This window comes from Schistosoma haematobium, chromosome 4 (assembly GCF_000699445.3).
Source record: "Schistosoma haematobium chromosome 4, whole genome shotgun sequence".
NCBI classification, from domain to species: domain Eukaryota; kingdom Metazoa; phylum Platyhelminthes; class Trematoda; order Strigeidida; family Schistosomatidae; genus Schistosoma; species Schistosoma haematobium.
In genome coordinates, this window is record NC_067199.1 from 18578596 (window position 1) to 18650684 (window position 72089).

The window sequence follows — 72089 nt, forward strand, 5'->3', positions numbered from 1 at the left end:
TCGCAGCACTGAATAAGTCCTCTAGTGTTTCTCGAGCAATTACGTGAGGCTGTCCGAAAAAACGTTTTAAAATCTCCCTTGCTCTTTTATAGCCAGAGGATGCCTCCATCATGACGCAACCTTCAATAGCTGTTTTAGCCTTGCCCTTACAGTAGTGTATCAAATAGAGTAAGCGCTGGCTATCATCCGTGACTCTTGACGCTACATACGTCTCAAATTGCCTTATAAATTTCCAATAACCTCTTGGCTCTCCATCGAAATAACTCAATTCAACCTTTGGTAGCTCTGGGCCAACAACGTGGACTATAGGCGACATGCTCTTTCCTAGTAATTCAGGCCTTTGCTCCTCCTTTAAACTAAGATTTTTACATCATCTGACATCGAATTAAGGCTAGAATCACTGCCATGATAATTAACCCTATTTAAGTCTGAACCATGACCCTTAAGGACATCAAAAGGTACTTGCTTGACGATAGGGGATTCTTCGTTAACATCGACGAACTTTGAGCCTGATCTCCGACGACGATTAACTGGCATTATAAGCGACACGACCAATTATTTCCAGAAAATCCGTGAACGATTACCAAAGGATTTCGGCCAAGTAATATTTGTTTAGAACTGTAGGGAAACGACCAAATATTTTCAAGAAGGATAACCAAAATCCACGAAACGATTCCCAAACGACTTTGACCAATTAATATTTGTTTAGAACTGTAGGATCCAAACCACGTTTGGACTGCTGGACAGCTGCCTGGATAAGTTCGATACGCGCCCTCGCCCGTTTGAAACCAAAACAAGGTAATTGGGTAAGATAGCGGTTCTATAATTTATCATAAATTTAAGTATACATTATTACCTAAACAAATATAACCACACAGCTATCCAACCAACAATTGTTTAATTGATCAAATCTAAACTACAATAAATAAGAAAGTTGATAAAGAATGCAAGAAAATTACCAATCACCACAAATAAATGTTATTCTATCCTGTCTGGATAGATCACGTACAGATTCGTTCAAAAGGTAATAATTGGTCGCTCTATAACACAGTGTTTTCAATTCTGGAAGAGTGCTTCAATTCACAACCAAAATGCACAATTCCAGTCAACACAGGTCAAGCAATCAAAGGCAGGAACCAACCAAAATGACTGCCGCTCAGACTTAGTATAAAGTAAAACAACATAAGTGCAGTTCGGGAAGAAACATGGGGAATTAGTGAAGGTGTGGTAAAAACAAAAACTATAATAAAATACAAAGATTAACAATTCAAATGTAGTCCAAAAGTTAACAATGTACAACTAAGAAGATCAATAGGAACAAAGTGCAAGTATATACATGGAGGGATTTTCACAAACACACAAGGCATTCAAAATGGATCTTACAAACATCACTATATGTGTCTCTGTAATCTGGTGACCAATGTGCATCCTAATGCACTCGAAAGCAATTATCGGAAACTGTCGAATTCTAGGCCATTCAAGTAGTCTCTCCAGGTCATTCTGAAGCTCTTCCTTTGTCATCGCTCTCTACATCTTGCCACTGTTGGCATAAACGAAGCCAATGATAGAATAGGAAAGTTATATACAAATGGGAGGAATGACATAGTTCATCAGACAGATAACCTGGAGTTGACGCCCAACTGGGAAGTCCCTTACCCACACAAGTAATTTACCTCCAATCTTGATATCACTTAACTCAGATAACAGTATTGTGTGGGGCTTCATCAAAAGCTTTACTGAAGTAAATGATAACTACATTTATAGGTAGCCTTAAGTCCCTTTGAGCACGACTTTCACGGACTACTAATAAGTTTCTGAGACATGAATAACCCGACTTGAAACGGTGCCACCTTTCGGAAAGGGTTGAGTTTTTGTTTAGATACTTATCAGCTTCCAAATAATCTTCCATAAAGTTATAATAACCACTCCGTTTAGGCCTATGAATTGATTATTTTCAGGTTCGTCTCGCACTTAATTTGAAAACAGGATTTACTATGATGGCCCACCAGTATTTTGTAAGCATTACTTGGGTCATATACATATTAAAGAATTTGCTTCAAAAACTGGGGATAAAATGCGCTTGTTCGTTCATCGGGTCTCGTAGACTTGAAAACAGTTTCCTCGTACAGTTTTCTAGACTTGCGTAAGGTCAAGGCAAAAAATATTTCGGGTATGCTGATATTGAGATTTTGTCGCATTATTATCTAGTATCCTAAATCTCTGCCAACTTTTTTTAAACTGCAGTATTACGATCTATTCAGCTGCTCTTGTCCCTTGCATTTCAAACGTTATGTTATCGTTAACAATAGAGTGGATATTATTTCTAGTGAATAAATCTTCTACTTTTCGCTATTCAATCTTATCGGCTCTTACTAACGTAGAGTCAAGTTCTCTATTGTCTACAGACTATGTCAGCATATTCCTGTGGCTGCTGTTACATGTGGCCTAGTAGAATTCGCCAGCACACCTAGGTCAGATAATTTGTTGAAAAGCTTTGGACATTTTTATAACAGACTGAAAAACTATATAAATGGTTTTGCCATGCATTCAAAATTTCTAAGATATCGTTCTCTTGAAGTTTCATTACCCTAAAAATTTATCATTCTGAGGACCATTCACAGTCAATTAATCTTAGTTTTCGTGATTTACGGCTACTCATTTTTATATGGTCACCGAGAGATAATCTTTTGAGGGCAAAAACCTTGGTGCATATGGTTAACAGTCATTTTATGGTATTGATTCCCTTTCGTTCGGAGATTAAAATACTGCCTTCAGCAGTCTGATTTACAACTGTTGTTTTAATAATTTAAGTTACTAAGCTATACGAATGAGAATCATATCCTTTCGTAACCATTGTCCTTCTACTACAAGTGGAACACAGATATCAAGAAAGTTTTCTATCCAATTGTTGGAGGCATGATCCATAGGCGCACTGATTTAATTTGACGCTACTGCTACTGGTGATGATTGTTCTGTTGAGGCTGGTAGGATCTTTTATTTTAAATTACTCATCATGAACATGCTAGAAAGCCTCAAACACCCAAATTTATAATTATGCGAAATATCCTATCTCGACAAGACTCTGCAAAAACAATCCTTTTTTATCCAGTTTTTCGACGAGGTGAGTAGTTTGCATCATTCGGGTACTGTCCTTATATTTCCTATTTATAGACATTGTGTGTAATATTCCTTGCGTTATGAAAGCAACTGATTTAACACATCCGTTAATCGCCTGATTAACAGATACGTTTATTTATGAGGCTCTAATTGTTTCGAGCTGAAATTTTTTTGATGAATTTAAAGTCTCGTCACCTATCAACTTTCAAGGGGCTTTAAAACACATTGATATGCCTCATAGATTGACTGGCCAGTCTTACATCATCAACACAAACATTTTGATGTATATCGTAGTTTCATTTACTCTTTAGGATACCTTACAAAGTCACTAAATTTTTCTAGCAAGGCGAAATAAAGTTTTTTAATCCCGATTCCATCATCTCCTACTGTCTGTGGATAGCGTTAAAGGGACATAGATTTCGGGGAAATACCTTATTGCCATATTTCTGTATTTTTACTGTGTGACTATACCGTCAAACTTCGATTACGAAACAAATCAATTGCATAACCATAATGCTTTCTTTCATTCCTATTTCTCAGTTGACCTTTGCAAAGAGTGGTTACACCAGAAGCACTAGATGTCATACGGGTCACTTGAATTATCAAGATAAACTATCATATCAAGGTAATAAATGACATCTAAGTGTTGACTTTGTAACGTGATGATCGATAACTACCCGCTACCCACTACTCGGTTTTCAGTTTTCATATTAAGACAGCGTCCTTACTTTGGTACGGCGCCTACTTTTTATATTTCCGGTCATCATTTCTCGTCGTCTATTAGTGGAAGTAATACTTTATCATATTTTTCTGTCTCACACATAAATCGCAGAACTACCAGTTCATATTCTGAAAACGCTATTCCTCCAACCAAACCCCGAAGAATTTTCCGGAAGTTACTGTTTTTGAGTCTGATATCAATCAGTTCATTTATTGGCTTAGTTTACGTGTCTGAAACCATTCGAAATGAATTGATTTCATACTATCCACCTTCTAAGGATATACTAAATGTGGTCGAAAATTCAATTGGAGGTTGGTATTCTGGTCCAAAAGCTGAACAAACGGTTGTTCCTATTGGTGATTTTCCACTTCCACCTAAGTAAGTATATCGTCTTTCGTATTTTAAGGGTGTAGTATTTTGTTCTACAGGGTTTAGGTTCTTTACGCTTGTAAATTTACTTGTCTGACTCGTCGCTGAGATCTTTTCAGGGGATTAGTGAGAAATATTTATTTCCTTTAGGTTTGAAAGTGACTTCACAACTAGTAATATTTGAAATACTTTCTCCATAATTAAGGACAATGAAAGTAAAACATCTTCAGAATTCGCCATTACTCGCACACTAAATAATTGGTGATGTACTAAATGTATTTCTTTTAGGAAATTTGTATCAAACCATCTGTGTGCATTTTAAAGTAATTTTTAAATACTGTTTATCATCTGAGGAAGTCGAGCTGTGGTATCGGTTCTTGAAGTCGTTAACTGTTGGATCTAGGCGTAAGGAAAAGTGTGGGTTTCTTTGCCCGAGCCCGTGCAACAACTAATTCATATCGGGAGATGTTGGTTGATGTGGGCTTAAATGGGTCACTGCGACAGCTGTTTTCATTTTATATCTTCGTCATAATCTTAAGTTTCATCTCTTTTTATCATTCAATCTCTTTTTTCTTTTCAGCTACATTTCTCACCCTTAGCTTTTTATTGTAATCCATATTATTTCACGTCTTACGCTCATCTTGTTGATTTCTTTCGCTGTACTAATGCAGTGTTAAAAGCCGGCTCGATCAAACCTTTCGCTTAGTAACTCCGAAATCCTAACTTTAATATTGTTTGGTATGAGTTTCTTCAATATGCTTTTCATATTTTTGTAATTGTATCTTAGTTGGATCAATTAGAAACCCCGGAAATATGCAGTGTTGCTTTGTCCTACTATTTACTCGTAAGGGGAAAAACCTAGAATACAACAACCAATTAATGATAGCTAAACAGTGAAAAAAGATCACCAATAATATTCAGCTGCATACATTTTAGGACCTCATAACCCATTGTGTCTGTTCGGAAACGTTTACCATCTTGAGGACTTCATACTCGTGAACTAATCTTCATTTCTTGATATATTCAGCCAGTATCTTAATGATGCGTTTCCTCGGCGTTTTTTGATATTCTAAAATTTACTCATGTCTTTTTGTCTCATCTTTTATTTTGAACGCTATTGTAAACTACATAATCTCATAAAATATCTTTAGGTGATGTTTGTTAAACATGATTTTGTCTGTTCATCACTAATCTCCTCGTTCTTCCGTGCATTTTAACTAATGGTATTCAGCAACAAACTTAATGTTACTATACTCAACTTCCAGTCACCCTTTGTATGTATATATCATGCTACTCAGATGCCCAAGTCAAGTTAGGTTAGGCAGTGTAAACATAGAGTCCCGTGGTTGAAATTATTTATTTATTTAATTACTGAAACACATAAACATTGGTACAAGGAGGCACCAAACAGATATGCGCCATACTTCTTCATTCGATTTATGTGAGGGTTGTGATACTGCCCGGGTGCCCAGACCGAAGCAGGTGGTCTACTTAGGGGGCCACATCCCGAGCCATTGACTTAAAGGTCTAATCCACAAGGCAGTGGAGCAACGTAAGGAGATGCTGTCCCATAGTAGTCGGTGACCAACAATAGGTTCATCCACCATTTGTTTTCTTAAGATCCCGAAACCCATGTGCACCAATAGTTTGGAATCAGGGTGGATTCTCCGTGTTCACCAGCCCGAGTAAAGCGCAGGACATTCGCCTTTCTTCCTCTCAAATTTATAAACAACACCCCCGCCGCGAGAAGGCAGTGAGTAGGACTTCCCTGGCAGAGGCAGTATGCACGTTGCCGCGTGAGAGCGTTTCGAGGGGAAGGGCGGGCCCACCCCACTCTCGATCATACCTGGGCATTTGGGGGCATCATGGTAGCGAAGTGGATAACGCGATGGCGTTTAAAGCGAACGTTACTGGGTTCGAGTCCTAGAGTGAATACCAACTCTGGGATGCAGGTACATTCAGCTGACGAGTCTCAAATAGGACAAAATGCGCTTACTGGATTCCACTAATCATGAATCAAATGATGAAAGTATGAACTTTAGTCACAAGTATCAAGAAACATAAGACCTGAGTTTACGGCTTTCTATCAACTATACCTAAAAGCAGCTTGCACTAACTATAACAAATAAATGTGGTACTCGGTAATCATCGTGATACACTTTTATTAAAATTTGTTGTCACTCGGATAGTAAGTTGTACATATATAGTTTATTCCAGGTGTTTAGTACATACTTTATTGGTCTTTATTACTATTTACTCTTTTTTCAAGACGAAATTCTGAGTCAATCAGTCAGGTGAATTCTGTGGCCAGTTCAGAACCTGTTATTGTAAGTTACTGTAACAAATATTACGAGACTTATGATATTCATCACTCCGTTCTACCACCTAATTTGTAGTTTTGATCGAAAAAATAACAAGTTAATGTTAACATAAAAATGTTGTACCGTTGTTGCTACCTTGACGTGGTGGTCGGGCTTGCCTATCGTGATGAAGCAACCGAGCTATACTGGCTGGAACAACCGTTCCTCAAGGTCCTACCATGTCAGACAGGTCGGTTGAAGGGCGGTAAGACTAAAAGCAACAAACCCAAGGTCCGAAGGCGAAGTCGTACTGCTGACTGTACAGAGGTGTGACAGCAGTAAGGTGTTTCCTTCAGACAACCAGCATGACAGCGATGCTGCCTTCCCACAAGGAGGGGTGGGGTTAGAAAAGGTCGACCCTAAAAATGCACACCTCACCTTACCTCACGGATTTCCGTTTCCGGCGGTAAGGCCCTTTGAAGAACGAAGCTAACACGTCACAAACCTCTCACGAAAAGGCCGTGCGCGACCGGCCTCAAGCAGTTGTCCCTTGGGCACTGCGGTCACGCTCCCAGGTCACTAAGACCACCTCTAATCCAATTTCCTTTTCAGGTACCTCCAGAAGAACCCTTCCACGGTGTGGGCAACCAGGAAGTGATAACCGCCCTCATACCTCTAACAGCACTCAAGACCACTGTATTCATAATCAACCTTCCTCTTCACTTCCTATTATTCCTCCTACATCGACTTTCACCTCTTAACTTCCTTTTTCGGCTTCCCCCTCAAGTGTCACCATAGCCAACGATTCTAGTGCTCAAAACTCTGTCCCAGGTCTACTGAAACCTCGCTCCAAACTACACATTGGAGCCTTCAACGTACGCAGCCTATGGCTATTGTTATGCAAATTAATAGTAGTATTTCTAGTTTTTACTAATTATAATTTTATGGAGTTAGCTTGTATATTCATTGATGAAGCGTTAATGTGGGTTTAAACTTTTCCTCACTGATTATTTTTTGTAACAGGTGTAAAATACCCATGGTTTTCACGAATCTACGTATATTTTCAGCATCATTCGTTAGAATTATTTGACCAATTCATTAACCTCTTCAATTTCGAAGAGATACAATTTAAGTACTGTTTTTAGTGGAAAATGAAAGGAAACAAAATTAGACTTTAACGTCATGATCTTACTTTACAAGTTCAATCTTTCAATCTGAAATCTTGACGTTAGGGATATATTTAGTCCAAACTGTACAGGCGAGTATAGGCTTTCAGCATACGCTCCGCAAAGTGACTGTAATGAGTTGTTATACCTCAAAACCGATTACAGTTGTATCGAAGTCATTCACTATTTATCTCTTGTTTAATCTTGAGCATAGTTTCATTTTAGGGTTTTCATCATTCAATCTCATTTTTTGTTCTTAAGCCATATTCTTATATTCATTTGCCCACTTCCATTGATCTGATTATTCCAACTCATTCGCCTTTAATATTTCTAGTCTATTCTCGCTTTGAGCGTAGTTATTTGTGAACACGAATCAATACACATTTGTGCCAGGTCCTAACAATTTGGTGTAATGCAACTCACTTACCAATTAGGTTTATCTGCTCGTTATTGAACTACAGTTTTTGTGTGTGCTAATTATACTGTCCAGAACTAAAGTAGATAAGTTGGGTTTCAAATGCATTTGTTGATCATTTTGTAATTATTTGGACTTGCAGAAATACTACAATAAACTATTCTCAAGCCTCAAACCATTGTTATTTAGTCATTCTATGCACTATTTTTCTATTATTATTATTATTATTATTATTATTATTATTATTATTATTATTATTATTATTATTTTCTAACTGATTTGCGTGTTGTCATCGAGTGTTTTTTCATAAAATATCGGTGTTTGTTAATTTTAGATTGAAGAAAAAAAGCGTTCACTACCTACTGTGGAAGAAGTTAAAGATATGACAGAGAAACGTGATCATGTGCCGGTGATGAACGTAGACTTCTGTAAGTTTCTCAGATGTTTAGTTTCTTTTTCTGCTTTCAATTATTATTGTTAGTCATGTCTTTTATTGCTGAAACTGATGTTTGTACTAGATTGACAAGATTGATTATTCTCAATAGAGTTGTCCACCATAATCTTTTGTTAATACTGGCTTAGTTTAGGTTAATTACATATCCATCGTATTTGCTTTTTAAGATTATCCCCAACATTAAGAGAATACCTTATTTTTTAACATTGTCTTCTCACTCCATGTAAAGTTTTCAGAGGGACTCATTTTCTAAATGATCAGATTGGTTAAGTTAAGAATAGGTTTTTTACGTAGGAGGCTCTTAAAGCACAGAATTTTGTAGTGGTTTGGTAAAACTAGTTTCAAGAAATATTATACCCGATCTCTTTTATTATTCTCTCTAATTTCTCCTATTACTGTCACTACCTCTACTATTCTATTCAGGGATTTGGCCTGAAAACTTCACCTCTATGCTAATGGGTTATGGTAAATTGAACCGATGTACATACGTACAGGTTCTGTGTTGTGACTGACTGACTGATTATGAGTATTTGCAACAAGATTTAACACCGATGTTGGTTAGTATCACTGTGTATGTATGGTATGGAAAAGTTTTAGGTTACTTGTTATGGTTCAGGCAACTGCCATAGTAAGTAATGATCTTGAGTACTCAGCATCAATCTCTATGTTTCCCTTCCAGCATTAATCTACGTTTCATTTTCTATATTCACTTATTTTTTTATTCTTCTACTCTAGATTTCTATCAATGTTGAAATTATTTGTTTGTCACTTTTTTAACGGTTTATTGATTTCGCACCCCTGTAATAATACGAACTTTGGCAGTTTGATTTAACACACACTAGGTGGTTAGTTTCTAATCGTTTCTGTTATGAATCTATCACTCGTCGTCATCGACAAGTTTACCGAACATAATCTTTTCCTGTTTATCGATTTTGGAGGATCTCGATTGCTTTTAATGTGTAATCTTTTTATCATCAGGCGATTTACTACGATTATTGTTGTTCAGATTTATCGAACACTAAATTGAGCCTGTATCATAGCTATACACACTCTGTGGAGTGGTGGTTTAGTGGTTAAGACTCAAGTGTCAACCACAAAGTCCTAGTTTTTAAACCTCCGCGTACTTCAATTCGGGCAACCGGGTAGCATCATCAACCCTCGCACTTAATGTGGCTCATACCCAAGTAACTGTTCAAGCAGCAGTTCAAATCGTGTTTTACACAAACCTTGATTTGGGTAGTACGATAATACCATAATCCACTGTGAAGTGGTAATTTCCAACTAACAGTGGAATAAACGTAACCATCTTGAATAGCCCAGCTCAATTTTTTCCCACAACTTATTGTTTTATTTCATTTATTTTTGCGGTTTCATTTATTCAGATGAACTACCCAACGTTGTGAGGGATGTAGAAAGTACAGTGGAGAGTGCCAAAACTAAATTGAAAGAATTTGAACATGTTATTGAGAAATATCTCGATGCACTGCTTATTGCTGTACAAGATAACAATGTAAAAATTTTTTAATCTATAACTTATACTCTTATGAGTTAAATATTTCATTGATATTTTCATTTTTCTTCCCTCATATAAATACATAGTAAATACAATAGTCTTGTAGAATTAAATAGTTTGACTGAATCATGATTGTTTGTTAGCATTGTAAGTCTTCGCACGAAGCAAATTTGGCTTGTAATTTGAAGGGGCCACATATGTTGATCATAGTATAATAATACTGCCGTTTCTTCTACTATTAGTAATGATGCCTGTCTCACTTAGTTTTATGTTTTGTTGACCGATTTCCTTTATAAAAAAGGCATCATTAATGTAACTGTACAGCATTGGAATTTTTGTCGTTAAGAAAAGATCAAGTGTCAAAGTGGCTTTGTGACGGTGTCTTATAATTTGAAAGTGATTTTTGCAACGTATTGATGTTAGCTGAGGAATCACTGCAATGAGGTAGAGCTAAATAGTTATTGTGTTTGATGGACTGTACTTTCAATTACTGAGTCACCAGTTTATACATAGTACTTCTTGTCTTTGAATCGTTCTCCAGCTTATTTGATGCATCGATGGATTTAATTCTAGTATTATCAATCCTTAAACTACATATTCTGATTAGTTCATTTATTAATTAGTGTCTATAAATATTTATCACTTTATTTATCACATCTGATTATCTTGTTAAGCATTCACAGTTATTTTCAGTAATGAAGTGCATATTCATTTACTTGAAACAGAAATATTTTACGTACAGCTATCTGGCTTCTCCCACTGAAGTAGATCAATTGGAGTTTAAACCAATCACTCAGTAGTTGAAAGTCAATTGTACTAATCACATTTAACCACCAATGCTCAAAAAACTTAATAAAACTCAGTATCCAAGTGATGTACGTGAAGCGGCTACTTGGTGCTTATAGTACTCATCTACTGAATTTCAAATTAGAATATCGTCCCACCTACGTAAATTCAAGTCACTAAGTAGTATGACTAGCTTTTACGAAAAGAGAGGTATGACTCAATACTAAGTATATAATCCTGCATTTAGTTACTAGCTTTGATGTGTTGGAGCCTTATATAACATTCAGCAATTAAGAAATCGTCATTAATATGTAGTAATGTAATTTGCTACCGAAATTCCAAGTTAAAACTTGTTACAACACCCAGCCTACTACCTAGAAAAGAAATTGCATATTGATTGGGGAGTTGATCGTCCGCATTGAATTCAATAAAAACCACAAGAATACTTCAAGATTCCTAACGCATCTTCCATAACACTGTCTGGTGTTACTTCATCCTTTAGAGTAAGTCGATTAGCTGATAATAAGAGTACATTATGTAGATATTCCAGTGTCTAACACCAGTTAAAAGCTTAAAATAGCTTCAATAATAAGATTATTTCATTGGTTGTACGAAATATATGATACGAGTTTTTAATAAACAGATGATTCAATTACAAACGGTTAACTCTTAAAGTAGAACAAGCTATTGTTACATGAATTTTTAAAATGTATGGAGTTATTATGAAAAACAACTGTAAGTAGTTCAAAACACCGGTATCTTTGATCACATTCTTAAGTTAAATGAGATCATCAATGCTAACCCGTTTTTTTTTAGTCTCTCATCAGGAAATATCGTTTCGCTCTGCAAATAACTGATAAGTATTAATTGTTCGTGTGCACTTTTTTAGTGTTCAAATTACTCTCGATTCCATCAAGACTGTTATTGTTATTAATTTACTTCACATTTTCTATTGTTTGTTTTACTGTTTGCTCTATGATTCTAGGTTTCCACCATCAAACCAACAATCAAACCATCCTTATTTGATTTTTGAACCTTTTCCTATTTTATTTTAGTTAATTTCGAAAGAGAAAAACTGGGGTTTTGTCGGGAAACTAGAACTGAAAAAAGATATGTTAGAAGAACAAGTGGAAAAAATCGTCCAACAAGCTTCGTAAGTGTTATGTATTTTGAATGTGGGGGACCATCATTTAAATGTAAATTCACATGATGTGGATAAATGAATAAAGTGTGAATTTTATTGTTTTCATCACGAACTGACCTTAGACAACCATCGAAAGCACTGGACAGTTGTTGCATCCTAGTATGGGATTTTTCAGTAATGCACAAATACGACTCTCCCAGGGACCGAACCCAGGACCATAATATCTTGCTGTGAGCACTTAACCTTTAGACCATTGATTCGACATCTAATTGTTTACATTTATAACTTCAGTCAATTCTTCCAATACTATAAGTAGGAGACTTCTTCACATTTAACATGATCAAACTCCATTGATCGTGATGTCATGGATTCGTACTCCCGAGGAGTTTTATATTAGGACGAAACAGCTGCCTAGCACTTCCTGGCTTCTAATGATTGTTTAACTAAGGTCAGTACGTAATGCAAACTACGAAACTCAACGATTCCCACAAACCCTTTGAATCGATGAAAATTTAAATTTTAAGAGGATCATCAGGATTTGATTTATCATTCAATGAATAATTCATTAAACAAAATGATAACATTAAGCTATATATATAACAGAGGGAAAGCTGATAAAATCTAAGTTGCGAAATTATTAAAACAATTTAGTGAACCGGGGGATCTTATCGTAAATCTTTGATTGTCATTCTCGATAATTTGAACTTGCGTTGTTGCTGTGTTTGAAGAGATTATGAGATCACCTAAAATCGGCAAACGGAACGAAGGATCAGCAACCCAACAACAAGACAAGTTAAACTATTCTAATGCGTCCCAGCCCTGCTAACTAGAGAGAGAAGCCCAGATTCAGAAGAGGTGGAAGTATGTTATATAAGCAGTCAGAAGCACAAACAAATCAAACATACAACTCTAGTGTGTACATACAGTATAAAGGTCCTTGGGAAACCTCACAAAATAGCGTATTAAAAGAGGCAATCAACCATTGACGTTTAGGGTCTTTCCAAGTAGGAAATACAATTTGAAAGTAAAAATGGGCTCGCGAAAGCGAGCGATTCAAATTTTCAAAATAAAATTACAGCGAATTCTGTAACAGTCTTTAAGAGAGAAATAGGATATTTGTGTTAAGATTTGTCCTTTCATATTGTTCTCTCTCTGTTACCGTCTTTACAACATCATTCAGGAATTTCCGCACATTGACGTTCTAGTCGATAATCACTTTCCTCTTAGTGCACATTTGTTATTATGGAGGGTTAGTTTGGTAGCTAACTTATTTGATCGTCAACCATTCGGTCACATGTTTTAATCCCTCTCTAGCCACGTTGACCTTGTGAAAATCGGGTACGGTCACTGACCGAGTACTGCTTATTATTCAGTGGGTCCTAACGGTGTATGCTACTTCCTCTTGCTTCCCGTACCACTAGGAGACAACTGTGAACAACTTTTTATTCAGTATTCAATTTTTATATTCAAAATAACTTACCATTTAGTTACATACTTTTTAGAAATATTTATGCTACACCTTGATCAATTTACTAAAAAATGCTCTATGATATCACTTTACAATATGAATATCTGTGAAATATAACTTCTATATTTTCTTATTATTTTATGGATATTTTCGCTTGTTAATATTTAAATAAGAAGTAAATTAAGCTACAATTTTCTTCGGAATCTTTAGTTTGTTTTAATGTTTTCTGGGGTTTGTGGTAGTTGAATTCGGTTTTTTTATTGGGGTATTTCAGTTTTGTGTTAGTAGATTTCTAAATGGAGAAAATATATCCCATGTTCTTCATTTTAACTAGTAGCTCGGCTGTTTAAATCATCGATCCTCAACTACATCGCTACAGATTTCTGAAGGTTACTTCTATTTTCCTTTGAATATTAGCATTATAAAAGCTACCAGTCAGTCAATCATATGCAACTTAGGACCTAGCACTTATATGCATCGGTTCAGGTCACCACACCATTCAGCACAGCGAGATCCCTTAGTAGTAGAAGTAGTAACATTATCAATTGTAGTACAAAGATTAGGTATAAACTCCGTGATTCAAGGAGAAGAAATGAATTCGTGGAAAAAAAGAAAAAGTATCGGATCGTTTTAGAACTCAGGAATTAAGCAAAACTGAAGAGTGAATGTACCAGCCTTACCGTAAACGATTCTGGCCTATATCATCCAAAGTCTCAAACTATTGGTTAAGATAATAGCGCGAACCCCGACTAGGTAGTCTGCATCTATCAACATACTCAAGTTGACACTCGACTTCATGGATCGATGACACGTTTTAGTTTGATCGCCTTTATTCTATGGATTCAACTTGTAATCTCCGATGGGTTTATACCTAAATTTTTTTCTTGTAACGTGATGTTTTGAATAATTATGTTTATTTATTTCCCATCTTTAATAATTAGACAACAACTTGACGAACTTCATCATATCATTGAGCAACATAAGAATTCGGAACAAGCAATTGACAGTAATATTATCCCTGATTCTATTGAATCTTATGGAAAATTACAATATGACTTAACTGGATCAATCAATAAGGTAGGCATACACTTCACGATTTTTTTTGTGATTCTAAACTTCAGAATACGTCACTTTGTAGATTTTATTCTGTGAATCTCCTCCAAGTTTATGCGACAGAGAAAAGGTTGATAAATAACGACGACGTTAGTGGTCTAGGTGTTTGACTTTCAGGGAGCATGTCCAAGATTCTAGTTCTTCTCCACCTACTTTGGTTTGGATAACCGTTTAGTTAGTACCAGTCAAATTCAACTACACATATTTGTACTCGGTAAATGAGTTACACCATTTGATGAGTAACAGTTCATTATCTTGTACTAAAAACTTTTTTCCTGTATTACTCTTAAACGAGTGGATTTCTGTTGAATAATGTTTGATCCATGTCAAAACCATAGGTACATGCTTTTGAGAAGTTCGATATTAAGACAAAACGGTTGTTGAGTGCTCTCTTTTCTCTTGAGTTCATCAGCTAATATCAGTCCATGATGAAAACTAACTTCGAAATATCTAAACTTTTTACTGGTATATGAAACATTAAGCTGAGTGAACTAGACATGACATAAAAAAGCTGTTTGATTTGTTAATAAGAACTTCTGAATACATAGTGAGCTCGTATACTGTGTATGGCTTGACATGTTAGCATATAAAATATTGAATTCCTAATATCCCCGGCATAAATACGTGTTATATTTAATTGGTCTTGTGAAACATACAGTCGATTACTTTGCATTCCAATCAGTATTAACCGCTTCTAGCGATTTGCCTAACATGCTCAAGCTGCTATAATATAAATATGATCAAAATCAATCCAGCGTATTCATAGGATGTAACCAGTCATTTAGTTTTTTTAAGAAGCTGTCTTAAAATGCGACTTCCTGTGAGATTACCACCGTGCCAAATCTTGCAACATGAATAGTGTTTTAATTAAGCAATAAATTCAAATTTTTATGTTGACTACATAATTATAAGCAGAGATGAATGGTGGTTAGCAATGGAATCCAGGACGCACATTTTGTCCACCTTAGGACTCGTTAGCTCACAATACTTGTAACTTGAGGTAATATCGAGGCAATCCCCACAGGATGCACGTATGCCAATAAGAGGTTGATCAATTGCAGTGCTAAATGTCAATGAGAAGATCCAAACAACCAATACAAGATGGATTTATAATGTTTACCGTTGTTAACCGTTTCATTTACCAAGATATTTCTAGATAATCAAACCACAAATTGAAAATAAATTGACAATTTTCACCTGACCGTTGTTGCTAGCTTGACGTGGTGGTCGGGCATGCCTATCGTGATGAAGCAACCGAGCTATACTGGCTGGAACAACCGTTCCTCAAGGTCCTACCATGTCAGACAGGTCGGTTGAAGGGCGGTAAGACTAAAAGCAACAAACCCAAGGTCCGAAGGCGAAGTCGTACTGCTGACTGTTCAGAGGTGTGACAGCAGTAAGGTGTTTCCTTCAGACAACCAGCGTGACAGCGATGCTGCCTTCCCACAAGGAGGGGTGGGGTTAGAAAAGGTCGACCCTAAAAATGCAAACCTCATCCCACGGATATCCGTCTCCGGTGGTAAGGCATCAACAAGTACGGAGCTAACAAAAAAATTACCCATAAAAAGGTCGTGTGTGACCGACCTCAAACAGTCGTCTCTTGGGTACTGCGGTCACGCTCCCAGGTCACTAAGACCACCTCTAATCCAATTTCCTTTTCAGGTACCTCCAGAAGAACCCTTCCACGGTGTGGGCAACCAGGAAGTGATAACCGCCCTCATACCTCTAACAGCACTCAAGACCACTGTATTCATAATCAACCTTCCTCTTCACTTCCTATTATTCCTCCTACATCGACTTTCACCTCTTAACTTCCTTTTTCGGCTTCCCCCTCAAGTGTCACCATAGCCAACGATTCTAGTGCTCAAAACTCTGTCCCAGGTCTACTGAAACCTCGCTCCAAACTACACATTGGAGCCTTCAACGTACGCACGCTATGTCAAATCGGTCAACAGGTTTCATTGGCTAGAACCCTAGAATCTCGTACCATTGATGCATGCTGTGTTTCTGAAACACGCATACAGGATCCCAGTGTGGTCATTCACTTGACGTCATCTCAGCAAAACGGAGAGCCAACGAGATACACCCTCCGTGTATCTGGTGACCCGATGGCCAGCTCTCGTGAACTGGCAGGAGTAGGGAACAAGCACTGTTAGAGTGGATCCCCGTCAACAGTCGTTTATGCTGTTCGGCTAAACGGCTCCGTAAGAACTCGGAAGGATAGGGACACACGTCGTTGCCTTTTCGACATTCCTGCCTACGCTCCCACCGACTGCAGCTCAGATGAAGTGAAAGATGAATTTTACAGAAAGCTATCTGAACTTCTTCAGAAAGCTAAACGTTCAGACATAGTACTCGTAGCAGGTGACTTTAATGCCCAGATAGGTAGTTTAAACCAAACAGAAAGGCATTTAGGTGGATATTTTAGCATTCCGGCACAGCGAACAGATAATGGTGATCGTCTGCTGCAACTGTGCTCAGACAATCGTTTATTTTTAGCGAACACAAATTTCAAGTATAAGGAGAGACATCGTCTAACATGGCGACCCCTACACCAAACCAACGATGGACTCAAATAGACCATATTGCCATCAGTGATCGTTGGAGAGGGTCGGTTTGGAATGCGCTTCTCTCCCTCTAAATGCAAGTTGTTGCTTCAGGACTGGTCTGCGTCAGCACCTGAACTAAGGATAGGGAGTGAAGTAGTCGTAGTAGTTGACAACTTCACTTATCTTGGAAGTCTGATCAGCCCTAATGGGTTGGTGTCTGACGAAATCTCAGCACGGATTCGAAAAGCTCGTTTGGCATTTACCAACTTACGTCACCTATGGCGAAGATGAGATATCCCTCTATCAATTAAGGGACGAGTATACTGCGCGGCATTCCATTCTGTTTCAATTTACGGCAGCGAAACATGGCCATTAGGAGTAGAAGACACTCGTATGTTGCTAGTTTTTGATCACAGATGCCTTAGAAATATTGCTGGCGCCTGCTGGTATCACCGGGTAAGTAATAGTGGGGTTAGACGCAGGGTATTAGGAAATAATGGTAAATCAGTTGATGAGGTTGTAAATCTTCACCGACCTAGATGGTTGGCAACGTGTTACGTATGTCTGAACACCGATTACCACGACGTGCAATGCTAACCGGTGTTCGGGATTGTTGGAAGAAAGTTAGGAGCGGCCAAACCAAAACGTGGCATCAGTGCTTGAAGTCACTAACCTCTAGTCTGAGTCATGTTGGTAGATGCAGACTACTTGGTTGGGGTCCGCGTGACTTTCGTAACCGATGGTTGGCGACTCTTGGTGAAATGGCTCAGAATCGATCACAATGGCATCGGTGTATACACTCTCTGTCTTCCCTTAAACTAAGAGATTAAAATCGCTTCATATCTTTCGTTCTACGAACTAATTCTTTCTTCCTGTACTATATCCTTATTGCAATCTTTCTTTTATATATTGCCACCTCTGAATTAACTACTTTTATGAATCCGGTATCCATCTTGTTGTGTTAATGAGGTATGGCAACTTGGACCGGTGCATATATGTGCCTGGTCCTACGTTGTAGCTGACTGACTGACAATTTTCACGGACCAAATTAGATTAATACATTATAGTTGGCCTCTAAATATTATTTTACTTTCCGGTTAGTTTCTTCATGTTTTGAATCCCCCTCCCCCACTGGATTTGAAGTGCTTTTATGATTTTCTCAATGATTTCATTGGTTATAGGTAGTAAAACTTCAGAACGATATTAATATGCTTAAACGGTATCGTGATTTAGCTTCTTCATCGCATACAAACTTACAAAATGATTTAGAAGCTTTGTCGAAACATATTGAAGGGAAAAAGCAGGGCAAAGGTAAACATTTGTAATTGCTATTATATCATTGTTCTATTTTTTGTATTATTTAAATTGTTAATCCACCCACATTGAAAATATACTTGATAAAATTGAATTACAATTTTATTGTGTACGTTTGATAAGATTTGTGCTTAAAACTAATCCGTACTGTAAATTCTTCCTCGATCATGCTATCCTGTGATCATTTTCAGAATATGTTATTGCTTAGTATTCTTGGACATTACTTCATTCGATATATCCCCAAATTTAGAACACGGTTGAACAGGAATGTGATTATACTCCAAATAAACAAGGAATCGCAATGAGAAAAACGTTAGTATAAATTCACTTGGTGTTGTTTGCTCGTATCCTCCCATTGTTGTCTAGGACTGAAATTGATTAGTCTCTTGTTGGCATATAAACATCCTGTGCGAATTGCCTTGATAGTGCCTTAAGTCACAAGCTTTATAAGCAAAGATGGATGGTGGCTAGCAGTGGAATGGAGGACGCGCGTTTCATCCTATTTGGGACTCGTCAGCTCGATGTACCTGCACCCCACAGTTGATGTTCACTCCACGACTCGAACCCAGTACTGTTCGCTTCAAACGCCATCACGTTATCCACTTAGCTGCTGAGTCCTGATAGCCACCTGCTTGTGTAATGTTGCTGCTTGCCTATATCACCAAGTGAATTTAGAGCGGATGGTACTGGGTTCGAGTCCAGGAGTGAGCACCGATTGTGGGATGCAGATACGTCCGACTGATGAGTCCCAAATAGGAAGAAACGCGCGTCCTGGATTTCACTGCTAGCCACCACCCATTTTTGCTAATGAAACGTTAGTATATTTGTGATTTTTACATAAGATTCTATGGTCTCCTTGTATCTACTAGCACTGATTAGTTATGAAATGGCCAATCAGCGCGCTCCAACACAATTCTGCACGGAATATGCCTTAATCTAATATATACCCTGCTAACAGAATGACTGAACAGTATTTAACGTTACTTATTTAGGGGATAGAATTATATTTTACTATTTTTTCCAAAATACTGCTATAATTGCTTTTGACTTCATGAAAGACATAAATTTCAGAAATACTAAAATGTTTATTTGCGACGATATGTACATCAATGATATAAGTAAATCCATGAATTATTCCCTGCTAGGCTGTCGAACGAAACAGAACATTTGGATTCACTGTTCCATCGTCTTTTTTCCATCTTGCTAAATCATCATTTTAATAATCTAATTATTATTTTGAACTGCGTAGACAAGTGATTTAATAATATATTCTCAGTAAAACTGACCATAGGAATTTTCTGTGTATGATGAATATTTTGTATAGTTTGCTTGTCACCTCAAACAGAGTGAGGGTATACAACCACTTCTCTCCATTATCCTATCCAAGCAGTGGGGTTGGGGAAAGTTTCAACCTCAACCTTACTATCGATATCATTCTGTAAATACATATTTGTAGTGTAGATCTGGATAAGCGCGTCTCGTCTGTGCATATATTTGTGAGGTCCACTTAGCTATTGAAACTTACCAATTGTTTATCATGGGGTATTTATGTTTAAGCCTTTAATCTTTATTGGGGGAACATTTATTGAATTAGTCAAAAGAATTTTGAGTGACCACCAATGGCAGATTATGCTATTGTACTTGGTTGAGTGTAGTTTATAGTGAAGAATTTTACTGCTCATTTCCATCATGTAACTTTCTAATAAGAACCCTGATCATGTCATCTGATTTAAATACTCATGTCGAATTTCATAATGAAGTAGTCTTTTCATTTAATATGATTAGGGTTTGGAATCGATTAAACATTACTACATGCAATAACTAAATAATCTGTCGAAGCGTCTAGCTATTTTCACTATGGTTGATTAACTATATGTATATTAATAGTGATCTGTTGACTTTTTGTATGTATATACATCCAAGGTTTTCCTCTCAGTCATCTTTAACAGACTAGAAAATATTAAGCAACCTTAGTGTTATGTCTTATGGCTTGTCAATTCTCACGTGATAGGATCACCAATCAGAACACGACTTATACAGTTTCATTACCGTGCCAAACCGATGACGTGTTGACGGGTACGAGCACTCTAAAGTCCTTATTGGTCTTTCTCGTCTAGCCCTGCCTATTAAGTTCAGAAACAAATGTCAGCTTCCACTATATGAATCATATATTTCAGACATACTTGGTTTATATAAAAGTAAACCGGACCACATCATACCATAAAGTAAAAAATAACAATTATACGGGACGCGCATACAGGATCCGAGTAGCGTCATTCATCTGACCTCACCATGCCAAAATAAAGAACCGACTCGATCCACACTTCGTGTATCTGGAAGCCCTGATTCTGCTTCCCATGGCCTCGCCGGCGTAGGTATAGTATTGAGTCCTAGGGCAGAACTAGCTCTCTTAGAGTGGATCCCAGTAGACAGTCGTTTGTGCGCTGTCCGACTAAACGGAACAGTAAGGATCCGAAAAGATAGGGACACTCGTTGTTGCCTCTTCGTCGTTTCTGCCTATTCTACCACTGACTGCAGCGCAGATGATGTAAAAGATGAGTTTTACAAAAAGCTCTCCGACCTCCTCCTTAAAGCTAGGCGTTCGGATGTAGTAATAATGGCCGGTGACTTTAATGCTCAAGTAGGTAAACTAAGCGATAGGGAAAGACACTTGGATGGATCTTATAGCATCGTGGCTCAAAGAACAGATAATGGTGACCGTCTGTTGCAGCTATGCTCAGATAACCGCCTCTTTCTTGCAAATACTAACTTTAGGCATAAGGTAAAACATCTTTTAACATGGCGACCCCCTAATTCGTCCCAACGTTGGACCCAAATAGATCACATCGCTATCAGCCACCGATGGAGGGGCTCGATAGAAGACTGTCGCTCATTCTGGAGCACAAGCTTAGATTCAGATCATGCTCTAGTACGAGCGCGTATCTGTCTGCGTCTTACTGGACGTAGGAAAGACGCTGCAAGGAAACCTCTTAGGGGCCTACTTAATGATAGTCAAGCTAAGAGTATATTTCAGGAACAACTAGGAAAACAGTTAGGCAGCCATGTATGTGATGCCCACCCCGATGCAGCATGGAATGATATCCGAAAAGCTGTGGAAACAGTGGTGATATCTGCAAGTACGGTAACCCGTAAGGTTAGGGAGCAACACTGGATCTCAGCAGCATCTATCTCACTGATAGATGCTCGGAAACTCATTCCACCTGGCTCTGAACATAATGAAGAGCGGAGTCAGCTTAAGCGCAAGCTGACAAGAAGTCTACGTAATGATCGTGAACAGTGGTGGGTAGCGAAAGCAAGAGAGATGGAAAAGATAGCGGCAATAGGTAATAGCAGACAATTGTTCAGACTTGTTAAGGAAACCGGTATTAGGAAACCGACTGTTAGCGAAACACTCTCAGAGAAAGATGGACATATTATACATTCTCAATCCAGGAGATTGGATCGATGGGCAGAACACTTTAGGGATCAGTTCAACTGGCCTTCAGCCACACTTCGGTTTCCCACGATCTCCAGTGAACCTGAATGGCAAGTTAAAAAGCCATAGGAAATCTGAAGCGACGGAGAGCAGCAGGCCCTGACAAGTTTACTCTTGAGATTTTTATGGATGGTGGTTCAGTATTAGCAGTGAGATTAACTGAGGTCTTAGGTAGAATTTGGGAACTGGACGTAATCCCATCTGACTGGTCTCAATCACTTATTGTGCCAATCTATAAGAAAGGACAAAAGTCCTCTTGTGACAATCACAGAGGAATCAGTTTGACTAATATAGTGTCTAAAATATTAGCTTCAATAATACTTCGACGCCTAACCAAAGCTCGTGAAGAGCAGACTAGAGAAAATCAGGCTGGTTTTCGACCTGGACGTAGTTGTATAGATCAGATATTCACACTACGTCAGGTTCTAGAACACAGACACTCGTTCAGACGCCCCACAATGGTAGTCTTTCTCGACCTTAAGGCGGCATTCGACTCTGTAGATCGTGAGGTTCTATGGCAGTGTTTGTCACTGAAAGGAGTACCAAAGAAGTACATTAACCTTATACAGGCTCTGTACTCGAACACAACTGGTCGAGTGAGAGCTTATGGCGAACTGTCATCAGAATTGATTACCTCAAGTGGTGTTCGTCAGGGCTGTCCACTCTCTCCATTCTTGTTCAACTTTGTCGTTGACGTACTTTTAGAGAACACACTTTCCTCGTCTAGATTTCCAGGGGTTGAACTTCTACCGGGAGGTTCACTTATTGACTTAGAATATGCAGATGACATAGTTTTATTTGATGAAGACGCTGACAAAATGCAGAGTCTTCTAACCACTCTAAGCAACAATGCAAGCATGTTCGGGATGCGATTCTCCCTCTCGAAATGCAAAATGTTGCTTCAGGATTGGGTTGCATTGACACCCGAACTAATGATAGGGAGTGAAGTAATTGAGCGTGTCGATCGCTTCACTTATCATGGAAGTTGTTGTTTATTCCTTAGTATTGATTGGATTTTGTCGATAAAGTTGGATTGTATCAACCAGAGTAAATAGCTTGGAATTTCGTTTAGTATTAGTTGATTGAAGGCACTCGGTAGGAAGCTGTAGACCTAGGTTTTCGTGTTAAAATTCGTCAGCATGATTTATATACAATAATAAAGGCCTCCAGGAATGCTAATACATCTCGTTGATTTGTGTTAGTTGGCATGAAATGAAATTTTGTTGTTTCCTTTTAATATTCTTCATTTGTCCAATGATTCCTGCTTGAAAATAGTCACTGATTATTGTATTTTATTTGTTTTGTTATACTAATTTTATTGGTTATTTTAGGCTCTTCCACAACAATGAATGTGGACGAGTTGAATGATTTAATTTCAGTGGCACATGCTCGTATCTCTTCCTTACAAGATAAATTAGATCATTTAGAACATAGTGAAAGAGAACGAATGAAATCAGCTTTAGAAGCACAACGTCAAGCAGATGATAGTCTTCGAAAAGAATATATCAAACAAGAATTAAATCGAGAACGCACGAGACATGAAATTGAAAGACATAAATGGGTGTGTGACTATTTAGTTTTCTATCTACCTAATTATTATATTTTTTCAACAACACTTCTGGTTGCATAAGAAACTTTTGGGTAGGTGAAATAATTTAACTTCAATTAAAACATCATAACATTGTCTCTTGTATTTATTGAATGATAGACCGATGGAACTGCGACATTGATTGATAACGATTTTAATTTTCAAGTTATTATCACTTATCATTAGATTGAAGATCTGCTTAACTAATAAGTATCAAACAGTATAACATATAGATAAAGGGCTTCTTGTGTATTGCTTTATTCTTCTAGAACTTAATGGTCTATGTACTCAGGTGATAATCATCAGGTCACAAATTTGAACCTCAGCTCACTTAATTTTAGATAGTCCTGTCCTTACACGAATTTATACTTAGTTGCCGAGTTGAAAACGTCATTAAAATTAAAACTTAACGTTGTTGAAATATGAAGAGTGAGGTGATAGATGTTTTAGTAATTTAGATACGAATCACTAAGTGAATGCTCAGAAGCGCTGTGTGAATTAGCTAGATTATCCTAACACAGGTAAACTGAGGTAGATTTTTAATTTCACTATTAATCGTTTTAAACACCTCATGGCTATATTTGTGTTCATTTGGTAGTATATATAAGATCGTATTTCAAGAAACTGCAGAAGATTTTTGTGCGCACTCAAAATTCCATCGATCTGACCTTATTTTATTCGTATAATGAAGTACTATTGGTTGAATAACTGAATTCCATCCAGTTTCTATCTCCGTTTGATCAATCAGTCAGTCAAAAGCAACGTCATATCCGATGTATATGTCTATTGACCTATGTTTCCACATCACATTCACATAGACTGATGAATAACAAAGTAATGATGTTAGTAGTAGTAGTAGTAATAGTTGTAGTCGTTGTAAATAGTAGTATTAGTAGTAGTATCGGTAATAGTAGGAACAATTACGGATTGTGGATTGTAATTGAAGGCGGAAGAATTAATTCACAGACTAAAAGGCATAAAGTAGTTTTAATGCACATTAACTATTGTTAATACATTTTTCCCTATGGCTTGGTCAGGATATTGTACACTGTTTTTTGTCATTTTTCAAAAGCCTGCTTATTTTATATGGTTTTATCACAAGAAGTATTTTGTTGCATGAATAATTATTATTCATCTGTACAATATTATTTAAATTAGTTACGGGAAGCACGTGATACTCGAGAACATGAATTGAGATTAGCACTGGCGAGACATAGTGAACATCTTTCACATATGTTACAATTACAGAAAGAGAAAATGGAGCATCAATTCGCACATCAACTACGTGAAGAGTTGGCAAAAGAAAGAGTCGCTTTTGAAGCTGCACTTATCGGTTGGACTAAGCGTATGGAAGCCATAGAAGATGTTATAGACGGTTAGTTAACCGTTGGTTTTTTATTTCATGCAGTAATAACCTACAAAGTCCTCTTAAGAAAAACATATATGTCCAGTATTTAATATGCATGTTATCTGTGGCTTGTTGCTCTATGCATTCGACTTTCAACCAGCGGGTCACAATTTAAAACTTCGATTCATGTTTGGCAATCAGATTTTAAACTTTATTTTCTGTTGCTTTACAATTCTGACTCCTTAATTCAATAAACGGGATCGTACGTGGATATCAACTTGTATGTTGTATCGTTTCCATTATGTATCAGCACAGCTTAAAATTCAATAGTTGGCACGTAGTTCATTCCTTACGTCTTTCTCTTTTCTCTTCAACATGTGCTTTATTAGCAACTCATCACACATTAATTTTCCTATTTCAGGAAGAGCAGATCTAGATCGGTTAGCTAAAGAAGCACAATCATTATGGCTGTCATGTGAAGCTTTAGCCTGTCGATTGCATTCAGTTAGCCCGTCAATGAAATCTCACCATGAGACGAAAAGCGATTCGGTCCTACTGAGTCAAACTGGATCTTTAAAAGATTTTGTCAATTCCATTCGTGAATGCGCCGCTTCTGGAAATTACCCTTTTGTCAACATAATTCTAGACAGTCTATCTTCTGATATAGTGGAAAATGGAGTTTGGACAGAAAATGGATTGAAGAAGAGGTTCGAAAAGGTGAATTTCTATCTTTTTTTTTACAGTTTTTTAAATAATTCAAGTGGATTTTTCGTGTTTGATTCCTTGAATTCGGTTATTACTTAAGACTGAATAGATATTCATATGACTTAAGTGATGCTCATTGACTCGCATTTTAATAATTGAAACATCGTTTCCATCATACCGCCTTTTGAATCCACTATTCCCCAAAATACTGTCGATGCGAAACCAAAACTTTTTTTAGTAAACATTTCATAAAGTTTTGCCATCGTCTGTCATGTGTGCAGACCGAACCATGTGTTACCATTATCTAATAACCAGTTTTAACACATTGAAGGCCCGGCTTGAAGACAAATATGCCGCTACAAGATTATGTCATTACTTTTTGTCATATCTTATGACATCTATAAATATTATGGCTATAGAAGGATTTAATGATTAAGTTTTTTGTAATTCAGCAACCAAGTGCCAATTTGCGTGTTTAGTCTTTTACTGTGTTTTACATATATATGTATGAATTAGTGCTGTTACCCAGGTGCCTAGATCGATTTTGCTTTAGCGGGGTTCGAACTTGCGGTTTCATGGTTGAATATTGTGTTTAAGCCCCTACACCACTGCTTGTACATTAAAGTAAATTGTTTGTAACAATGGTTTCATTATCAATAAGTAATTGCGAGTGAATTTTAAATTACCTCTCATTGTTCTACAGAGCTGGTTTCCGTGCCTATTTATCTCCTTCAACCAAGATGCTTGAACGTTTTTAGGAAAATATCATTGTATATCTTACATTGACCATTGTAAAGCAACATTCATGTATTTATAATATAACTCACTTAAAAAAACAACTTTTCCAAAATGTCTCATTCATTTGTTTTTGTGTGTTCGGATTAAACGGTATCAAAGCAACTTTATTGAGAAATCGACTTACTCGTTTGCTTTATGGAAGTGTTATTATATATTTTGAATGTTAATTACAGTCTTCATTGTAGAGTTATATGGTACTTTATGCATACTAATAATATATATTGTACAGGGTTGGATGTGTTTCATCTCCATCTGTCACGTCAATTTCAAAATTTGTTTTTAAATCTTTATCAAAGCGATTGCTAAAAATGTCGACTTGCCATATTCCATATGTGTTATGTCGGACACTGTTATGTCTACTGAATGCTTAACTGGCTTGTACTTTGTACTGAGGTCCTGAATTTGGAGACGCATAGTGAGAAAATGAGGACTGGTGATAAGGCTTTATTTGACCTGGGAAATAAATCGAAATGGTGCATGAAGAAACTCATTTACATATTGATTTTACTCGAATCTTATGATTGGTTAATAATTCCTAAACAGAGGAAATACACAGAATTATTACAAACACTCAGACTACATACCATACTGAAACGAATTTCTTACCGAATTAATTCAAAAAATATAATCTTGAATAAATCAATATTATACTGAACAAAATATCACATTGAAATCAAAACAAATATTACTCTGTATAGCCAGAATGCTAAGTCAAAAATAAGGGTAATGTTGAATGAAAAGCACAATGAGTTAAGAACGTGATTTTAGCAGTTAATAGATTGGAGTAAGATTTTGTGAATAATCAGTTTTCTAAGTACTGAAAACTGAACCAACCACCACCCACCTCGAGAAGGTGTGTTTACTTGGATAAAAGCGAACTGGAATAAATTGACCAAATCAATACATGAGATCAGTCCATGAAGTCATTGACTACTGATCTATACCATCCTGAGAGATGCAGATTACCTAGTTGAAGTTCGTGCAATGATGGCGATCTGAGATTGGAGATTGTATGATGTGGTCTAAAGTAGTTTACAGTGCCACAGGTACATTCACTCTTTATCTTCCTGTTGATTTGCAATCCCATATTTTCCTCATATGTATATCCTTCAACTGAATGTTCTCAATCCATATATCAAATATTCGGTTCTTCTCACTGTCACTGCTACTACATTATTTCTATCTCTTTCGCAATTCATCTTGTTAATTTCATATCATCGTGCTAATGTGGTGTGGGAACTTGAACCAACGCAAATCTTTGCAAGGCTCTATGTCGATAATCAATGACTGGCTGGCAAGTCGAACTGGATCAATTATTTCTTCTATTAAATTACTTTTTTGTCCGATTGGACATAGTCTTGATTTTTCAGATGCTTTTTTACTTTAGACCTTTTCAAGGCAACTGATATATTCTAGTTTTATTATTTATAACTGAGCCTATCATGGACTTCACACATATATCATTAGATTTGTAGGTTATATTTCAAAGGCGAATTTCGTTTGTGAAATATTAACAAATCCCTTTCATTCATTTCGCATTTGTAATGATTACATATTAGATTATTCGTAAAGACTTTACATTTGTTTTGTACCGTTTGCTGTTTTTTGTTTTCTAAGGTATATAACGTCTGCAGAAATGTCGCATTAATTGATGAAACAAGTGGTTCACTATGGGAATATGCTTTATCATGGCTACAGTCTATATTAATCGTAGATGTGAAATATAAATGTTTGGAAGCGATTTCACGTATTAAACCAAATATTGGTAGTCCTTATGTTCAATACATTAAAGATTATGATACAACGAAACAAACGGACTCAAGACCAGATTCATTTCAGTTGTTATCTAGTGCTAAATTCGCTATGGCTAGCGACCATAATATCTTTTCAGGTGACGAAAATACATCTGGTGATGAAGCACTTGAAACAGCTGTACGATTGTTGGGTCAGTTGCGTGGTCAATCTCGTGTTGTTGCAAATGATTGGTTGGTTGATGCTCGACACTATTTAGAAGCTAAACAAACTGCTAGAACGTTATTAGCTTATGTTGCAGCTCGCGATATTTCTACTTTCCAAAAACGTCTATAATTGTGTTCGAAAAGAACCATTTAAAAGGGCTATTTCATTATTTATCATTCTTATTATCGTTCTTGAGTACTGTTTGAATCTTTTCATGAAGCATCTTTTGTGAAATTAGTATTTAATTTTTGTATGAAGGGAATTCTGATTTGTAATTAGCCTTATTTAAATGTACATGAATATAACTAGACAGAAATACAGTAGTACACTTTTCCCATCAAGATTTTCTTTGGTGTTGTTGTTGTTGAAAATCTTTCCACTATTTAGATTACACAATATCTTGTCTAGCAAATTCCATTTAGTCAGTTGCTTGTAGTAATTCTATATTTGTATCTTTATGGTGGTAATAATACTTACGGGCAAATAAATAGCATATATCACCCACTACCCCAAATCTTAGGATATTAGCATTGAATATACTCTACGATTTAGGAGTTTGTAGTTAAACTCCATTAACTCTTTGGGACAACCAGTTTGTCTGGTCCTAATCAGACCTTTCATCGGCCCTCGGTGGCGTAGATCCGTTTAATTCAATCTATCTGTATGTCATTGTCATTGAGTTGTTGAAGCATGATATTTCAGCGATTAAATACTAGCTATTTAAGTTCGAAAATTGTGACTGCTTATGCAATCAATATGCGAATTACTTTCAGTGTCTTGTTTTTTTTTTTGCAACAATATATTGACTATATATGTTTGCAGTAGTCCAGTGAATACATACAGCGATACGTATTCATTTCTCAAATCATTTTCACATCCATACCTAACGCTGCAAGATGATACAAAAGATCACTAAATTGTTGTTATAATAAGTATTAGGAACCCCTTAATAATCAAAGTGGGTTTGGCAAAGGACAACTAAATAATTCCCAACGATTAGGTACTATAAATCAGGATGATTGTCGACAAGATTACTCAATATGATTCCACGTAGATCCGAGAATAATTAATCAAGTAGTTTATTTGAAGATGTATTTCACCAACTAGTGCATATAATTTTGCTGCTGGTTCATTGGCCAGATTGCTAACCATCCTAAGTATGCTTCACCATCAAAACTAATAAGATTCTAAGGCGGTGAACTATAATGCTTTTATCCACAGGTTTTGACACTGAATACGTGGTTATTGTACGCCATAGATTAGAATAAAATATTATATGTCTAGTTTTTCGCTTGAAAACAATGTAGTCTCACCTGTCGAATGATTGTTAGTGAACTCTGTCACACATTACTAGTAATTGATTTAAGCAACAGATGGCTCGAGGACTTCTTGAAAGTTACCTGCTCTATATACTTCGAAGGGAGAAAACGGAGATCTTTGGTAAGTCGAAATAAATTTTCCATGTCACTGGTGCTTAGAATTTTTCTGGTCGCCATGTTTATTAGCAAAATGTTCTCAACACTTTGGAAAGTTCTTGAAGATTTCAAAGTATTTATTTGTTTTTGGGTTCCAAAAAGTGCTCAACTTATATGGTCCTCGACGTAAATAGATGTCTTGACACTCAGAAATCAGTTTCCATATGCTGAGTGCGCAAAGTAGGAACGTTTTAGTTTATTTTTTATGTAACAGAAGAATATGTTCAATATCTTTGTGACGAGCTAGTGTTAACAAATTGTTTTCTTTGGATTCGTACCTCAGAATTAAGGTAGGTTCCAGGTCTTGTGTAGATTCTAATGTTAATGATCTGGCCGAATGCCTGCACTAGTCCTATTACTTTTGAATTATTTGGTTGTTGATATATCTTGAGTGTGTACATCCCCCAGACTAGTGGAATTACCAAGATCAGCAGTAATCACGTTTATGGATTGAATTGTTGGTTGTAATATAAAATATTTGGAATCACAAGTTGTAGAGAAAGTGCAGCGGCTAAGGGTAAATTAGTTGACTAATCAGGCAAATAAATATATGAGCTAATAAAAGATAACATATACAAGTGAACAATATTGTTTTCAATTAGTTTCTCATCAGGCGTTAATACGCGGTAATATATGGATCTAACATTGTAGGATCAGTCGGCAGTTGTTTCTCTATTTAAGGGCTTACTTTCTACAACAACTAACGAACGATAAGTCTACTTCCGATTGCCTCCAAGCTATTGGCTTCCGTCATACCTCGTAGGTTGTTCAGAACCCGTGAAAGATTGACTCACGAGGAGCAGGCTGGGTTTCGTTCTGGTCGAGGATGTATTGATCACATCTTCACCCTCCGCCAAATGTTAGAACACCGCCATACTTATCAAAGGTCAACAATCGTAGTGTTTCTTGACATCAGGGCTGCCTTCGATTCGTTGGACAGGACTGTTCTCTGGGATTGTCTATTGAAGAAGGGTGTGCCTGAGAAGTTTATTAACATCCTAAAAGCCCTATATACAAACACCTCATGCAGAGTGAGGGCATACAACCACCTCTCTCCATTGTTCCATTCGAGCAGTGGGGTTAGGCAAGGTTGCCCAATCTCACCATTCCTCTCCAACTTTGCCATCGATGACATTCTGGAAACAGCTCTGATGGATGTAAGTAATGGCGGCGTGGATCTGCTGCTTGGAGAAAGACTTCTCGACCTTGAGTATGCGGATGATATTGTCTTACTGTGAGATAATGCCCAAGGCATGCAATCCTCACTTAATCAGTTGGCAATCAGTGTCCGTAGGTATGGTATGTGCTTTGCACCTTCGAAGTGCAAAGTACTTCTACAAGACTGGTAGGATTCTAATCCTGTACTCACCCTGGATGGTGAGCAGATAGAAGTAGTTGAGAAGTTCGTGTATCTAGGTAGCTGCATAAGTGCTGGTGGTGGCGTGAGTGATGAGATCAATTCATGTATAGTGAAAGCCAGAGCGGCTTATGCCAATCTGGGCCATCTTTGGCACCCTCGTGATGTTAGTCTGGCCGTAAAAGGTCGGATCTACAACGCGACTGTGAGAGCAGTTTTCCTCTATCCTTGTGAAACCTGGCCTTTCCGAGTTGAGGATGTTAGACGACTCTGTGTTCGATCATCGTTGTCTCCGAAGGATTGCTGACATCCAGTGACAACACCATGTCAGTAATGCAGAGGTTCCGCACCGTGTGTTCGGGCACAGCGACGATAATGCAATTTGTGTCACCGTCTTGAAACACCGGCTTCGGTGGCTTGGACATGTTCTACGAATGTCGTCTCAGAGAATTCCACGTTGTGCATTATTTGCCGACGCTAGGACTGATTGGAAAAAGCGGAGAGGTGGTCAGTACATGACATGGTGTCGTGGTATGAAAGAAAGCTGCAAAGGGCTGGCTTCTGTTGACCCTTCACGACTCCCTGGCTGGGGCCCGAGATATGGTGCAACACAGTGGCTAGAGACGTTATCAGATATGGCTCAGAATAGAAGCCAGTGGTCATCCCGCTCTATCTTAACTTCATAAAAGGGGACGTAACTTCTTTAACTTCTGTTCACTGTTATTATTTTTATCATACGCATTTAATATTCTCTTTATCCTTACCTCCCCATTATTGTTATGAAGTGAATATGTATCAGTGTTTATGTTTTCATATATATATTTATAATTTAAAACAATATTGTTCGCTTGTATATGTCGTTCTAATTCTTAATATGTGAATTTTTAATGAAAAAATAAACGGACGTTCTGAGAGATGAGGTTGGGTAGATGAAATTAGTGTTACTAATAAACTATGGTGGGTAAAACACGCTTTTTAGTGTTGTAGGAAAACTGATTGCAAAAAAACTATCCGTCAGGACAATCAGTCTTCATGCACTCCCATGGGTAGGACGGCAGATCGAGTGTGTCTTTCGAGCCTAACTTATACATGGCGTTCTTGATGTCATCTGGTAGTGGTTTCCGTATAAGACTGGTTTATATTAAATAGGCGATGATAATTCGTCTGTATATTATCTTTTTGGTCTACGACTCGTGGAGCATTATATCCTGGGTTAGAATGGTGGGTTTCAGGGAGATGTGGTTCGGGTTGCATGTCATGCAACGTACTAAATTTTCTTGTTATTCTGTTATAACCTAGCGGAAGTAATCCCAGATTGTAAGGTCGATCTTTTTGTAATTTCTTTCCTGAATTCAGTGATCTGCTTCGTTTCACTCTTTGGAACTTGTTCTAAGTGATCAGCATTTCTTTTCTAGAAGATAAGGTGCGACGAGGCTTTTATTTTCAGGATAGGCCGGCGTTAAAAACAGTAATCTGCGTTGGTAGGGAATCATGTTCTGGGAACAATTAGACTTCAAATATTTGTAGAGAATTGTTTTACTGCAGGTTGTTTACATCACATAGGACACCCTGGCAGTTGACTTACAACCAAGTTTTGGGGATTAGAAATAATATCTGGCACGGTTTAAACGTTAGGTCCCTTCGAATGTGCCCGCCCTTTCGTTTCAACGACCTTGAACGGCCTGACTAGAGGCGGTTATTCTGTATTTCAATTGCCGTGGGTTGGTTGGATTGTATGAGTATCAAGTTTTTTCATATATAAGTCATCTTATGCTGTATAAAAAAGCACGAAATAAACACCAAAAGCATTAACTTAACATTCTCTGTTTTGTAGTGTACACTTTGGCTCTGTTGTTGCTTTGTAATTTGATCTGTGATCCCAACAACTGTAGTAAAGCTCAACGAAAAGTCACAGGTAAATCCTAAGTATTTGTAGTATCTTCAACTTTCCGTTTGAAAATAGCTTAATTCTTTATTCAGTATAAGAATTTACGAATATCAATAGTAATTTGCTTTAGCTTCTATTGGAAAATAATAGTTAATCGATACGGATGAATAACAAAGTCTACAGGTATTGTCAACAGTAATATTGGTATCTTTGGTTGATATTTCTTTCAAGTATATACCAGCTGCGTTCTACATAACGTATGACAGGGTGCTTGGAGTGAAAAAACTCCAAACAAAATAATAATATGTTGTAAACCATAGTTTGTAGTCTGAAGCATTGGATTATAACACAAACAAGCGAAATCTCAACACTGAAAATAAGTTGACAACTGTGGTTTTGCTTTCGGGTCATTTAATCTAAACTTCATAACATGAAGCCATTTAGCACATGATTTAATAAGACCTAGTCATGCTGATATATTCAACTACTAAAATCCCAGAAGTAAAATATGTAGCGTTATTCCCAACCTAGAGACATATTTACAATTTGAGTGAGATTTTTTCATAAAAGTCACCGTTTTTAAACGTCACTTAAACTCATTGATTTCTTCAAATGATCATTTATGTAGGATCACAAATTGTAGTTCCATTTAATATACGACTTAAAATCATTTAATCCCGGATAATGACAGAATTCTTGGCGAGTTATTTTTTACATTTGTTTGATGGCCATTTATAAATTTAATTGGAAAGCAAAGTGTACATTAATTATTATTAAATGACAAGAATGCTTCGACGGCACTCATGATAATAAAAAGCAGTAGCTTATGTATGTTTTTCGCCTTTATAAACCAGTTGTCATGGTTAAAATGTTATATGAAAGGGATTTTCGCAATACACTCGTTCCTTATTCGGCAAATAGACACCTGACCTATATCCAATAATGTGAGCGTGAAAAGCCATGTGTAGTTTATGGGTCAATAAAGCTATTTCGCCAACCAACATGGATCCAGTAATGCAGAAAATTGTAGGACAATTAAGTGATGAGTTCAACTACTTTATTCTCAATTAATTTATAGTGTCTTAATATAAGCTAGGTGAAATGAAATGTTTTCCTTTAAATAGAAAAAAGCATCTCAATCTCGGTTTGATTGTTGCTCAAGACACTCAGGACACAATTGTTCGCTCTGATAGGCATCAATCACCTTTTAGAATATCTAGTAACAACCTCTAAGTCTGCCTGAAGTGAATATGAGTTCTCGTCTCATACTATTTCACATCAAATAGTATATAATATAATATAATCTACATCATCAGCGTAAAGTACTGTCGGAGCCTCAAGTTTACTTGGAGAGAATTTACACAGTTTAAGAGGCAAAGAAAATAAGATGTGACCTTACGAACTCCAGTAAGTACTGAATCCAATGGAAGGCATCTCGAATTTATTCTTTTTTTTCTGTTTATAACACATAAAGCAATCCTTGATCTACTTTAAGAGAGGTTCTGAAACTCCTGAACATTCTCGCTAAAATAGAGGTCTGCTTTTCAGCACTTTATCAAATGCTTTACTATAGTTTATGTACATAATATCCACTGATGTCTTGTTATTCGGATCTTCTGTCTATTGCTCTCTTGATATAATGAGCTTTCTTGTACAAGATTATCCTTTTCTGAAATCATGTTGTTTGGTGTTTGACAATTTGTTGGATTTCACGAATGTCATTGTGACCTTTTTTTATTCTACCCAGTGTTATATTTACGACACTGATGAGACTAACAATTGTTGTCTTGATTATTATTTTTAACATCCTGTTATTATTATTATTATTATTATTATTATTATTATTATTATTATTCACAAACATCTTATGGGTACATAAGTGTTGTGAAGAAACCATTTCGGGTTTCTTCAAAAAATGCAATAATACACAATTTTCAATAATGTCAGCATTATACTTGCCATTTAAAAAAAAATTTAGAGCAATAATAGTAGAACATTAATAATAATAAATCGGGTCTGTGCAATTGAGAAGAATATTGAATTGAGTTTAAAAAAGGAAATGGAGAAAATAAGGGAATAGAAATAAAGGAGACGTGAAATACGCAAACAGTCTAATAGGCGTGTTTACGAACACAGGACAAGAATAAACTACTATGTGTGTATCGTTAAATTAGTAACAAAAAATAATTAAGAAAAAATAACTTACAATTGCAGTAAGATATGACGCTAGAATAAATGTTTGTGCAGTCACATAGCTTGGAGTGATGCTATAAAAGTTACAATTAAATGAAAAGGATAATAAAATATCAATATGTATGAGTCATATATGCACAGTGAAGATAAAACGGGTCTGAGAAGTTAATTTAAGTGTAACACAAGTTATTGTCTTAATCTTAAGAATATTTATTTAGAGGGAGAGAAGAAAGAAAAGAAGTGAACACCTAGTGAAAAGTTTCATCCATGATAAGAATAATAATTGCGTAATAAATATCAACCTCAGAAGGAAACCAACAATTTAGAAAAATAAAATAAAAATCCTTTAGTGCACTCGGATGAATACATTTAGGTATATGTAATAGTATGCAGAGGGAAACCGGATATTAGTATAAATATTTGTGCAATAATAATTAAGATTGATGCTATGAAAGTCAAAATTGATTTCAAAGGACAATCTGGAGTTAAACATGTTTAGAAGGATAAGGAGATATAAAAAGAATATCTAATGTGTCGGGGAACTAATAATGATATTAATAACGGAAATAATGATAAACACGAACATAATCAGATTTCATATATTAAGATAGATAGAAATAAAATAAAATAGACGTGGAAAGATTTAAAGGTTTTATTTTGCTTTTCAAGCAATTAAATAGATGACGGACCTTGTTTGTATAAATCATTATTGAATACATTGATATTCAATAGGTGACATAATCCACTTTCGGAAAGAAAATCGTCAAGGAGACTTTTGAACCGGGTTGTAGTTTCACTGCAACGGAGGTTCACTGGCAGTCTGTTCCACATGGTTGAGTAGCGAATAAGGAAAAAATTCTGACGTAAGTTTGTGTGGGTTCTTGGGATCGCTAGAATATTCTCCTTATTGCGTAGATTGTGGGATGATATCATAAGATATGAAGGGGTGGATACCGAAGAGTAGGAAAAACCGTTAATAAGCCGGTAGATAAAGACAAGATTTAATTTGATACGTCTGATCCAAAGAGGTTCTAAGCTGAGTTGTTGACATCTTTGGTAATAGTCTTTGTTATCGGAATACCCCAGAACAGCTTTGGTGAACTTTCTTTGAACACCTTCAATTCTAATCAGGTCATTATGTCTACAATTACTGTAAACTAAAATACCATATTCAAGAATGGGTAAGATATATTTTCTGTATAGTAAAAATCTTGATTCGATATTATTGAGGTTTATCATTATCAATCCGATCAGCTTTCTAGCTTTGGATACTTGAGATATAATGTGTTCAGAAAAGTTCAGACAGTTGCTATATCTTAAACCCAGGTCACGAACAGTGTTGAGAGGTTTGAGTGTATGTGTCTGTACAGTCAGATTTAAGTTAAGACAGCGACCAATGTGAATAAATCCACTTTTGTTAACATTAAGTGGCATATTCCACGAAATAGTCCATTCGTACAACTTGTTTATTCCCTCTTGGATTACCGCTGAAATATAGCTTTCTTTCGTGGGAGAAGAGAATTAATAAACTACTTTCAGGTCATCAGCAAAAAGGAAAGGCTTACCATACTGAAAGAGGGAACACACATCATTGATAAAAAGGAGAAAGAGCAATGGACCAACCACACTTCCTTGTATAACCCCACTGGTTACATTCACAGGTTTAGAGTAGCAAGATCCAAAGCGAACGATTTGGCTACGTTCTTCTAAAAAGGATTTGAGCCAAGATAGAAGGGGATTCTGTATGCCAAATGAAGAGAGTTTTAAAAGAAGAAGTTTGTGTGAGACACTGTCGAAAGCCTTACTAAAATCGAAGTAAAGAATTATCACTGACTGACCAACATCTCTTCTCTGGGTAATTTGATCAAAAAACTCCAGGTGCGATGTGAAACATGAGCGTTTAGTCATAAACCCGTGTTGGGATGGGCTGATCAAACCAGCCGAAAGTAAAAATGATAGTAGCTGTTTGTGGATGATTTTTTCCATGGTTCTTGAGAGCACGGATGTCAAATTAATTGGCCTATAGTTAATAATATCACTACGTGGGCCTGTTTTGAATCTAGGGGTAATAAGGGATGTTTTCCATACAGATGGATAGGTCCCATATTCCATAGATAGATTGAAAAGTTTCAAACAAAATAGTGGAAATTCTCTACTTCCATATTTCACAAATGATGAAGTTATCCCGTCAGGTCCACCATCATAAGACTTTTTCAGGGCAGCTATGGCCTGCTTGATGTTGGAGGGTGTAAAATCAATTTTCGACAGATGTCTGGATGTCAGCATTGGAAACGTAACGATGGAGTTTTCAGTTCCAGTTTTGTAGCACTGCGAGAAGTGCTTGCTGAATTGTTCACATATAGTATTCGGGTCGTTAACAATGCTTCCGTTAACTATGAAGAATTTAGTCGTGCCAAGGGAATTTGACTTTACACGGGATTTAAAAAGCCGAAGTATTGATAATTCTGGGCTTTTACTACGTAGAGCTTTATCTTCTATATTCATAAAATATTTACGTTTAGATGAAGCATTTCTGTTGATTAATTTAAGTATACTCTGAAGTGTATACACATCATTCTGCTCGTAGTAGCGGCATTTTAATTTCCTCAGCTTTCTTTTAAAATTATTTTGGCCCCTATTAGCATTATAAGCCACACGGTCAATAACTGGAGCAGTGCAGTCAAGACAATATATCAGGTTGTGGTATAGATTGGAAAGCGCAATGTCAACATTATTTGTGGTAAAATAAGTTTCCCATGGTAAACATTGAGAGCTCCAGTCCGTTTCCATGTTTGTTGATCAAAATGTCTGCTTTGGTACATCAATGATGCTTTAGAGTTCAATTGTATGGCGTTTAAAGAGTGAATAATACTCAATACAACTTTATGGCCACTCATAAAAAACTCATGACTGGTATGTACCGAGATAGAGTCTGTTGATTGTGAACATTAAATCAAGTGTATTATTCCCCCTGGTTGGTTTTCGGATCTGTTGAACCCATCCACAAATTTCTAATTTTTCAACTAGCTTGTTATATCGACCTGGTACCGGAGTCAAGTCCCATGTAATTTTTGGCAGATTAAAATCAGCTCCGATGCTTTTAGAAGTATGCGTTTGGTGCGAAGCAATGGAAAATATGTTTGTTAGTAATTTGTCAAACTTAGTATCCGCATGAGGTGGTCTATATATGCATCCCACAAGTAAATAATTTTGGGATCCACAGTTTACAGTAACCCGAGTGGAGTCGTCTATAGCATCAAGGGATTTATCCTCGAATTTGCACGCTTGAATGTCTGAACGGACATAGATAATCGTACCGCCTCCTATTCCATAACATCTATCGGTTCTAAAGAAAACGTAGTTATCTACATTCAAGGAATGATCGGATATAGATGAATTACACCACGTTTCCGTAATAAGTACAATGGTTGGATTTACAAGGAATAAAAGAGTTTTAAGATGAATAATTTTATTAGACAGAGAGCGGGCATTGAAAGAAAGAATAAGAAACTCAGGGTCATCATAGTGAAGCAGGTCAGAGTATAAATCGCAATTGGTAGTTCCATGAATACTCATAGTATTAGCTAAGGTAAGAGTCGTGTTGCGAGGGGAAATAGATTCAACCACTTTGTCATCATGTGAAATATGTTTACCGTTGCCGGCAGGAAAGCCGGCGGAATTACAAAAAGTTTTCTCATTGCTATTGGATATAACATGTGATGAAAGCATAGTGTACATTGTCGAAATGATTGGAGGCCTACTCGAGTTAGACGTGAATGGTGTGATAAACTAGCTAATGTCGAAGTCACACCTCGTGGTTAGCACGTTACGTGGACTACCCCATTGACGTATCAAGGTACCACAGATGCTTTGAAGACTGTACAACACAGAGGGCATTATTACATAAATATATTAGTTAAGGTAGATACAAGCGAAAGTAAGACCACTGCTGCATGGGCCAGTCCATGGCATACGATTAACTAATGCGCGTTTTTGTACATGACCTTGGCAGGGAGCGACGATCTGTTCGACATTCAGTGATCCAACTGCCGGATGATTTGGCTAGGGCTCAGTGACATTTCACTGGCCCTACAATACTCCCCCACCAGATTCAACGGCCGTTTGAATCGGTACCAAACATGTTGGGAGCAGTCGCGCGCCGGAGAGTGCCAGACGAATATTATAAATCCTCCAGGTATTGCTTATCTGTAAAACAAATGGAAAGGGGGCGGCAGAAACTGGTCGGGAAACAGCGAGTCATAATATGTTAGTAGAACGTTGCTTAAACGTAAATTGATTAACCATAGAAATAATGAAAAGAACAAAACGTTTTATTGTTTTATCAAGTCGCGCTGAAATATATAGCCTTGACAAGTAATTCAGTTCCTCCGATGACAAACGTTAAGTCTGCCGCAAGAGTAATGATGCTATAGCGATAGTAGGATAAGTGTATTATCAATCGATGTCGATGTTTGTACTGTCATTAGTTTAAAGTTGTAAGTCGGACAGTGTCGTTGACAGCTATTAATTAGTGTCGAATTCTAGTTATATCTATATCTAACAGACTAACCGTAAGTACAGAAGTATAACCGTGAAGAGTGGTCATGATTTCGTTGTGCAAAGCTATTGACCAACTTGTAGTCAGAGTTTGAAAAGTCGATGACTGCTGTTACAGTCAGTAAGGGTTGAAGGCTACAAATCCACAGCAAAGGTGGCACGATGAAGTCTCTAAAAGATGATAAACGGTGAATGCTGCGTGTTTGTTCGGTTAGTGAACAGAAAAATATCGAAAAGAACATAAGAAACCAAGAGTGTCACTCTGGACTCATGTCAATTATACCCGTGAAAAACGCTGTCAATGTTGGGATAGAGGCGACAATATCGTTTTCAGTTTGCAGGAGATTCGCTCGACTGCATAAACTGATGATTCGCGCGAATGATATTGTCGTCAGACCACCAATTGAACTGGACAGGTTGTAAATCGTCGAGTAGTTGAACAGCCGATTGATGTACCGGAATCATCTGTTAAATAACAGCCACGAGGAAACAATACTTCATAAAATGAAGTACGACATCGAAGTAGAACAACTACAATAGTTCAGATGTGTTACAATGTCAAGTCTAAATAACATCGTTCTTACGTATACTGACAGTTGCACTGAACGTTCGTTTAGGTATAGTTAGCGTAACAGTTGGATGTGTGAATAAAAACATATACGAAAACTATGGTTGGGTTCGTGGAGAATTTTCGAGGACGTTTAGATATTTTCCAAACCCGTATCGCATGTAAATAAACCGAAAATAGAATTAAAATGACTGTCGTGTAATAAGGAAGTCGAGCCATGATTTACCGTGTGAATTAATAGCAAATACAAGGGGTATAATAAACATTAATTAAAATGGTAACCACCAATGTAACTAAGGTTTAGAGGGTCCAGGTAACGTGGCCATTTCGTAAAAGGCTGATGCAAAAAGCTTATTACCTAGCGTTAAGTGACATATTAAATACGACAACATGTGTACTTGGGACATGGACTAAGCGTGCTCGTGTACATGCAATATGTTTTACCACAGTATGTCGACTAACGAGTCATAAATGTACATGATTTCGACTAAAACTTGACGGCAGTGACAGAACATATGACTGGTTTACGTGAAAGCAACTACGAAATGTTATCACGCATCATAAATATAGTACGAAATAATCTAATGAAATTATGAAACTCGCCTGGGTTACTCTTGCCTCTAAGTAATGAAGATATGAAGTAGGCAGTAGTTTGAATCTGGACTATGTACGAGGTACTGTTGATTAAATTTTTCGATTAACACAGCATTGTAGACTGAATCGGTATAAGTCCAGAATTAATTTAAGCCGAATACATAGCATTACCTGACGAACAGTCTAAACGAGATCTAAGATCGCAGGAAATTTATAGTTCAAACTCACCGTAAATTTATAGCATTCGTATCCTCTGTTTGGCCATGGAACTCAGCAATTGGAAATTAGGCAGACAGTGGTAAAAAAGCAAAACATTCTAGTGGATAGTGGTTAAGCAGAAAGATGAATTTATAGTCGATAGTTAATCTTGTCTTATTTATACCACCGGATAAGTTACAAACAGATGTGCGTTCGTGTTGCCTTGTGGCTATACTCACGAGTGGTTTATATTTTAACTGACATATTACACAGGAGCATTTACATGCTGCTAATGCTTGTTAAAGAACCACGATAGCCGATTGTAATCGTAGTTGATTGGTTAGTTCTGTCGATTGAACTAAGTATCTAAGTTTAAATACTAATCAACATTGACATGAAGCAACGAAAGTTCACAGTGATAGATTAACATAGGCGATGATAAAAATGAAAAAGAATAAGTATAGAATGCAATAATAAATATCATACTGATACGTTGCGTTATTCGAAGTCTTGCTCACCAGTGTAAATCACCAACGTAGATGATCTGTGTCGAAATGATTGGAGGCCTACTCGAGTTAGACGTGAATGGTGTGATAAACTAGCTAATGTCGAAGTCACACCTCGTGGTTAGCACGTTACGTGGACTACCCCATTGACGTATCAATGTACCACAGATGCTTTGTAGACTGTACAACACAGAGGGCATTATTACTTAAATATATTAGTTAAGGTAGATACAAGCGAAAGTAAGACCACTGCTGCATGGGCCAGTCCATGGCATACGATTAACTAATGCGCGTTTTTGTACATGACCTTGGCAGGGAGCGACGATCTGTTCGACATTCAGTGATCCAACTGCCGGATGATTTGGCTAGGGCTCAGTGACATTTCACTGGCCCTACAATACTCCCCACCAGATTCAACGGCCGTTTGAATCGGTACCAAACATGTTGGGAGCAGTCGCGCGCCGGAGAGTGCCAGACGAATATTATAAATCCTCCAGGTATTGCTTATCTGTAAAACAAATGGAAAGGGGGCGGCAGAAACTGGTCGGGAAACAGCGAGTCATAATATGTTAGTAGAACGTTGCTTAAACGTAAATTGATTAACCATAGAAATAATGAAAAGAACAAAACGTTTTATTGTTTTATCAAGTCGCGCTGAAATATATAGCCTTGACAAGTAATTCAGTTCCTCCGATGACAAACGTTAAGTCTGCCGCAAGAGTAATGATGCTATAGCGATAGTAGGATAAGTGTATTATCAATCGATGTCGATGTTTGTACTGTCATTAGTTTAAAGTTGTAAGTCGGACAGTGTCGTTGACAGCTATTAATTAGTGTCGAATTCTAGTTATATCTATATCTAACAGACTAACCGTAAGTACAGAAGTATAACCGTGAAGAGTGGTCGTGATTTCGTTGTGCAAAGCTATTGACCAACTTGTAGTCAGAGTTTGAAAAGTCGATGACTGCTGTTACAGTCAGTAAGGGTTGAAGGCTACAAATCCACAGCAAAGGTGGCACGATGAAGTCTCTAAAAGATGATAAACGGTGAATGCTGCGTGTTTGTTCGGTTAGTGAACAGAAAAATATCGAAAAGAACATAAGAAACCAAGAGTGTCACTCTGGACTCATGTCAATTATACCCGTGAAAAACGCTGTCAATGTTGGGATAGAGGCGACAATATCATTTTCAGTTTGCAGGAGATTCGCTCGACTGCATAAACTGATGATTCGCGCGAATGATATTGTCGTCAGACCACCAATTGAACTGGACAGGTTGTAAATCGTCGAGTAGTTGAACAGCCGATTGATGTACCGGAATCATCTGTTAAATAACAGCCACGAGGAAACAATACTTCATAAAATGAAGTACGACATCGAAGTAGAACAACTACAATAGTTCAGATGTGTTACAATGTCAAGTCTAAATAACATCGTTCTTACGTATACTGACAGTTGCACTGAACGTTCGTTTAGGTATAGTTAGCGTAACAGTTGGATGTGTGAATAAAAACATATACGAAAACTATGGTTGGGTTCGTGGAGAATTTTCGAGGACGTTTAGATATTTTCCAAACCCGTATCGCATGTAAATAAACCGAAAATAGAATTAAAATGACTGTCGTGTAATAAGGAAGTCGAGCCATGATTTACCGTGTGAATTAATAGCAAATACAAGGGGTATAATAAACATTAATTAAAATGGTAACCACCAATGTAACTAAGGTTTAGAGGGTCCAGGTAACGTGGCCATTTCGTAAAAGGCTGATGCAAAAAGCTTATTACCTAGCGTTAAGTGACATATTAAATACGACAACATGTGTACTTGGGACATGGACTAAGCGTGCTCGTGTACATGCAATATGTTTTACCACAGTATGTCGACTAACGAGTCATAAATGTACATGATTTCGACTAAAACTTGACGGCAGTGACAGAATATATGACTGGTTTACGTGAAAGCAACTACGAAATGTTATCACGCATCATAAATATAGTACGAAATAATCTAATGAAATTATGAAACTCGCCTGGGTTACTCTTGCCTCTAAGTAATGAAGATATGAAGTAGGCAGTAGTTTGAATCTGGATTATGTACGAGGTACTGTTGATTAAATTTTTCGATTAACACAGCATTGTAGACTGAATCGGTATAAGTCCAGAATTAATATAAGCCGAATACATAGCATTACCTGACGAACAGTCTAAACGAGATCTAAGATCGCAGGAAATTTATAGTTCAAACTCACCGTAAATTTATAGCATTCGTATCCTCTGTTTGGCCATGGAACTCAGCAATTGGAAATTAGGCAGACAGTGGTAAAAAAGCAAAACATTCTAGTGGATAGTGGTTAAGCAGAAAGATGAATTTATAGTCGATAGTTAATCTTGTCTTATTTATACCAGTGGATAAGTTACAAACAGATGTGCGTTCGTGTTGCCTTGTGGCTATACTCACGAGTGGTTTATATTTTAACTGACATATTACACAGGAGCATTTACATGCTGCTAATGCTTGTTAAAGAACCACGATAGCCGATTGTAATCGTAGTTGATTGGTTAGTTCTGTCGATTGAACTAAGTATCTAAGTTTAAATACTAATCAACATTGACATGAAGCAACGAAAGTTCACAGTGATAGATTAACATAGGCGATGATAAAAATGAAAAAGAATAAGTATAGAATGCAATAATAAATATCATACTGATACGTTGCGTTATTCGAAGTCTTGCTCACCAGTGTAAATCACCAACGTAGATGATCTGTGTCGAAATGATTGGAGGCCTACTCGAGTTAGACGTGAATGGTGTGATAAACTAGCTAATGTCGAAGTCACACCTCGTGGTTAGCACGTTACGTGGACTACCCCATTGACGTATCAAGGTACCACAGATGCTTTGAAGACTGTACAACACAGAGGGCATTATTACATAAATATATTAGTTAAGGTAGATACAAGCGAAAGTAAGACCACTGCTGCATGGGCCAGTCCATGGCATACGATTAACTAATGCGCGTTTTTGTACATGACCTTGGCAGGGAGCGACGATCTGTTCGACATTCAGTGATCCAACTGCCGGATGATTTGGCTAGGGCTCAGTGACATTTCACTGGCCCTACAACATATTGGGAGCCGGACCAAGAAGACTATCAGGTCTATGGTTGTGACCAAGTGGCCAATCACAATTCAGATAACTATTTATACCTGACGTATGGGTAACGTGTTCAAGACGTTTATTTCCAAGGTTTGTGGTTGATTTCGGCTTCTTCATAAGTTGGAGAGGATTGTGTACTGTTAAACATACTTGCGATGGTTTGCGAGGTTCGAATATATCAACGTTAAGTGCGTGGTCAGTTATATGAACGTTATGATTAGTTTTCCTGTTATCCGTTGCACAGTTACTGTAACTGGGTGTTGCACTAACAGGGGTTTGGATTGTGTTATCCCATTCTTCATCAGCACAACTACTTCGGGTTGAATCTAAGTCAACATTCTTAAGAGGATGGACACCACCTAAATCTGGATTACTTTCTTCTGGGTTTTGAACTTTATGAGATTCAGAAGAGTTTTTCGGTGGCGGCAAAGTTGTTAAGCTAGACGTCCTCTTAGAATCGGACTTAACTTTACAACAATTAGGATTATGACGCGTTTGAGAGTTTGACGCTGATGGTCTGTATTTATCTCTTCCTGCTTTTCGCTGTCATGGTTTTTTATCCGGAAGAGTCTTAATATCCTTGAAAATCTGTTTTTGTCTCAATGAATTGGAGGAATTTAAAAATTCACTGGCGTCTACAGATGTTAAGTGTTGTGGACGATAACTCGTGCTGAAGATCACTGTCTTCTTTTGAAGCTCGGCGAGTTTAAGAAGGTCGATTCCTTGGAAACTGTTCAAGGAAGTTATGCGAGATAAAGCGTCTGCAACTACATTGTTTGCTCCAGAGATGTGTTGAATATCTGAAGTAAACTGCGAAATGTAGTCCAGTTGTCGAGACTCACGGGAGAGTACTTGTCAGAAGGAGAGCTTAACGAGAAAGTGAGCGGTTTATGGTCCGTGAAAAGAGTGAATTCACGACCTTCGATGTAGTGTTGGAAATGCCGTACAGCACAATACATAGCTAGGAGTTCCCTACCGAATGTGCTGTACCTTGATTCGGTGTCTAGCAACCTTCTAGAGAAAAATGCCAAGGGTTGCCAGGAGTTGTTAACCCATTGTTGTAAGACTCCTCCGATTGCTGAGTCGGATGCGTCTACTGCGATGCTAATGGGTGCTCGGGTGTCCTGATGTGCGAGCATTGTTGCTTTAGCAATCAGTTCCTTAACTGTGGAGAATGCTTTTCGTGCGGTGTCGTCCAAATTAATGGATTTCGCATTTCCACGAAGTTGGTCGGTCAGAGGTTTCATAAGTAATGCGCATTTCGGTATGAAACGTCTATAGAAACTTACGAGGCCGTTGAACGTGCGTAATTGCTTGACGGTGGTCGGTTCTGGGTAATCCAGAATGGCCGCCACTTTGGTTCTAAGGGGTCGGATACCTTGAGCATCGATAGTGTGTCCCAGAAAGTCTAACGAGTCGGTTCCGAATCGGCATTTCTGAACGTTTACAGTAATGCCATGTTTTTGTAATCGTTCGAAAACAAGATCCAGATGCTTGAGATGTGTTTCTCTGTCCGGGCTTGCGATTAGACAGTCGTCAACATACGCATGTACGAAGTTGAGACCTCGAAAAACGTCGTCTATGAATCTTTGGAATGTTTGAGCAGCATTCCTTAGACCGAAAGGCATTCGCAAAAATTCATAGAGTCCGAAAGGAGTTATGATAGCTGTTTTCGGTATGTCGTCAGTAGCCATAGGAATTTGGTTATACGCTTTAACCAAGTCGATTTTCGAAAAGACAGTTGTACCTTTCAAGGTAGCTGTCAAATCGTGAATGTGAGGCAACGGGTAACGATCGGGAATGGTTTTCGCGTTCAATCGCCGATAGTCACCAGTTGGACGCCAATCGTTGCTATCCTTTTTAGGGACCATGTGCAACGGAGATGCATATGGGCTACTTGACGGTCGTATGATTCCTAAGTCCATCATGTGATCGAATTCGTTTTTCGCTAACCTTAGCTTTTCAGGAGCTAGTCGTCGTGCTTTAGAAAATACAGGTGGTCCTGTAGTCGTGATGTGATGTGTAACATTGCTGGTTACACACGGTAGTTTCGGTTGAGTTTGTTGTATCCTAGGGTACTTATCGAGTAGTGGTTGATAGAGTGGGTCTATCATATGTTTAACTGTGACTGGGGATACTCTACAACCAGTAAAAGAAGTTACGCAAACGGACAAATTAGTGTTTCCGTCTACTAGCCTCCGTTTGCGCGTATCGATGATCAGATTGTGGTGTTGTAGAAGGTCCATACCAATGATTGGTATAGAAACATCTGCAACAACGAAAATCCAGTGAATGGGTTTGCGTAAACCCACGTTAAGGTAAACGTACCTTTTGCCATACGTAGCGATCGGTTTTCCGTTTGCCGCCTGTAAGTTTAGGGTCGATTCGTGAAGCCGGTCGTTAGGATTTGCTGGGAGAACGCTAACTTCTGCGCCAGTGTCGACGAGGTAGCGAACTCTCGTTGTCACATCTGTGACGAATAACAGACGGCTTTTTCGCCGGCTACGGTTGCCGTTAACGCGTGCCGGCCTGGAAGCTTCTCGAATTGTTTTTCGAATCAGTCGGTTTCGTGTTGGGAAAATTGCAGGGTTTTCTGCAATTTCTGGAAAGCTTTCCATACTGGTTATGATACCAGCACCAGTCGGGGTTATCTGTCTCTCGTGGTCTAGAGACAGATCGCTTACGTGAAATGCTTCTACGTGGTGTGCGTGATCTCTTACGGTCGGTACGAAGACTAAGATAACGCGTGAGTGTGTGACATAAGTCGGTTATATCATTCTGAGTCGTGTGAGGCTTTTCTTTGACTAAAAAAATACCTCGGTAGTAGAAGGTTTCGTAATTTCTAGAATGCGGTCGGCAGATGCAGCTAGCTCGTCTAAGCCGTTGTTCTGGAACGAGACCAGAACTGCTTGCACCTGTTGGGGAAGTTTTGACAAGAAGAGTTGTTTGAATAGACCTTCGTCGAAAGTTCTTAGGCCTATAACCTCTCTCATCCGTTGCAACATGTCTGTCGCAGAACCGTGTTGCAGGTCGATGTTATTGAAGAGTTGATCTAACCTTTGTCGATCGGTTAGATCTCCTCGTTTAAGAATCGAGCGTTTTAAGATTTCGTAAGGATCGGAAACATCACTAGTAAACATACTAGGTGTTACGTACCTGTTGAATTCGCGCGGTAGTGCCTTGACTACTGCGAGGAATTGTGCACGTGTGTCGATCACGCCATGCTCGGAGAAGTCGGCTTCTGCGTAGCAAAACCAGGCTTCGATGTTGTCGGGCCAGAAAGGCATCAGTTGAAACGAAGGTGGGGACAAAGTCTTAAGCTTGAGTACTCTGGGTGTCTGTTCAGTCATGATGAAGTATGAAGTACGATAATGAACGAGGGGAAAAAATATATATATCCAAGAAAAAACGAAAAAAAATCACAATGTTTAAAAAAAATAAAAAAAATAAGGCAATGATATATAAAAATCCCAAAAAGGAACAGACTCACAGTTGCAATTAGGTGTACCAGATCACGTCGGGTTCGCCAATGATGATGTCACAGGTATTCAGTGTTTGACAACGCTTCTACCAGTAACACCTTCTAATATATTTCGTTCCCACCCAGAGAAATCAAAAGACAGAGTCGAGGAGATCGGAAGAGTATATTTGGCGATGACCAATATATCGGAATTCTCTGATCTAATCTGGCTAGCGATGGCGGTTGATGTTGAGCACGGCGTTACCACACGTGATCTGGTGCGGATGCCTGACCGAGCGCCTTCAGCTAGATGAGTCCACTAAAACATATGGTCAGCATCCAATGTCGAAAACTTACAGAGCTATTTATTTTAGGGATTTATTTACCGCTACAGTATTTATGTCAGTATCTGCGTGGAGGCAAAATAGAATATAAAGGAGCAAGTTGTATAAATTTTAACATATATGACACGAAAGATAGCCTTATATGGTAAAGTAATTTAGAAATGTCGATAATTAGTATCAAACAATCAAAAATGTACGGTATGTGACACATATATAAACTGAAAGTCCGTATCAGTAAAAATTGGGAGGTGCAGAGATAAGTAGTTTAGAAGATTATTACCGTCTAAGGTTATTATGTTGCTTCTTGAACAAATATATAAAACAGCTTTTTGGAAAAAAACATTGTCAAAAAAACAAACTATGACAGACTCACCAAATTGGACAGGTAATTTCGGAAATGAAATAATTTATAGTATCCAAATACGATTTAAATCATAGTTCATAAAATAGTGAATACAGTCCTGTAACATACACGGTTATATATATTTCTTGATATTAGGTAGAGGTTTGAATAGATCCTGTAGATACATAAAGTACGTGGGTTAAAGCATTCAAATACGATGTAACCATATATTCCTTAAGAAATAGAATACAGATATGAAATGCAAATCTTCGTCAAATATGATTATATACGGTTTCAAAGTCACAGAGTATAGTTTGATCGTATAGTCAAAATGAATATATGTAATTATATGATTATGAGTTATTGTATGAATATGATCATAAATACTGTAAGTTAAACTCAGAACTTATCATATGGCATAAAATTCACAGTTTATATGTTAATAGTTAAGAATAGAGTTATCTTCCATAATTCCAAGACAATTTCCAGCCTGCTAATAACTCACTCTAATCAAGTGACATTTTGAATATCGCAGTCAGTTGGCTAGCAATATATCACGCAATTTGTCCCAGAATTTCAGAGTGTAGTTCACCCAGCGGCGTTGATTTGTCCGTATCCAAAGTGCTAAGGGTCATTGGTGAGGAGCCGACTTCACGACTGTATATTTCAGTCTAGTTTTTCGTCTAAAAGAGTCTTCTGAATGGAAACTGTCCCGACATGATTTACCATGATTTATGTCTTGTCCTGTCCCTGTCATTTCACATCCACGCCTTCAAACAGTTATATTGAGAATAAAATGATGAAATTTATGCACGAAAACAGTCCCTTTGGTCGCTTTATTATAAATTGCGTCTACTGCTTTTCATATTTTCACTGAGCTGCTCGGATTGCACTTACACATTTGTTTTGTACTGAGCTGTAGCGTTCCATCGTGTTTGCTGTACCAAAGATTATGGAGACGTTCCGACATTTCTTCTTTTGTCTTAGTAGACATCAAAGATCACGGTTTGTTATTTCTTATTTGAGACTATCCAGGGTGTAAATTGTTGAGCTCCTTGATTACATAACTGCCGCAAGTGAGGATGTAGAGGCTAATTTCTATAGATTAAGATTGATGTGCAGACATGCCCAATCAGACTCACACGTAATTTTACCTTGTGGATTAAATGTCTTAATAACAGCAAGTAGATAAATAATGAGATGGTTGAATGGGCTCACTAAATGTCCAAGACTCTTCTGCTGATGCACCTGAGTCAGTTTTCCGATTTTTAGACCGGACTGAAGAGTTGAGTGGCTTTATGTCTGCCTTCTGTATGTCAATAAGGGCCGGCGCAATTGTTTGACAAACCACCCTATCCACGATCTTGAATACGATGGTCTCATGATCAATTAGATGGGATAAAAGTCATTTGAGTAATATCATCACCGAGTATGAAGAGTAAGTCCAAAAGAGATGAGGAGTTTTGTAGGTCATATCTGTCGGGCTTTTTACTTTGTTAAAATATGGCTTAGGCAGGTGTGATTTTGACCGAAAAATCTGACCCAATACCCCTTCACGTTGATGCTGGATAGTATGGGCAACCTTGGTAATAAATTTAGGCGGTCGATGGAAATCAGATTGACCAATCACTCTATTGTATGTTCGATCAACTCGGATTCCATTCAAGACTTATTTGGAGGCAGCGGGCCACCTGATATGTATGCTTATGTACCTATGTAAATGTATACAAAGGGTGTACGTCTGATGACGTATAAAAGAAACGTTAACTAAAATATTGTCTGCCTTATGACCGATAAAATCAGCAGCCTAATCTATCAGGTCGAAGACAATAGAAACACAAGTTAGCAGATAGTACTGTGAGGCAACCAACAACCCTCCTTGAGAGAAAGCTCAAGCTTATGTGTTTCAGTAAGTACTGAGGCGGTACTCATGAGCTGAATGATATGTATGTAGTTTGTAAGAAAGTGTGGTGTAGAAAATCGGTAATGGTGAACATCTACCCACTCATGCGGATGAATATACTTACATGTATGACATGTGGTGTATGGGAAAAAAGCTATGTTACCGATGTGTATGTAACGTGTGTTTGTACACAGGGAAGATGTACCTGTATGCATGTCGACGAATTCTCAACAGAAAATTCGAGCGTAACCTATTATGCGTGCAGACTATACTTGCCCAGGGCAAGAAATAACCCAAACCCCCACTACTTGCTCTTAATACGATACAGAGATATACGTAAACATCTGCAGGGCCGTGGTTCCCAACATAATCACATATGCGCGGTATGTTTGTGATAATCAAAATCACCCAATCCACTCCAGAACAACCAACCGGGACCTCACCAGAAAAGGCATTACCAGCCAGTCGTACTGGAACACTGTACCACCAACACCACCATCACTGGTTGTGATTTCAGATAATTCGTACTCAGTGTTTTTGCTGGCCCTGTTTCTATGTATCCCCAACTTGTTGGGGGTCAACTGAATAGGACGAAATCAACTACACATTCTGAACTGTTATATAATGCTAACCACTGACACACCCTATACATTTCGGCTGCCAACGCACCAGTCCACACGTCACTGAGTCGTTTGTCACTGTCTTGACAGCTCGTCTGGCTTAGGGGCTTTTCAGGCCTATGATTACCATACTCCCTCTATGGCTTAGTATGTAGGCTACGGAAATTAGGAATTCAAGCAATTGAATTTTACTGCCATACACCTCTGAAATCAGTCACGTTCGTGAGACGGCAATCACACCAAGGTTTACTGTGTCCACCACGTTTTTGAGCCCTACCATTTTATTTGCCAAGCTGTGAGAATTTGTTTAGAAGGCCTATAATTCTGTGAAATACTCTCCAAATCATACGAAGCTTTTGAGGAATTATTTTCCTTGAGGCTTTCACGATTAAAAGACCATAAAGTACAAAAATTTTCTGTCTATCTCGATCGTCTTTTTTTACGATTAATCAGGCTAAGATAAAAAAACAAATATTGCAGTGACAGACAGTTTGTGCGAATTTTCCAGCATCAGTTTCTCTTCTCAACGGATGCTAAAGTTGTTTTTAAGACACGGCTTGTTCGAATACCTTAAGAATCCAGTTTTTGTTCTATTGTGTAAAACTTATGAATGTAACTCCTGATACCGTTTCTGGAAGCCACTTGCTTATGAAGGACTTAAAGTGGCTTAGATTATGTTCAAAGCCCGCTCTGTTAAATAAGATCACAAAGAGAACAATGAAACAATGCTTCTATCTGTTGAAAAATGACTGAAATACAGAAATTTGTTCTGTAGAATGTTTTCAAGGTTCTAAAAGTTATAAACACTGCTAACAAATGGCTTATACTTCTAGTTGACTGCAGCCAAAAATTCAAATTAAGTAAGTATGAAGGAAGCTTCCATACCTTGGGAATAATTAAATCTAAAATATTTACCCGGTGAGGTCACATACCCCTACCCATATTGAATTGCGTGAGTTGAAGGTTTAACTTTGTTCTTGAACTAATTACTTGTTTAGATATTGTTTATGATCGCCACATTCTTCTGAAGGAAATTCAGCACCTAATTACAGGCATGTACATTAAACCAGAAAGTTTGTTTTATGTATGCACTTTCAAGGTTGTTCCATCATAGCGCTCACATTGCGTGACCTCAAAATCAGCTGCTCGTTCGGTGTCTTCGCGGCTGTGTAGCCGTTGGTAGGTCAGTGCAGTTTCTTATGGTTTTTGTTTCTTCAAAATGTATGTCGACAGTTTATCACCAACTTTACAAATATGATATCTTTCAGGCATAACGGAGAGTTCAAATTGTTTGTTCCACAGAAATTGTTAAGTAAATTTTACTTCCGGTTGAAGCCACATTCTGTTTTTGCACCTCAAGTTTTATGTGAACACCTTTTGGGCTTCAGTACAACAAATCTTTAATATAGGTTAATAGCTTTACAAGCATATTACGAATTTTACATTCATAAATGTTATGAGTGTTAAATTCGATCATTCGTCATTTACTTGAAGACAAAAATTTTCACTTTAAATGTCTGACAACTTACTGAACGATAATAGCCATTTTGTTTGATTTTATCAGAGACTTTCGTTTAACTTCGAAACCTATTATTCAGTCTTAGACCATTACATGGTTCACATGTCCTCAGTTGTGTTTGGTTTAATCGAAGTAGTATTTGTGCTTTAATATGTTTGAATTCTGTAACGAGTCTGTAACGAGTACAATGCGTATATCAGTGGTATCAATCACATATGGTAAATAATTTGAATGCGTATATATTTCTTCTCCATGATTTCTTATCCGAAATCATCACTTCATTGAACTTTGGTAAAGTTTAAGTTAAAAGCTCAGTAGAAAATATCGTTTTAAAACAGTCCGGAATTTCACACTATTAGTGGGTCGGTAATGTTGGTTTGGTTCCCATTCATTCAACTTCAAAAGTATGTGTAACAAAAAGAATGCAAAATAGCTAAAGACGTTTTTTCTTATTTATGCACTTTGTGAGCACTCTAACTTTGGCAAACTTACAAAAGTTAAGCATTGGGTATGGATGAAGTTGTTGGAGCTTTGAGATAGCCTTTAGAAGTGTTAACGTGTTCGTCCTATTGAATAATAGATATTGGATGTGGTATTGACTAAACAATTGCTTTATTTTAGGCAATTACTGTTGGGAATGCCTGTTATTACCAGCTAATGGATTGTTCAATAGTAATTTATTGCTTACGCTAAATGTTTTTGGTTTTTGATTCGGTAATAAAGTGGTATTTTTGTAGTGTCACATCATAAAAAGAAACTTAAGGATTTAATAACGCACATGTCTTCTCTGCCAAAGTTTTCTCAGCTCTCTGAACCACTTATTATTAGTGTGCCATATAATTTATTTATTGAGATTTTGAATTTTAATGTTAATTATAGGAAGGTCCACTTGTTAACCTATTTAATTTCCGTATGAGGTTCTTATAGTTATATATTTGCACACTTATCATTAGTAAGTCACAAGGCTTAAACAATTTCCTAACACTGCATTGTTGAAATGTCGTCTTAACTGTGTGATATGTACATTTTTTGTCAGACCAAACTTAAAAGTTTAAGAAACGCGAGTTTAATTTTTGGTAAGGGTTTTAAATAATTCTAAAAACGTTCGAAGTTGTTGCCTCATTCATTTGATATATGGAGTTATTCGAATATTGTTGTTTACCTAGTATACATCACACGACTTGAAAATGTTTAAGGATTTCGTCGCATCCGGCAATAGCCTGGAGTTTCATGAAAACATGTTTCTTAAATACTCCAAACAGACGTGGTATATTTATCTCATAATAATAAATAATGTTGTTATTTGTTTGTTTAACAAACTTAACTTGTGGTTTGAGTGGCTTCATTTTTGATTCACCTTACTCTCAGACCCTAGAAGAGCAGTGCTAAGACGAAAAATGTTAATAATAGTATTATAAAAGACAGATAAACCATTGTCTATTCTACCTTGTTCAACTTATAATCTCCCAGTTGTTGGTTATTTCTAGAAATATTTAAAAGTAAAGGCTAAACAAACCAGAATAGTCCTGTTCTATTGAGTACATACTCAGCATAGTAGATCTTCAGAAGCAATAACTTGTTTTCCAGGAATCGGTAAAAAACTGCTTTAAATTGTATTTAGGAGGTAGAGCCACTTATCAATTTTATTGATTATCAACAGTAAACTTTAAGGTTTATCCTCGAGTGTTTAAACTTAGCTTCCTTTGAACAGTTTGCAAGAAATGTCTTTTACAAATGTCTAACATCACTGTCACTTAGTTATGGTCTCGAATGTGTTCTTAAAAACCTATTGTTTTTGGCATTGTAGTCGAAATTTTCTTAAACAGACTGTAATTTGTGAGATGGGTTATTTCCTATCTTTGAGTTTGAAATAAGCTAGCGAACGTTCCCTATTTGTCAGTTTTGCTCAAAACGTCATAAAGTAAAAAAATCTGGAGAGAAAGTTTGTTAACATCTAGCTTAACGTTTTCCCTAGTGAGTGCTTCTCGATGTATCTTTTAATATCTTTTCGGATCAAATTTTCTGAGCACTCTACATTTTTATGACTTAAAAGTCGCATGCGGTTTTCTCTTAACAGAAGTCATAGTTTTTTTAATCTTAGGTTTAGTTTATTTGATTTTGCTGCGTACCTGATATACCCAAAACTTTCAACCCAATATTTCTTAAATCATATTTTACAATTCACTCTAAAGAGAAAAAGCATTATGTCGTTAACTCTGTGTCTCGAAAATTAAAAAAGAACTTTAGGAAATGGAGACTGACAAGTTTTCTGATTTATGGCAAACATATTTTCGATTAGTTAGGTAGGTTCGGTTGAACTTATAATACGGATAAGCTTTTGCTCATAAATTCGCCAAAATATGGTACTATTGCCGAGATCCCATATTTAAAGTGTTGTAATATTTGATTACTACATGATAGTCTTATTAGGTTTTTGGTCTGAAGAAAACTAGGATGTAGATCACTAGTAACTGGAAAACTTCATGTTCATTTAAAAGGAAGATTTAGGTAAAAATTCAATCTGCCTTCAAACATATTTAGCTTACAAAATTATAGAGCTTATGGTTCTGTGGTTGTTTATAAAGTCTATAGAATAGCCAAAGTAAACATTGAATCGCATTTAAATTAAATCATCTGTATTTATTCAATTATCTTCAAGAATTTGACATATAGTATTTCAACTTTAATATGCATCTGCTTAGTTATATCGATATATTATTCGGTAGTTTTTAAATAGTGAATGGATTCTGACTATAAGTTACTGAACGGAAGTCATCATTACGTGGGTAAAACAATGATATAATTTGGAGTATTCGCCTAACAACTAGTGCCATTGTTCAATTCTTGGTTACTCAATCTAGTCATACTTCACCTTCATTCACCATAGAGTTTAATAAGCTGACAACCGAAGCAGTCAAGGACTATGAGATGGTTTTAGTGAGCAAAGAGAGTAGCATCCATTAATTTTGTAACCTAATGCATACGGTGGAACAGTATGGACATAGATGCTAACATAAAAGCACATTTCTTGCGAACATCTATATACTTAAGTGGATGAATGAATTTCTGTAAATAAGTGGAATGAGAATATAATAAGATATTTTTTGGACACAAAATATAGCTAGTAATATTTCTAACATTTTTGGTTCACTACTCGAAAATTGCATGATGTTTTACATCCTTGTATTGTGCACAAATTCTTATTCTATTTCCAACATTATTTTAAACATTTAAACTGCAAAATTTGATGAATTTTTTAACTAACGTTAAATGATCATGTAGAACTTATAAACATATTCAGCAGTGACTTTGTCTCAAAATAAATATCTTGATTATTAAATTGTAAACCTTGATAGATTTACCTTTGTAGCAAAGTGCAAATACACAAGTCTGTGTGGTATTATCAACATAATCAATAAATCGAACAACAGGAACAAATATTTTCAGTATGTGAGAAAGATATAGGCGTATTGTACTACATAGCATGACAGACTAACTTGAATCATCATTATCTTCAACATTTTATAAGAAAATAACCAGTACTCTTATAACTTACTGAAAAACTACAAGCTTATTTATTAGACTGTTAATTGTACGAACTGCTTTATTTTAAAATATATCACATGAATTTCCAAAGTATGTAGTATTATTGTGTTAGAAGTATTAATGAAAGGTAAAATGCATGTGTCGTTGCATCAGTTTGATCAATATTGAATTATATTACAAACGATTGCCCAAAACTGATGTGCTTTCTCTATGTCATGACCTTTTGGCATGACGTTTTCACTTTTTCCAGATACAGATATCTGTATTTGACAGACGATGATAAATTTTCACTTTTTCTAAAAATAGAGACTTGAAATTTGGTACTTTTTGTTACAGTCTGCGTCTAGTTTATTAAAGTGTACGGCTTATTTTAAATATATATATCGTTTTTCTCTACTCTTTTTTCTCATTTGCACTGATTTCATTTATCAAAGTGAAATTCTTCTCCCAGGAGAATAAAACGCATTCGGTATGTATAAACGTATACACAACATCGGTGTGTCTGTTTCGACACTATGTACTAGTTAATTACAAGGGGACTAAAATATTAATGTATGTTGTATGCATACTGTTTTTCCAAGTTTTTGCAATTTATTTTTTTATCGAATACTTATTTCATTTATGGATAATAGACAGAGTTTATTGGGTTATGTGAATTTAGATTTCATTCTCTACATTGCACATATATATGAGGAATTTTCGCAGTGTGAATGTAAAATTTATTCTTGTAAATATTTCACTTTGCTTTTCATTTTCCCACAATAGCCATGGCTATTCAGTATTAATGTCTATTGGATCATTCACATGATACGTTGTCCTTTGAGAATCTAAATTCAGGTATCAGGCTTTCAGTAATTATTGAATGTTTATTTGTTGAGATTATTGATTTTTTATCAGGCTTAAAATAAGGACGTAGTAACTATCACTATTCAAGTGAACTACTCTGGACAATTCGGCGAGGATCTACAGATTAATTTATAAATTATTCTCCTTTGTTCTGCTGGCAAAAAATAGTTTAGAGTGCCACCTATTCTTAGAATTAAAATGGGAAGTTTATATGACATGAAATTTATTCAACTATTATAATGTTCAACATGGAAAATGACCACATTATTTATATGGTTTAGTAATTGCTTGATAAATTTTTCTTTAGTTTTTAAATATCCAAGTTCTGTTTCTAGTCCATTATTTTCAATCAAGTTTACTTTATGTCTGTGACTTAGGCGAGTTAGTCTTGGTAGATGTTTATTGATCAAATTGTTTGTTCTTGTAAGTTTGAGACGTTTGATTAGCTGAAAATAACCAAAATGTGACATGAAGCTCCTTTAACGACTGTCTTCCCAACTCGGATCATGGAAAGTCCTTGAGAGATCTTTTAAAATCTTATACGAATTTCGACCAAGCCACTTAAAGAAGCGAGAATAGGACATTTATGCACAACCGACTCATTAGGAATCCAAAAGTCGAACCTTTTTGTACAGAAAAAGGATGTTAAAATTTTTTTTGCAGTGTCACCACAATTCCACTATGACTCACTTCATTACCTAATAGAACTTTACTTCTAATAGGGAAATGTTCCATACTTTCTATTATTTGTTCACAAAATCGTCTTAGTAAAAATGACTTTGGGGAAAATAACACTTTCTAAGGTGTAACAATCTGTTAAATTTTGTTTCAAGTATTTTTGACAAAATGTAAAATAAACTTTCGTCTTAATAAAAGTAGGTTAATAAAGTCTTGCTTTACTGACCTACACAGAAGCTCCTAAAAGAAACAATAAAATGTTTTTCTTTGGTCACCTCCTCCAACTTAGTTAAAAATGGTACATCTTCGGACTGATGAGTCGATAAAATCATGAGGAAGAAATGAGAATAATTCTGATAACAAAGTATACTAACTCTGGATAAGTAAAAGTGAAACGATTTCTCCATAATTCATTTATATATCGGTATTTACAATGTGTTTCAAAATTTTATAATATTGCTTTCTTAGTGACTTTTCACAAAATTCAGATAGATAAAAGTTGAACTGGGTGATAAGTGATGTTTATACTTTTATCATATAAAACGACACATTATTACTATAAGGAATAAAACCAATCACTACAATTTGCATTGTCCTGTGGTGCATTACCTGAAACAGTATATATTACTCCGAATACATGAAAAATGTTTTTATTTTCCAGTTTGCTCTTTTAGTAAGACTATTTTCTTCAGCATGGAGTTGCTGACCCTATCACTAATCCCCTGTTTTACTGAGGCTTGGAACCGGCAGCAACGGCCTACTGGAGGAGTTACGAAAAATATAGTCATTTTAATAAGATACTTACAAGTACATAATTCACAAATTATTATGAATTAACACTGGATGTCCAGTGATCTATGTCTTTCAATGATGGTCTAGCTTAGATTGACTTGTGAATTCAATTATGAAAATGTTACAATCTCTACAAATCCCCATACTGAAAATAATTATTTATTTAACCTTTTTGTTCGGACATATACAAACAATCAAACAGAATCGATAATCATTTAGTACTTGTATTTATATTAATTATAATAACACTATAATAATATAATTAACATGTATACATGTGCATGTATAAGAATATTAATGGAATACATGTGATTATTGTTGAGAAATGTATTTGATGATTGAATATAAATGCATGTATATAATTTTTATTATCTGAGTTAAATAAAATTATACATGGATTGTCCTGGTATTAATTAGATCCTTTTTTCAAGTTTCACTTAGTTAGTATCATAGTGATTAACATTGAAAAGTGTAATAATTCAAGAAAAATAAATGCTACCCAATATTTGATAGGTTAGACTGATATTACAAACCAATGAAATACAATTCTCTACTCATTAAAGTATCACATTAATATGTTTATCATATAATATTGTTATTGTTGAGTTATAGAATCGAATATGACAATTGTACACTGATAATTTGTATTGAATTATCTTTTGTGTTTATACTTTGTTTTGTTCATTCAAGATGTAGTTGTTTATCGACTATTATTGAATTGAAATGAAAGACCTTTTATTTCAAGTATGTTGAATATAATGATGAAAATCAGCGTTTTTATAATCTACCGTAGGATAAATTGTCGGTTCGTTTAAACCTGTTTTTTAATTGTTTAATTAATATAACAATGTTTACTATTTGCGACTTGTTCTAATTACTTAATAATGTTTATTTATTACCATTATTATCATTGTTATTGTAACAAAGTTTGTTATATTATAGTAATCCTATAACTACCAGACATTCCTATCTATCTTGTTAAACATTAGCTATATGAACTATAACTTCAAACTAGTGTCGGTAGAATTTGGATGAATGATTATTAGTGAAATATCTATTGTTGTAGATAATCATTTCTAATTACATTAGAATAGAAGACAATATTCTTTGTTTTTTTTCTTCACGAAGTGACCACTTTAGAAATTCAAGTGACTGAAATTATATTGGAAAATGAGTGGTTAATATTTATAATACTAAGTTTCTAAATTAACTAATGACCTATAGTATGTAGTATGATTTTAATGTAATCTAAACAGAAAGATTTTAGTTGTTTTTCTAATATTAAATACCTTTTTTTATTTCGGTCATTTATTTGCTCTGATGAAGTGGTTTGCTGTAATTCACGAAATGTCAGAAATATTATTTTCTATTTATTGGGATAGCTTAAATTGTATCAGTGATACAGAATAATTAAAGAACACTGCAATTTATTTGTTAAATATGTTTGAGTTGACTAAACTATAAATAACTGATTTTCGATAAGAACTAAAAATAGCAGTTATCTTGTTGTGAAGAACAAGATTGAATGGGTTTCTAACCCGTGACTTATTGGTTATGAATCGATTGCGATAACCGTTAAACTAGAGTCACCTCGTTTTAACTTCTGAGTATATACGACCCTCAGATATTAATTATATAATGAATGTAAGTGTATTTTGGAATGGACTAAGATAAACTATTTTAGCTGTTTAATCAAATAATAAATTTATCCTGTCCACATAAACCCTTGTGTATATAGATATATTGTTGCCCAGAGTATGTATGACACGTTAATCTATGAAGTACACCACTAATTATTCATCAGATTCTCGACAATTGAAGACGTTAATATTTCAATTTGGTTTTTTTAACTACGATATAGCTTATTTTATGGATAAACATAAGTACATTTGTGGAGTTGTTACTCTCTTTCTAACCTCATCCCATGTATTTTGTTTGGATCAACATTGTAATATTTCTGGCTCTTGAAAAGAGTGACTTAACAATTTGCAAATAGAAAGGAATACTATCAGTACGTTTATTCAGTTTTACTTTACCACCAGAAGTTGGTATTTGAGTAATATTGCTCTCCACTACTTACCAGAAACGCTGATACACAATAGCTCATACGACAGCTAACTGTTTATGGTACTTTCTAATTGCTTTTCTTATAAACAATCGGATTTAAAAATTGTTATGCGATTTGTACTATCAATATTGTTATTTGTTTGTTAGTTTTAAAAGCGAATAATTCCAGGAACTCGCCTCTATATATGTCGTGATTACTGATGATGATTACTGCCCCCAAATTCCCTGGTATGGCCGACGGTTGGGATAGTCTACTTTTCCTCTCAGAATACTCTCACACGGCGACGAGTATACAGCCACTGTCAGGGAAATCCCACTTCCTTCCTTCTCGTGGCGGAGGTGTTGTTTACGAAATTAAGAAAATGAAAGGCGAATATCCGGCGCTTCAACCAGGTTGGTGGATACGGATGATCCACCTGTGGGAGTTTACAAACTCTGATTCCAAACTATTCGTGTATATAGGCTCCAGGATCATGAGGGAACCAAAGGCGACCGAACCTATTGTTGGTCATTGTCTTCCTTGGAATTGCATCTTCTGACGTTACTCCACTGCCTTGTAGATTAAACCTTCATGTCAAAGACTCGGGGTGTAACCCACTAAAAAGACCATCTGCTCAGGTTTGGGCACCCGAAAGTATCACAGCCTTCATACAAACCAATGATAACTGCTACTGGCCTCATTGTTATTGTGTGGCGCATTTGTATTTGATGCCCCCTTATACCAGTGTTTATGTGTTCAAATAAATAAATAATCATAATTACTATCGGTATGAAATGCTAGAATTTCGATAGTTATCGAGAAACCTTTCAAACCAAAATATTATTAAACACTATTCTAAAGGCTTTATTCAACAACTGGTTTATACGTAAAAATGTGTAGTTTATCTTTGATATTTTTAATGACATGAAAATCTGTTTTATTCTTTGTATACAACTGGATGTGAATAATGTAAAGAAACTTGAAATAAGTTTTCCCATCGACTTAAAACTATCTTCAAATATTTAAAAATTTATAGCATAATTTATTCTTGAGTTAAAATGGAATAGATTACATAGTTTTGAAGGTTGAATCAATCGGATATTTCCTTACATTTTGTTACCAAATGCTTGGAGTTTTATATTTTAGACTTTAGCCTAAAGTGAGTTACACAGAAGTTGTATAATATCAATGTTATTAGGTTGTAATTTAATAGTTTATGAATTCTATTTCCAGCTTAAAAATAACAAGTGTAGCTTTCTTGTCCAAGTAATTTGTAGCAATCGATGATAATTATTTCAATATTATGAAAATTCCCTCGAGACAAACTGAATTAACAACTTATGTGATTTAAAGTTATGGAATATTGTTTAAATTATTTGATAGATATTTGACTTTTTGAATTGAAATGGAATTAAATAAGTGGTGAGAAAAGTTTAGTCGGTCATCCAACGTTTTATCCTATACAAGTGCACTTATAAAATGAAGGATGTATATAATTCACTATTTTCTCTATATACATTGGTTTATTCCTTACTAAGTAAACACTAATACTGATCCGACAATAACATGATAAAAGAAAGTGATTACGCAGTAATTTATATTTTGGTATATATTATATTCAATGTTGTTATCAGAAACTTTTACTGAGGTCAAAGAAATATTTATTCCTCTAACGTTGACTTGTTCTTTTTCACATTGATTCATTGTTACTGTATATATCATCCAGCTGTAGCGACCAATTCACATAATGTACACATATATGTTGAGCGTATTTATTCTGTAGCGTCTCGCACAACTTAGTTGACGCAAACTGCTATCTAAAGGACCCATTTGGCAAAATAATTCTCAAAGTGGCTAAATAACAATTTAATAGTGATTTGTTGAACTATGTACGTCGACAAATGACTGTTTCCAGATGCCTAAAAGGGCATAGAAATCTCTTATGCTAAAAATATAAGATTGGATCTATAGAATACTAATTTAAACTAAGATGTAAATGTTGATAAATAGTTTTACGCTAATTGATGATTTGACACTATATTAAAAGACTCTTTGCAAAAAGAAACAAATATTAAATTTGAATTTAACTTCGGTGTTTTCAAACATTTATCACTTGGATGTATTAGATGAATCTTTCGCTTACTGTTTCATATACCAAATGAATATCAATTGTACTTTCCTGATGTTGACCCATGAGAGTGAAGTGAATACTGTCTGCTGACATATGGGCTAATTAAGTGAATTACCTTATTACTTTTTCAAAATTAATGACACATTTTTAATTCCGAAGTAATGTAATATTTTTCTATCGTATATTAAATTTGAGTTTACATTCATTTTATGTTATCTTTGTTTTTCGCTTACTGTAACCAAAAAACATTATCATCCCTTGAGAGATACTTTTTTACACATACATCTCTAAGCGGTATCTATTCCGTTATTGTTTGTATGATATTTCAATAGTGAGACAAGTCGAATTATGAATGAAGTGTAAATCGAGTATAATCGACTAATATATATATCCTGTTTAATCTTAGCTAAATTTGATTCATTTGTTGGTGATGATGTTCATATGAAGCCGTTACACTGATATGATTGATTAAATTACAAATAAAACATCATCACTCTGTTTTTACAATCATATCAAAGACAAAAAGTTTGTATAACTTTTTTTAACTGAACAGTAGGAAATGTTTTAACGTGAATAATTTACATTAGTATTGTGTACTGCCTTTCTGATAGAACTTACAAATTGGTTAAAATGATCGACCATAGGAAGATCCAGCGATACTGGTGTTTTATTTACCTTTAAATGATACCATTAGAATTTACTTTTCTATGTGGATTTTGCTTTCCAATGTGTATAACAAACATTATTAGGTGATAGTTAAACATAATATGTTGGTGTGTATAAAGGCTAATGCGGTTAGTTTTTTCATTAAAAACCATTTTTATATCTCCGCTATGTAGTAGTTTGTCCAACGTGTAAGGAGTTAAAACATGACATTAACAGATTAAGGATACTTTAAAAAATAAAATTTGGTTTTGGAAGTTCTAATAAAATCTTTACTACATTCAATAGAATATTAAATGTACAAATCATATTTAAACAAATCTCTGCTATTGAAATTTAAATAGTTCCAACGTCTTGCGAGATAAACTCATCTGACCCTTTTCAAGAATGAAAGCTGGAATCAGTTTGCTTAACAAAATATTAGAATTATTTAAATGACAATTTTCGAGATCACTTCAAATGTAACTTGTATGTATAGCGTCTTATATGTACTTGATGCTCAATTTCTACTAAACTGCCCTCAATAGGATTAGAAAACTAAAGTATCTTCAGAGTCATTTGGTATTCTTAAGTAGGGGATAACAAATGGATAATATTTCTTTGATGAAATTACCTACCAATAACTAATGTAGATTTTAATATCAATATAACACGCCACCAGTTGACTCAGGCGAGGTTGAATGCACATAATGAGAGAGTTAAACGTATAGTGTTTTGATGGTTTATTAGTTCAGTGGTAAGTACATTTTGTATTTTTGATATAAACAACTTGTAAGACGCTACTTATTAAACTACTCATATAAACATTGTTATAATTACTCTCCAGTTTCCATTTTGAACATCAAAACTAACTTCAACCATTAGGGTTTATGTACTTTGCGTTATTCAAAGTATTTTTCCATTCGCCGTAGCTTGATATGATGATTCTCTTTTGTAGCTTTAGATATTTATTTATCTTGTTTTGAATAAATAATCTATCACTTACAAAAGAGATCAGACACTGAACCGAATTACATTTATCATTATGATAAGGACCTATGAAAGTAACATAAATCGTATCAACAGAAAATTAAGTAGTTGATGTGAATTATTCTTGCATGACGACGATTCACATCATATATCAACACTAAATTGGTGAAGCATTAAGAACTGGAAAACCTTGGTATTTCACGTTGGTTCAAAACTCCTAAACAATGTGCAATGTTGACCTTAAGCGAGTTCTAACGTATGCCTTTCGACCACAGCCATAAATATGTTAACTTCAGATGACTAAGTAGGAACTCAACAGTTCGCATTTTCAGCAGCATTCAATTCTCAATAAAATGTAACTATCACTCAATCTCATCGGTGATATGCCTTATTTTCATTAACCATAGTTGATCAAATTTAGAGATTAGTTAGTATATGACTGTTGTTTAACTTCGTTGGTTTTTGACCAAACCTATCTTCAGTATCAGTACATTTTTTTAGTTTAACTAATTTTAATGCAAGCTCTCTCAATTTATTATTTTCTTCATTGTTTCTAAAGGATTTGACACTCACTGTTTTAATACCAAAATATCGACTCAGAAAACAAAATGAGAAATAGAAATCATTTCGTCACTACTAAATGATTGATTTCATCTACGTATCAAAATATCTAATCAAATTGTGATGATAATACATAGTCATTGAAAAAAATCTAGGTAAGTGATATTCGCTGTAGTTTCACAGGATGAACACGTTAGTATATTTATTTATCTTTTAATATTTAATGAATTTTTATTTGTTTTCCTAAAATATCTTTTTGCTCAAATTCCGATTTCTTTAAAGTTCTCTTCAAGTTTCAATGTATTGTTTTTAGTGACGATTCAAAAATAAAATAAAATATGTGGTGTCTGAGTCGCAAAATACTTGGTAGACATTTCATGATACTAGCAACTAAAGACTTCTGTCCATCTCTATTCTTATTGAGTTGTGTTTTTCATTCATGTAGATAATGCATGGTTAACGAATTTACATTTTACAATTTACTTCTTCTATTTAACTATTCAGTATCAAAATAATTACACATTTTTTACTTCAGGTTTTTCATTGTCATTCATTTTTATTATTCTCTGATCTAAGAGGTCATTCGTTTCAAAATTGGGACACTTCCCCATAGGTCTACAACAAATGGATCGGTTGAAGTTAGATGTTAACGCCATCGCATGGTGGCTCAGTGGTCTAGAGGTTAAGGGTTCGCGCGCGAGACCGAGGGTCCTGGGTTTGAATCTCGTGTGCAGGATCGTAGATTCGCACTTCTGATGAGCCCCATACTAGGACGAAACGGCCGTCTAGTGCTTCCAGCTTTTCAGTGGTGGTCTAACATTTATCGATTTATGATTTCAATCAGAAACTTAACAATCTTGACAACCCTACACTGATAAATGTCCATACACACACTCAGAATCATCTTGAAATTGAACACAAATATTCACGATTTCATCTACCTAAAACATAAATATGTAATTGGAATTGTTTTATTTCTGCTGATAATACTCATAATAAAGGGATATTTACAGATATGATTGTTTTAGAAAAGTAATTAAGATTCAGTCAGAATAACGTAGGATTGAAATGATGAATCCAAGTGATGTTGAAAACTGATGTTTGTTTGGACATAACATGGTTGCCTTCTGTCCAGATAAACATTCAAATATCATCTAGTTATATATGGAAAGGTCGAATGTTTTTTAACACAGTGTTTTTGTACATGTGTACACTACTAGATGTTGAAATTATCAAAGATTTCATATCATTGTAAAAAAACTAGTTATCGCTGACTGAAAACTTTGAAACAGATTGTAACAGTACTTCTAAAAAACCCATTAGTAAATAATATCCAATATTACTATAACTGTTCATATATTCTTCAGAGTTGCCATTTATTTGAGTGCTGTCAGTCTACTTAAATTTTTCAGTTGGTTAAATGAGGTCACGAAGTCATAAATTCCAAAAAACACCAGAAAGTTTATTTATAAGGGTTCGTATTTTTCCTTTGTTAATGTCAAAGACTACAATTTATCTATGCGGGTTAGCCCTATAAAGCCATGTACCCACAAGGTTTCATTAAAGTTAAGTAGTGCCTAACAGCGTAGTGAGTCGCATTTGAGGTGAAAGATTGAGTCTCAGAATGAGCATCGCTACTGGGATGAAGTTGATTCTAATTCTTGAGCCCCAAATACAGTGATACGTACATCTTGGATTCCACTGCTAGCCAGTATCCAGCTTCATTAAACACATGGAAGTTTGTGTAGACTAAAATGATCAATGTGCACCACTGCTTTATAAGTTTTCTGTTCTGTTTTTTCTAACATCCGTATGTAAATCGCTTTCAAGTGGAGTACAAATTGATGTTGACAAAGTAAACACGTTTAATCATTTGTACCACTCAGGTAGATTCAAAAATGTTTAGTCTAAACTCAACGATTTAATTACTAGTTCTGTTAGTGAAAATTTTCTATTTCTTGTAGATTATTTACAGGTTGTTTTTCCTTTCTTGATGACTATGACTTGTTCAGTCTGTTTTCCCTTTATGACTGAAACCGAGAGTTATTAATTTTCAGTATTAAAGATTACTATGCTACGGTGACTTGATGATTAATTATTACATTTATTTTTGAATTGGTATATCATAGTTTCTAAACTCGATGCAAGGTCCAAAAAGCCGTTTCGTATAACTAACTCTCTAACATGACATACTTTTGGTTCAAGCCCGATTATATAAACCTGTATTTAATAAATAATTTACGTTATTCTAGATGACATTGCTTAGAAATAGATTTTATTTTGTAATTTATAACTTTCTATTAAGACTTTTGTATCATTTTTAAGTAATTTTTATTACGAACTAACATTAGTCGGAGAATGATTAGATCGGCTTACATAACTGATAAATCGTAAATTAGAACAAGCCATCTGTCTGACGTTCTCTTCTTTAAATTTACAAGTATTCCAGTTAAATAATAGAAATTATGTCAGTTCAACGGTATATAATCCATTGAAATTCAGTAATTTGTTTTTTTCGATAACATTTGATGGGATGTTCATATGTGTCGGTCACTTATATTCATACAGAAGATAAGTTGAACATATTTTGCAAGAAATTCCTAAAAACGATTACCTAATTGGATACATTCTACCTACACCAGACGTAGCAATAATAATAATGATAGTAAATATGTAGTTTTTCTTCATAATTATTTAAACCATCACTGTTTGTCATGGAAGATGATCAAGGAGTTTTAGTACAATTATTTAATGCCACAATACAGAAACCCGTCTTAATGTGGGATCATCTAGTAGGATACACGTACGTTGAGGATATACATTAAATAACTAATCAGTGAACTCACAAATCGTTAAATAAAATATTTGTATTCATCAAGTGGGTTTTATTCTCAAATATGATAAATATGAAAAAAATAATTATTTTTAACTCATAAAGTAAATTTTTCTCTAAGACGCAGAGTAAAAATAAATTGGTATCATTAGGAGTAGTCATCTTATTCGATATTTATTATAAAAATTGTCTTAAAGTTATTACGAAATACCCATAAATTTGAAGTCAAACCCACCTAACGACCAAGTTTCATATAAAAACTGATGAAATCACTTTTAACCTTAGAATAAAGTCTTCTACAATGTGGAAAGTTTCCTTGTAATTTTTCTCATCAGCAATTTAACCATTATTAATGTACAAATGGAGTACAATTAAGCCTACATATCTGATCTTTAGATAATTAATCAAATTTTACCAGTCATTACATGAATTATGACTTGATGTTTATCTTTTTATCCTTGTCAAATTAAATAGTTTTAACATTTAAATCACCTCCTATTTCAACGCACTGTGATGGCTGGTATCAGAGTAGATTGAAGAAAAATCTGGGGCTGGCAAAACCAATACATTGCATTTGTTCATGAAGTCACTCATTACTGAACTGTAGATGCAAATGGAGACTACCTAATTGGGGTCCGCACTATGATTGCAATTAGTGCTTAAGAAAATTTAATAAAATAGCCCAGAATCACTTTGAATAGCACAGGTGTATTCACTCCTTATCTTCCCTTGGGATGGATAATAATAATGAAAAAAATTTTTAACGTTAACGATTATCAATATTATATGTAGGGATATATATGTGAATTATCATATGTAGAGTCATTTGTTGATAAAAATCTCTAACACACAGGGGCGAGGCAGTAATTATATCACGTTCAAAAGACTGACATGACAGATTGCATAACGATTGATGCAGATGCTTTACGTTTACAAAAGTATAGAAAGTTAAGGCAGTGGAAATAACAGATCAATAAACAGATAATTTTAAAGTGGATGAAGTAACAATCGACTTAGGGAAGATTACACAAAAAATATACATAATAATACTAATAACAGTAGAAACGATAATGGTAATAATAACAATAATATTAGTAATTAGAGAATATAATTTATCAAGTTAGTGATAAATTGACAACCATTTCTTTCTAAACACAAATTCACTTTGAGCTTCTTAATCGCTATTGACAAGCCTCGATTATTGTTTTTGGCTTTATTCAATAATAATGTATTATTAACTAAAACGTTTTATTATACAAGTGTAATTCCATCAAATTATCATACTTATTCGACGTTTTTAGTGGGAAATAAATATTTCTTTTTAAGGTTTAACATGTTCAAAATACAATACTAGGAAGATATATATCTGGACAAGTCTGTGTAAGATCCTACTTATTTTCCTTTCAACAAAATATGACCAAAGTAAAAGATTATTTTGTTCTAGGTTTAGGAAAAATTCATCATCATCATTATGGTCATCTTTGTAGACGTGGTTAATTTTTGTTCTGTTTTTCAAGAGAAATTTGTTCTTTATAAATTACTTTCCTTGTCTGTTATTCTATTGCATTGAATAGTAAAGAATTTTGTCTATAATAATATTGGAAAGAAATTGTGCAAATATTTATGTACTTTTATTATTGTTACCATTATTACACAAGACTGAAAAATATAGGTATATAAATAAATATTATTATTGTCTGTATTTATGATGTTGATGAGGACGATGGTGAGAATATTGTTAGAAATTTTATTACTTATGCTCAGTTCGTTTTTGATGTATACATGTATGGTGTTTGTGTGTATGCAGGTATGTATAAATGCACAGGTGCGTGTGTGTGGGTACACTCACCTACATGTGTGCTTTAATTTATGTATGGTACTAATAAACTGAAAAAATGCACTTGAACACTTAAAAGTTGAATGTATTGACGAAGTACATACAAAAAGAACGAGGAATTGCTAATATTGACCGTTGGTAATGTATCCATATTTATCTTGTGTAAATGTAAGAATTTATATACCCAGTGGGAAAAAAGAAAGAGTGACTATTACTTTTTCTTTTTCTCATTATCACTTTTCCAATATCAGTTTTACACACCTACATGCAAACACAAGAAAAGTTAGATTGAACAGAATTCTTCCCTAAAAGAAAAAGAATTTAATATCACCCTTTCAATGTGTCGGTCTAGTGTGTATGTAATACTGGTTAACTAATTGACTTGTTAGAATTTTGATTGATAATAACAATCATTAATCGACTAGTTATAATTCACTAATTGTTAAATTGACATGGTTGATTAACACAATAATTGCTTAATTGTAACATTCATTAGAAGAAAATTCAGCGAGACTATAATTTATGGACGAACCAATCAGGTATAAGATAACTGGTTTCGGATTTTGGCGCGAAATTCACTAACCCATTTGGCTAAATAGAGTCTTGGCATTATGGTTGATGTCAGTTCATGATGAAATCCGTAAATCTAATTCCTAACCTTAACCATCAACTGCAAATCATAATTCGAATTCCTCACACTAATTTATAACCCTCATTTGGTCCTAGTTATCAGTTAGACACTCTCAAGATCAGTCTAGCGTCACTCAAAGGTCGTCCATAAATTATAGTCTCACCGAAAATTGAAAATTACACTTTTTTTCCAGGTTATTCTACTGTTTTCCTTTTGAGAATTTTTTAATTTATAAATAACGTATCTTATAAAAGTATTTGCCGAATTTCTGAAATAAAAATGGTTTCAACCATTAGCTGACATTTAACGAATAGCATTATCAAAGTACTTTACAAATAGTGGAAGCATATTGATTCACTGTATAAAACAAACAAAGTACTTTGCCAGATAATAAATAAATACTTTCATAGTCTATTTGTTAACATTATTGTTTTTCAATCTCTTGGTTACAAGTTTAAACGTTATACCATCTACTTCGTTTTAAACAGTTAAGTTGTATATTATAATGTATAATTCAAAGCTATTTCGATAAGCCTATAATGAGTTTAAGTATTTATCATGCATAACATGTAGTGCACTGGCTGTTAAACAATCTATTGTTTGAATTAAATTATTCCTAATGTAAATTTCATTTAAAACACTCAATGAAAAGTAACATATATGTCATTGAATTAGACAAAAACTAACTGAAATACATGTTTTGTAGAATACATTTAATTATTATTGCTAAATGATTATGTCAACATCTATTCTTCATTATCAAATCAGTCTTGCATCAATATAACAATTAACTGATAAATAGTTTGAGAAACCTTCCGTTCGAATCAGTTAAATATAGATATTGAAATAAAAGTATTTGTTATTGCTTTAATTTTAGTAACAGAAATGGGGCAGTTATAAACATTAGGTTTCACAGGTTCTTTTCATTTATCAATCTTTCTTTTGTTAAGTATATATATATGCATGACCCAGTCTATGTTTTCAACACAGAATCACGTTGAGTTGAATTAAACAAAGATAGTATAAAGGGAAATATTCAGCTGTGTTAATTAGGTTAAAATAAAAATTTTGGTATGTTAAAGAGAATAAACAATCCATATATCCTAATAATTTAGTTAATTTAATATACCGTTTCCCAGTTTTCTGATCATACTTTTAAAATGTATATAAATATATGAAGGTATGTGCGCGACATGTAAATTCGTCTACTTCTTATTGTGATGATATAAGCTGGATTTTAATTTCTTTCTTGAAATATACGCAAGAATGTAAATGCAAAAGAAAAAACACAACAAGGTAAAGTATGTGCTAAAAATACTCTTTCTAATATCGTTAGTTTTCGGCGTTTTTTCTGTTTATTTTATCATTTGCATGTGTGTGTGTGTGTTTGTATTCAGTGCGAAGACATTAACCGACAGATTAACAGATTCTTTTAAAGTATTTTCTTTTTGTTCCAATGAGCTACAAAAATAACAAACTATTCTGTTCATCTATATTTTACAATTTTTACAAACACAATATTTATGCGAGTATGCATATGTACGTGTGTGT

The 72089-nt window shown here is 35.5% G+C and overlaps 1 protein-coding gene across 1 annotated transcript; it reads left to right on the top strand.

Annotated features, from left to right (window-relative positions):
* Positions 1–2765: 2765 nt before the first annotated feature.
* MS3_00007572 (uncharacterized protein) lies at positions 2766–29012 on the top strand. Its single transcript, XM_051215878.1, has 13 exons — positions 2766–2984; positions 3027–3121; positions 3950–4216; positions 6477–6534; positions 8423–8516; positions 9925–10052; positions 11897–11994; positions 14395–14530; positions 18297–18426; positions 23257–23486; positions 24672–24888; positions 25283–25578; positions 27982–29012. The coding sequence occupies exons 1-13, from the start codon at positions 2964–2966 to the stop codon at positions 28450–28452; spliced, it is 2241 nt and encodes a 746-aa protein (XP_051066422.1). The 5' UTR covers positions 2766–2963; the 3' UTR covers positions 28453–29012.
* The last annotated feature ends 43077 nt before the right edge of the window (positions 29013–72089 follow it).

Coding starts and splice junctions, on each gene's coding strand:
- MS3_00007572 (XM_051215878.1), top strand. CDS start 2,964: ATGATTGTTCTGTTGAGGCTG. Junction 2,985..3,026: donor TGATTGTTCTGTTGAGGCTG/GTAGGATCTTTT, acceptor TGAACATGCTAG/AAAGCCTCAAACACCCAAAT. Junction 10,053..11,896: donor TTGCTGTACAAGATAACAAT/GTAAAAATTTTT, acceptor ATTTTATTTTAG/TTAATTTCGAAAGAGAAAAA.